At 37.9% G+C, this 72,089-nt stretch overlaps 3 protein-coding genes across 3 annotated transcripts in view; 2 read left to right on the top strand and 1 right to left on the bottom strand.

Annotated features, from left to right (window-relative positions):
* Positions 1-17,310: 17,310 nt before the first annotated feature.
* Positions 17,311-38,562, bottom strand: LOC140156564 (uncharacterized). Its single transcript, XM_072179504.1, has 4 exons — positions 38,482-38,562; positions 24,530-24,641; positions 20,952-22,120; positions 17,311-20,898 (listed from the first exon to the last, which is right to left on the bottom strand). Exons 3-4 carry the CDS (start codon positions 22,071-22,073, stop codon positions 17,311-17,313), a joined length of 4,710 nt encoding a protein of 1,569 aa, XP_072035605.1. The 5' UTR covers positions 22,074-22,120; positions 24,530-24,641; positions 38,482-38,562.
* Positions 38,563-38,992: 430 nt separating this feature from the next.
* LOC140156629 (uncharacterized) lies at positions 38,993-45,883 on the top strand. Its single transcript, XM_072179563.1, has 2 exons — positions 38,993-39,060; positions 41,390-45,883. The coding sequence occupies exon 2, from the start codon at positions 41,544-41,546 to the stop codon at positions 45,555-45,557; it is 4,014 nt and encodes a 1,337-aa protein (XP_072035664.1). The 5' UTR covers positions 38,993-39,060; positions 41,390-41,543; the 3' UTR covers positions 45,558-45,883.
* Positions 45,884-63,628: 17,745 nt separating this feature from the next.
* LOC140156631 (uncharacterized) overlaps positions 63,629-72,089 on the top strand; it is an 18,390-nt gene continuing 9,929 nt past the window's right edge. Inside the window, exons 1-4 of the mRNA XM_072179564.1 lie at positions 63,629-63,806; positions 67,888-68,385; positions 69,171-69,315; positions 70,261-70,411. Of these exons, the coding sequence (XP_072035665.1) occupies positions 67,926-68,385; positions 69,171-69,315; positions 70,261-70,411 (756 nt within the window). The 5' untranslated portion in view covers positions 63,629-63,806; positions 67,888-67,925. The remainder of the gene's footprint in view (positions 63,807-67,887; positions 68,386-69,170; positions 69,316-70,260; positions 70,412-72,089) is intronic.

A 72,089-nucleotide genomic window follows, 5' to 3' on the forward strand; every position in this document is an offset into this window, starting at 1 on the left:
CTCACTAGTTTGTAAATTGTATTTTGTGTGGTCAATCGGTGCTTGGAAAGACAATTGCTCACTAGTTTGTAAATTGTATTTTGTGTGGTCAATCGGTGCTTGGAAAGACAACCTTGCTCACTAGTTTGTATATTGTATTTTGTATGGTCAATCGGTGCTTGGAAAGACAACCTTGCTCACTAGTTTGTAAATTGTATTTCGTGTGGTCAATCGGTGCTTGGAAAGACAACCTTGCTCACTAGTTTGTAAATTGTATTCTGTGTGGTCTGACGGTGGTTGCAAAGACAACCTTGCTCACTAGTTTGTAAATTGTATTCTGTGTGGTCTGACGGTGGTTGCAAAGACAACCTTGCTCACTAGTTTGTAATTTAAATTGTATTCTGTGTGGTCTGACGGTGGTTGCAAAGACAACCTTGCTCACTAGTTTGTAAATTGTATTTTGTGTGGTCAATCGGTGCTTGGAAAGACAACATTGCTCACTAGTTTGTCAATTGTATTTTGTGCGGTGAATCGGTGTTTGGAAAGACAACATTACTCACTAGTTTATAAATTGTATTTTGTGTGGTCAATCGGTGCTTGGAAGGGCAACCTTGCTCACTAGTTTGTATATTGTATTTTCTGTGGTCAATCGGTGCTTGGAAAGACAACATTGCTCAATAGTTTGTATATTGTATTTTGTGTGGTCAATCGGTGCTTGGAAAGACAACATTGCTCACTAGTTTGTAAATTGTATTTTGTGTGGTCAATCGGTGCTTGGAAAGACAACATTGCTCACTAGTTTGTCAATTGTATTTTGTGCGGTGAATCGGTGTTTGGAAAGACAACATTACTCACTAGTTTATAAATTGTATTTTGTGTGGTCAATCGGTGCTTGGAAGGGCAACCTTGCTCACTAGTTTGTATATTGTATTTTCTGTGGTCAATCGGTGCTTGGAAAGACAACATTGCTCAATAGTTTGTATATTGTATTTTGTGTGGTCAATCGGTGCTTGGAAAGACAACATTGCTCACTAGTTTGTCAATTGTATTTTGTGCGGTCAATCGGTGTTTGGAAAGACAACATTACTCACTAGTTTATAAATTGTATTTTGTGTGGTCAATCGGTGCTTGGAAGGGCAACCTTGCTCACTAGTTTGTAAATTGTATTTTCTGTGGTCAATTGGTGCTTGGAAAGACAACATTGCTCACTAGTTTGTAAATTGTATTTTCTGTGGTCAATCGGTGCTTGGAAAGACAACATTGCTCACTAGTTTGTATATTGTATTTTCTGTGGTCAATCGGTGCTTGGAAAGACAACATTCCTCACTAGTTTGTAAATTGTATTTTGTGCGGTGAATCGGTGTTTGGAAAGACAACATTACTCACTAGTTTATAAATTGTATTTTGTGTGGTCAATCGGTGCTTGGAAGGGCAACCTTGCTCACTAGTTTGTAAATTGTATTTTCTGTGGTCAATTGGTGCTTGGAAAGACAACATTGCTCACTAGTTTGTAAATTGTATTTTCTGTGGTCAATCGGTGCTTGGAAAGGCAACATTGCTCACTAGTTTGTAAATTGTATTTTCTGTGGTCAATCGGTGCTTGGAAAGACAACCTTGCTCACTAGTTTGTATATTGTATTTTGTGTGGTCAATCGGTGCTTGGAAAGACAACATTGCTCACTAGTTTGTATATTGTATTTTCTGTGGTCAATCGGTGCCTGGAAAGACAACATTCCTCACTAGTTTGTAAATTGTATTTTGTGCGGTGAATCGGTGTTTGGAAAGACAACATTACTCACTAGTTTATAAATTGTATTTTGTGTGGTCAATCGGTGCTTGGAAGGGCAACCTTGCTCACTAGTTTGTAAATTGTATTTTGTGCGGTGAATCGGTGCTTGGAAAGACAACCTTGCTCGCTAGTTTGTAAATTGTATTTTGTGTGGTCAATCGGTGCTAGGAAAGACAACATTGCTCGCTAGTTTGTAAATTGTATTTTGTGTGGTCAATCGGTGCTTGGAAAGACAACATTGCTCACTAGTTTGTATATTGTATTTTGTGTGGTCAATCGGTGCTAGGAAAGACAACATTGCTCGCTAGTTTGTAAATTGTATTTTGTGTGGTCAATCGGTGCTTGGAAAGACAACATTGCTCAGTAGTTTATAAATTGTATTTTGTGTGGTCAATCGGTGCTTGGAAGGGCAACCTTGCTCACTAGTTTGTAAATTGTATTTTCTGTGGTCAATTGGTGCTTGGAAAGACAACATTGCTCACTAGTTTGTAAATTGTATTTTGTGTGGTCAAACGGTGCTTGGAAAGACAACATTTCATACTCGCTAGTTTGTAAATTGTATTTTGTGTGGTCAATCGGTGCTTGGAAAGACAACATTGCTCGCTAGTTTGTAAATTGTATTTTGTGTGGTCAATCGGTGCTTGGAAAGACAACATTGATCACTAGTTTGTAAATTGTATGTGGTCAATCGGTGCATGGAAAGACAACATTGCTCGCTAGTTTGTAAATTGTACTTTGTGTGGTCAATCGGTGCTAGGAAAGACAACATTGCTCGCTAGTTTGTAAATTGTATTTTGTGTGGTCAATCGGTGCTTGGAAAGACAACATTGCTCACTAGTTTGTAAATTGTATTTTGTGTGGTCAATCGGTGCTTGGAAAGACAACCTTGCTCGCTAGTTTGTAAATTGTACTTTGTGTGGTCAATCGGTGCTTGGAAAGACAACATTGCTCACTAGTTTGTAAATTGTATTTTGTGTGGTCAATCGGTGCTAGGAAAGAAAACATTGCACACTGATCTGTAAATTGTATTTTGTGTGGTCAATCGGTGCTTAGAAAGACAACATTGCTCACTAGTTTGTAAATTGTATTTTCTGTGGTCAATCGGTGCTAGGAAAGACAACATTGCTCGCTAGTTTGTAAATTGTATTTTCTGTGGTCAATCGGTGCTTAGAAAGACAACATTGCTCACTAGTTTGTATATTGTATTTTTGTGGTCAATCGGTGCTGGGAAAGATAACCTTGCTCACTAGTTTGTAAATTGTATTTTGTGTGGTCAATAGGTGCTTGGAAAGACAACATTGCTCACTAGTTTGTAAATTGTATTTTGTGTGGTCAATCGGTCCTTGGAAAGACAACCTTGCTCGCTAGTGTGTAAATTGTATTTTGTGTGGTCAATCGGTGTTTGGAAAGACAACATTACTCACTAGTTTGTAAATTGTATTTTGTGTGGTCAATCGGTGCTTGGAAAGACAACCTTGCTCACTAGTTTGTAAATTGTATTTTGTGTGGTCAATCGGTGCTTGGAAAGACAACATTCCTCACTAGTTTGTAAATTGTATTTTGTGCGGTGAATCGGTGTTTGGAAAGACAACATTACTCCCTAGTTTATAAATTGTATTTTGTGTGGTCAATCGGTGCTTGGAAGGGCAACCTTGCTCACTAGTTTGTAAATTGTATTTTCTGTGGTCAATTGGTGCTTGGAAAGACAACATTGCTCACTAGTTTGTAAATTGTATTTTCTGTGGTCAATCGGTGCTTGGAAAGACAACATTGCTCACTAGTTTGTATATTGTATTTTGTGTGGTCAATCGGTGCTAGGAAAGACAACATTGCTCGCTAGTTTGTAAATTGTATTTTGTGTGGTCAATCGGTGCTTGGAAAGACAACATTGCTCAGTAGTATATAAATTGTATTTTGTGTGGTCAATCGGTGCTTGGAAGGGCAACCTTGCTCACTAGTTTGTAAATTGTATTTTCTGTGGTCAATTGGTGCTTGGAAAGACAACATTGCTCACTAGTTTGTAAATTGTATTTTGTGTGGTCAAACGGTGCTTGGAAAGACAACATTTCATACTCGCTAGTTTGTAAATTGTATTTTGTGTGGTCAATCGGTGCTTGGAAAGACAACATTGCTCGCTAGTTTGTAAATTGTATTTTGTGTGGTCAATCGGTGCTTGGAAAGACAACATTGATCACTAGTTTGTAAATTGTATTTTTGTGGTCAATCGGTGCATGGAAAGACAACATTGCTCGCTAGTTTGTAAATTGTACTTTGTGTGGTCAATCGGTGCTAGGAAAGACAACATTGCTCGCTAGTTTGTAAATTGTATTTTGTGTGGTCAATCGGTGCTTGGAAAGACAACATTGCTCACTAGTTTGTAACTTGTATTTTGTGTGGTCAATCGGTGCTTGGAAAGACAACCTTGCTCGCTAGTTTGTAAATTGTACTTTGTGTGGTCAATCGGTGCTTGGAAAGACAACATTGCTCACTAGTTTGTAAATTGTATTTTGTGTGGTCAATCGGTGCTAGGAAAGAAAACATTGCTCACTGGTCTGTAAATTGTATTTTGTGTGGTCAATCGGTGCTTAGAAAGACAACATTGCTCACTAGTTTGTAAATTGTATTTTCTGTGGTCAATCGGTGCTAGGAAAGACAACATTGCTCGCTAGTTTGTAAATTGTATTTTCTGTGGTCAATCGGTGCTTGGAAAGACAACATTGCTCACTAGTTTGTAAATTGTATTTTGTGTGGTCAATCGGTGCTTGGAAAGACAACCTTGCTCACTAGTTTGTAAATTGTATTTTGTGTGGTCAATCGGTGCTTGGAAAGACAACATTCCTCACTAGTTTGTAAATTGTATTTTGTGCGGTGAATCGGTGTTTGGAAAGACAACATTACTCACTAGTTTATAAATTGTATTTTGTGTGGTCAATCGGTGCTTGGAAGGGCAACCTTGCTCACTAGTTTGTAAATTGTATTTTCTGTGGTCAATTGGTGCTTGGAAAGACAACATTGCTCACTAGTTTGTAAATTGTATTTTCTGTGGTCAATCGGTGCTTGGAAAGACAACATTGCTCACTAGTTTGTAAATTGTATTTTCTGTGGTCAATCGGTGCTTGGAAAGACAACATTGCTCACTAGTTTGTATATTGTATTTTGTGTGGTCAATCGGTGCTTGGAAAGACAACATTGCTCACTAGTTTGTAAATTGTATTTTGTGTGGTCAATCGGTGCTTGGAAAGACAACCTTGCTCGCTAGTGTGTAAATTGTATTTTGTGTGGTCAATCGGTGCTTGGAAAGACAACCTTGCTCACTAGTTTGTATATTGTATTTTGTGTGGTCAATCGGTGCTTGGAAGGGCAACCTTGCTCACTAGTTTGTATATTGTATTTTCTGTGGTCAATCGGTGCTTGGAAAGACAACATTGCTCACTAGTTTGTATATTGTATTTTGTGTGGTCAATCGGTGCTTGGAAAGACAACATTGCTCACTAGTTTGTCAATTGTATTTTGTGCGGTCAATCGGTGTTTGGAAAGACAACATTACTCACTAGTTTATAAATTGTATTTTGTGTGGTCAATCGGTGCTTGGAAGGGCAACCTTGCTCACTAGTTTGTAAATTGTATTTTCTGTGGTCAATTGGTGCTTGGAAAGACAACATTGCTCACTAGTTTGTAAATTGTATTTTCTGTGGTCAATCGGTGCTTGGAAAGACACCATTGCTCACTAGTTTGTATATTGTATTTTCTGTGGTCAATCGGTGCTTGGAAAGACAACATTCCTCACTAGTTTGTAAATTGTATTTTGTGCGGTGAATCGGTGTTTGGAAAGACAACATTACTCACTAGTTTATAAATTGTATTTTGTGTGGTCAATCGGTGCTTGGAAGGGCAACCTTGCTCACTAGTTTGTAAATTGTATTTTCTGTGGTCAATTGGTGCTTGGAAAGACAACATTGCTCACTAGTTTGTAAATTGTATTTTCTGTGGTCAATCGGTGCTTGGAAAGACAACATTGCTCACTATTTTGTAAATTGTATTTTCTGTGGTCAATCGGTGCTTGGAAAGACAACCTTGCTCACTAGTTTGTATATTGTATTTTGTGTGGTCAATCGGTGCTTGGAAAGACAACATTGCTCACTAGTTTGTATATTGTATTTTCTGTGGTCAATCGGTGCTTGGAAAGACAACATTCCTCACTAGTTTGTAAATTGTGGTATTTTGTGCGGTGAATCGGTGTTTGGAAAGACAACATTACTCACTAGTTTATAAATTGTATTTTGTGTGGTCAATCGGTGCTTGGAAGGGCAACCTTGCTCACTAGTTTGTAAATTGTATTTTGTGCGGTGAATCGGTGCTTGGAAAGACAACCTTGCTCGCTAGTTTGTAAATTGTATTTTGTGTGGTCAATCGGTGCTAGGAAAGACAACATTGCTCGCTAGTTTGTAAATTGTATTTTGTGTGGTCAATCGGTGCTTGGAAAGACAACATTGCTCACTAGTTTGTATATTGTATTTTGTGTGGTCAATCGGTGCTAGGAAAGACAACATTGCTCGCTAGTTTGTAAATTGTATTTTGTGTGGTCAATCGGTGCTTGGAAAGACAACATTGCTCAGTAGTTTGTATATTGTATTTTGTGTGGTCAATCGGTGCTTGGAAAGACAACCTTGCTCGCTAGTTTGTAAATTGTATTTTGTGTGGTCAATCGGTTCTAGGAAAGACAACATTGCTCGCTAGTTTGTAAATTGTATTTTGTGTGGTCAATCGGTGTTTGGAAAGACAACATTACTCACTAGTTTATAAATTGTATTTTGTGTGGTCAATCGGTGCTTGGAAGGGCAACCTTGCTCACTAGTTTGTAAATTGTATTTTGTGTGGTCAATCGGTGCTTGGAAAGACAACATTGCTCACTAGTTTGTAAATTGTATTTTGTGTGGTCAATCGGTGCTTGGAAAGACAACATTGCTCGCTAGTTTGTAAATTGTATTTTGTGTGGTCAATCGGTGCTTGGAAAGACAACATTGCTCACTAGTTTGTAAATTGTATTTTCTGTGGTCAATCGGTGCTTGGAAAGACAACATTGCTCACTAGTTTGTATATTGTATTTTGTGTGGTCAATCGGTGCTTGGAAAGACAACCTTGCTCACTAGTGTGTAAATTGTATTTTGTGTGGTCAATCGGTGCTTGGAAAGACAACCTTGCTCACTAGTTTGTAAATTGTATTTTGTGTGGTCAATCGGTGCTTGGAAAGACAACATTGCTCACTAGTTTGTAAATTGTATTTTGTGTGGTCAATCGGTGCTTGGAAAGACAACATTCCTCACTAGTTTGTAAATTGTATTTTGTGCGGTGAATCGGTGTTTGGAAAGACAACATTGCTCACTAGTTTATAAATTGTATTTTGTGTGGTCAATCGGTGCTTGGAAGGGCAACCTTGCTCACTAGTTTGTAAATTGTATTTTGTGTGGTCAATCGGTGCTTGGAAAGACAACATTGCTCACTAGTTTGTATATTGTATTTTGTGTGGTCAATCGGTGCTTGGAAAGACAACCTTGCTCACTAGTGTGTAAATTGTATTTTGTGTGGTCAATCGGTGATTGGAAAGACAACCTTGCTCACTAGTTTGTAAATAATTATTGTACTTTGTGTGGTCAATCGGTGCTTGGAAAGACAACATTGCTCACTAGTTTGTATATTGTATTTTGTGTGGTCAATCGGTGCTTGGAAAGACAACCTTGCTCACTAGTGTGTAAATTGTATTTTGTGTGGTCAATCGGTGCATGGAAAGACAACATTGCTCGCTAGTGTGTAAATTGTATTTTGTGTGGTCAATCGGTGCTTGGAAAGACAACATTGCTCACTAGTTTGTATATTGTATTTTGTGTGGTCAATCGGTGCTTGGAAAGACAACCTTGCTCACTAGTGTGTAAATTGTATTTTGTGTGGTCAATCGGTGCTTGGAAAGACAACCTTGCTCACTAGTTTGTAAATTGTACTTTGTGTGGTCAATCGGTGCTAGGAAAGACAACATTGCTCACTAGTTTGTATATTGTATTTTGTGTGGTCAATCGGTGCTTGGAAAGACAACCTTGCTCGCTAGTTTGTAAATTGTATTTTGTGTGGTCAATCGGTGCTTGGAGAGACAACATTGCTCACTAGTTTGTATATTGTATTTTGTGTGGTCAATCGGTGCATGGAAAGACAACATTGCTCGCTAGTGTGTAAATTGTATTTTGTGTGGTCAATCGGTGCTTGGAAAGACAACCTTGCTCACTAGTGTGTAAATTGTATTTTGTGTGGTCAATCGGTGCTTGGAAAGACAACCTTGCTCACTAGTGTGTAAATTGTATTTTGTGTGGTCAATCGGTGCTTGGAAAGACAACCTTGCTCACTAGTTTGTAAATTGTACTTTGTGTGGTCAATCGGTGCTTGGAAAGACAACATTGCTCACTAGTTTGTATATTGTATTTTGTGTGGTCAATCGGTGCTTGGAAAGACAACCTTGCTCACTAGTGTGTAAATTGTATTTTGTGTGGTCAATCGGTGCTTGGAAAGACAACCTTGCTCGCTAGTTTGTAAATTGTATTTTTTGTGGTCAATCGGTGCTTGGAAAGACAACCTTGTTTACTAGTTTGATAATAAGTATTTAGTGTGGTCATGGCCAAGGCAGACTGTTCACATTTGACTTAGTGATTTGCCCAACCCTAAAATTCATAAAATTATTTCGAACAAGCGTTAGATTTGCTAATGTGATGTAAGCAAATGTGAAAGCAAACTTGCCGAGTGAATTCTATGCAATGTTTTATGAGATAGAAATGAGCATGCCGTATAGATTTGCCTAATGGCGCACTTGCCTCCTTTTTGCCTTGTGGTAAATTGTGTGTGCAAATAGACAGCTCCCTCCTCTGAAATCCCAACAAGAATTAAGGTTCTGTGCCCTTATTTGCTGGTGGGAATTTTACGGAAGGGTACTTTTAGGTTGTGCCTAAAATCCCAATGTCAAGGGAGCCCATAGTGCACCTAGCCGAACCTTTACGGCATTATGATCAAATTGTCCTGCTTTTGTTAATCGTTGCGGAGCAGTCTTTGATAATCCCTGGTCTTTACTGAAATAATAGATTGAAGAATGGATGGGAAAAGAACAACTCTCCTACAAAATAAAAAGATTAACATTATTAATTCGCAAGTTTTATTTCAAATTTTGAAGCACAGAATATACTATGTAACATACAATACCATACAGAATGTTATGTATACATACCATAATAATATATGCGTTTAAAAACACATTTCACAATATAACATTAAACAAAATAACTGGTCAAATAGATGACAATACAGGATAATTTATAGTGTATCACAGATCAAATATAATTAAAACATCAACTTCTATATTGTAAATAATATCCGAATTAATACTTCTGGTAAAAAATTCTGATCAGACTCTCATTTTGGTTTCGATAATATGGGACATAAATCCAAGATGATCACATACATAAAAAGGAAACTAAAAGGAGAGACAGAATAGAAGTGCTTTACCATTTCTATTTAAAGGAGTATTTTGTGATCCCAGCATCCTCTTTTCATGACATTTTTCAGCAGATATCCACCAAAAGAGCTTTTTCCCAAAATTTCAGTTGATTCCGATCTGGTGTACAAGAACATTATTCAAATTTCACAATATTTTTGCTAAACGAATTAATCTGCATTTTTTGTACATAAATATTATGTAGCCAGAGGTTTTCAGTGGTATAAAAATCTCAACTTATTGGTGAGAAAAGTGGCCGGATGAGGCTGTGGATCAGGAAATGCCCTTTGAATTTAAACATAATATTGAGCTAGGCAACAGTCCAATATGAGATTGACCATTGTGGGCTATAACGCATCTTGAATTGCAGCTTATTTAACCAGGAAAGTTGAGAAAGATTTCTCAACTTTCCTGATTTAACCAATGTCAACATGGGGTCATTTACTTTTTTCAATGTGAAGCTGGTGCAGCACATATTTCCCATAAAACCCAGGTAAAATATCAGCAGAAATATTTTCCTACTGTATTGAATACCTCAGCTGTTTGCCACTTTAAGTGTTCATAAAATTTTGACACATAGATTTTGACAAAGTAAATATCCGTTTCTACAGTCTGTCAAGCCTCAAATCCATAATTTCAAGTTGAATTTACTGAGAACATACAACAATAGCATTTGATTTTGAACTCATCTATCTCCATAAACAGTGGCGTATCCAGTGCCCCCCATCCCCCGTCATGACCATCGGTTCATGTAAGGCCGTCGGTAGACAGAAGGTGTTGGTGAAAAAAAAATTGGGTTAACAACAGACTATTTTTTTTTAGCCATGGTGACAGAAAAAAGGGGAGAATTGTAAACAAATTTATGAAAAATTATGAATGAAATTGAATACCTGAGTGGAAGAAGGGCCCAACTCCAATTTTTTTACCAAAATGAGTTAGACCCAGCATTTTATTGCCAGCAGACTGTTCTTCCTTATGTGTGAAAGATGAGCCAAAATCCACTCTCTAAATAGTCTTCCATGTACACTTAATCATGGTTTTCATGGAAGAAAGGCCCAACTCCATGGAGTTGGGCCCTTCTTCCACAAATATAGGGTTAAAGAGGAATTTTGTTCATCCATGAAATCTGCTTTTCACTACTATAAACTTTCTTCCTAACATATTACATGAGTTCTACTTGTGCAATTAATGGTGATTACCTAATTTCTGTAGCTATTTATAACACGGAACTGGCACTTTCAGTATATTAGTGGAAGAAGGGCCCAACTCCAGCTCAGTATTAAGACCTGTACCGTTACCATGGAAACATGATATATAATTTGAATGTATGTAATATTGTATGTTCATGTATTAAAGGTCCCCTGAAGATGGAAACATTCTGTCTATAAAACTTTTCCAAATATTAAGTTTTTTCTTAATATCTCAAAAACAGTTCTGATGGAGTTGGGCCCTTCTTCCACTCAGGTATTCAATTGAATTTGTCATAAAAATTATGTTTGTACCGCCTATTATCCTTTTTTTTTTTGCTCTTCACTTTTTCAAACCATGCAAAAATATTTTGGGTTAACAAATCACAACTTCCGTCAGCAAAAACAATTTCAGTCGGTACATTTACAAGTTGTGCCCCACACCCCCTGGTTCCAAAATCCTGGCTACGCCACTGTCCATAAATACAACCAAATATATTAATTTGTTAGTTTTAGTTTTGTTTGTTTAAATTATATTTTTGAGTTGTAGTACTACCTGAATTATATTTTACTGTGTTAACTTTTTCTAAATAATTTTAAAGATAACATTCATTAAAGTCTTTAAACCCCAGAATATTTGAGGAAGAAGTTTAAGAAAATTAATGTAAACAACAAAATTTTCAACTGCTTGGTCAATTAAAGCCATATTGTAACATTTGCTAGGAGGACACTCAATTTTTCTCAAAGTTCTGATTTTTACGCAATTGTAATGTATACCCTGTAAGAATTCAAGCCTGTAGTTATGACAAAATATGAGATTTTGAATAAAACGACAGAGTATGTTGTGTAATTATTATGACTGATTGAAATATTAAGCGAACATGCACGCTGATGTTCCTAAGGCTGGGACCACATAGAAGTATACGGTATTCGATAGACGCTATTCGATCATGCTAGAATAGGTCAGTTTGCTAATTTTATAACTGAACCTTCGTCTAATCAAATGCTTGTAACTTTACTTCTTGAGGTCACATTGCATTCAATGAGGCGTCATAAATGTGCAGAATTAGATAGTACATCTATTAAAAAAATAAATTTAAATTTAACCACATATGGTTTAGTTTTAAAATTAGGATGGTATACGCTGCACTAAAATCGAACACGCACGATTCCCACTATACTATACTATACACAGGTATTCGGCCTTTTCGAATAGTGCCCTCTTATGTGACCCGGTACTATGAAATTACCTTGCTCGATTTAAGCTATACGCGTACACCTGCAAAATGTTCACCGTATACCCGAATAGTAGGCCTATACTTCTATGTGATCGCAGCCTAACACAGTATGTATGTGGCGTGCTGGTAGGTCATAACACATCAAATGGACCGACCTAAGTCAGGATCAACAGAGTGACACGCATTGGCGACATATACATGTACGTTGGTATTAAATAGCGATTTTCTTTGTTTCGCCTCATCTGTTCGGGTCAAAATTAAAAGAGCGCGTATCTGACAGTGAAAACATTTTGTGGAAGAGAAATACAAATTCTATTTCTTATGGAAATGTTACAATATGGCTTTAACATGGTTAGTAGCACACATAATGTTTTATAATTGCAATTTGTAATATATTATAATTATATACATGTACATAAAAACAACATTTCTGTACATCAATAAAGCATAACCTCGATAACACAAAATTGCAAATTTAGTTTGTGGAAACAGGACCCAGGGAACAGAAATACTTGGTACTTCAATAACTTTTTTGTCTTGTCAGCTATTTTGTGTTAGCGGGTTACACTATTAGTATAAGCCATCACGTAACTGAATGCAACCGAAGACCAGTAATAATAATGGCTGTTCTAGAATCCACACTACTAAATAAAGTCACATAGCAGATGATGTGAGAGCAATCATGCATGTTGATATTGGTAGCAGATGCCCTGGTCAAATTGAGAAAAAATATATTCTATAAAAATTGTGTTTTGGTGCGTCATTTTTGGAAATTATTGAGGCTTTTCAGGGATAAGCATTTGCTCAGTAATGTGGATTTAGGTCTGGGCGATTACAAAACATTAATCCCATTTCAATGCGTTGTATCACAAATTTTAGCCTTCATCAAACACCTATTTTGTCATCTTTTATGACTACCTAGATCTTGATCTTACAGTAAAAATTTCAACTGAATGGACACAGCTGCCAACATCTCTATGCAATCCGACTGTTATCGTATTTCAAAGTACAATGCGAACGCACGACTGTGGATACAATAATGAAAATACTAACCAATCAAGAGTGAGTTGGTATGGTTGGATTCACTTCCGCGTTACGCACACATGGGTGTTCATCACACAGAGTACGCAGAGAATCATCATGATGTTGACAGCTGCGTTCATTCAAATGAACTTTCTAGTTGAAAGTGTCACCAAATGTGGACCATTATAACATTCAAAATGTGTAAACTGTTAAAAACATGTAGTGGCAATTGACTTCAGGCCTAGAGGGTGTATCAAAGACATTATACCCAAAGATTACCAACATGTAGTGTCAATTGCGTTCAGGCCTGGAGGATGTATCAAAGACATTATACCCAAAGTTTAGATTACCAACTCAAGATGATATCTAGAGTTAGCTTAATGGGCATTAGGAAAGTAATACAGAACATCAACAATTTACTTACGGGTTGTGCACTACTGCAAACAATAGTCATTTTTATACAAAGCAGCTATTACAATGTACTAATGATGGTTTTTGCACTCTGCCCACAAATTGTCCAATTTCATCTCATGCTATTACTACTTACAAAGCAGTAAATCAGTACATGTGAACCACCTGATAGTAATAATCCACATGTGGTGTGATCAAGCAAAATCAGTCTGAAGTCGGTCATCAATTTTCAGTTTCTTAATGGATCATAACAAGCATTTGCAAAGCTACATTTTGCAGAAAACCCCATTGAAATTGGACAACAAAAGATATGAACAGTTAAGGGGTAGTACACCCCTGGCCAATTTTGTGCCTATTTTTGCATTTTTCTCAAAAATTATAATGCATTGGTGACAAGTAAGATATGTATAATTATTATAGGGGCAAGGAATACAACTAATGCACTGAAAATTCAGCAACTCAAGGCAAGTAGTTATATTGATTTATTGATCAAATACTGGTTTTCCCTCATTTTTGACTGTAACTCCACAACTGTTGTCTGTGCTGAAATAAAATTTCCAGTGCAGTAGTTGTAGTCCTTGCTCCTATAATATACATATCTTAATTGTCACCAATGCGCTACAATGTTTGAGAAAAATGCAAAAATAGGCACAAAATTGGCCAGGGGTGTAGTTCCCCCTTAAGGAGTTTCCAAAACAATAGGAAACAAAAGGAAATATTTCCTTTGTTTGGCTGTATCTTAACATCAATATTTCCGATTTCTGACTAATTTTGCTTGATCACATCACACATATTGAACATTACTTTACTCCTCCAATCAAACGTTATTCCAGTCATATTTTGTAACCATCCACCACATGGGCTGGATGCCTGGAAAGTGGACAAAGCCAGTTTTCAAATACAGCACAAATCCAGCCCGTTAGTAATGGCTGGTCGCATTTCATTGTTTTCTCAGTAAAGCAAAAAAAAAAAAACCAACCAACCAACACCCCCATAAAAAAGTCACCAAAAACATATGAAGCCCAAAAATAGAATAGAAATCCAATGCAGAATACAATTTTTACCAATGTTTTTGCAAGAACGGAAATTGGGATAAAGACAATGCGTACACACCACACTGCAGCTCTGTGACATACAAATGTACTTTTTTCATTTTGCCTAATGTACACAAAGGTTAGGAATACACCATACATAATGATCTTATTGTTTCAACAACAAAGCCAGATATCAACATACTACTGTAGCTGATGTTACTATCATGAGTATTATACATGGACACATAAATTACACATTATAGATAAACTTTTCAATACAAATTAGAAGAACATTTCTGTAAATCTGTGTTACTTTAGGTTCCAACACAGTTTGTACTGTGTGTAATTGGCACCGAGAGACTAATTGGGCTATTCAAGTTGAAATCCATACACCCCCTATGGAAGACATGACCTTAATCTTCCACACAGGGGGGTGTGAATTTCAAATGGGGTTACCTGAAATCTACCCCCCCCCCCCCGTGTGGGAGATTAAGGTCATGTTTTCCATAGGGAGTGTATGGATTTCAACTGGAATAGCCCATTGTAACTCTTCATTGGACTCTTCAATTATCATGGATTATGTTTTGCCATAAAATGTTTAGCTTGTTGAACACTTTATGAATAAATCTAGATGTGGTTTCCTCTTTTTGAAAGAACTTTGCTGTATACTGCCTATAGGCCTGTATGTCATCAAACACAAATTTGGTGGTAGTATTAACAAGTTGAATCTACGTAACAGTAAACATGACAAACTTCATATTTCAAGAACAAGTAATATACATACTTGATTTGAATTAATATACAGCCATACTTGAGTATTTACAAACCATGTAAAGCCAGCAGAGTTGTATACTTTAATACTCACTATATCACAAAGCACCTGTAGCATAGTTATCCATTAATATCGATGTTTCAGAACAAGAAAGCCGTAACTCACTATGACCAGCTCTCACAAAATGAGCATTAAGTTGGCTCCTTGCGTTGGTCTTCAAAAATGAATATTTCCTCCACGGTGTCTTTTGTTTTTTATTGAATTTTGATGATGATCAATGGATTGTATCTTCTAGAGTGTCGAGCAACTTTATGCTCATTTTGTGGTAGCAGGTGATTGTGAGTTAAGGCTTTCTAGCTCTCAACCCTCGATATTATGTTTGATGTTCACCCTAATCATGGCGTGGTTACTTTTTGTACAGGTAGAATCATTCATTAAATAATATCAACAAATTTGAATCTTACTACATGCATTGTCATTGAATGACATTGATATAATTGTGATGCGATCATGCTAAATGAGTCTGATGTCGATCAAAATCAAAATTCAGTTTTCAATTTCATTACATGAGGCATTCTCAGAACTTTATTTGGCTGAATAGTGAAAACCCCATCATAATTAGAGTTACATGTACGATTCCAGAGATATTGCCATTCTAGTATTGCTCAGAACAATAAAAATACAAAGGAAGTTGAACACTATTATTGGTAATATCTCAAAATCAATATTCCTGACATCCGACTCATTTTGCTTGATCACATCACAATTATTATTTGTGACACAATATCAATCCAATCAGGGCTACAAGCCAATTAGGTACCGTAATTTTGAAAAATTATCATCATGAACTTGCACAGTAATTCCATTGCTGAAATCACCCCATGCATACAGTAAGCCAAATAATTATGGTACCAGTTACGTTCACCAGTGTATATCCTAACCAGAGACAGATATGTCATGATTGGAACCAGCAGCCAACAGCCGCATCTTTTAGCTCGAATTTAAGACCTCGGCCTCATTCGTTGAAATTGTTCAAGAAATAAAGACACAGCAATCCAAAATCCCAAAAAGATGCCAATTTAAAAGTTGCAGTTTGCTCCAATGCATGCCCTATTGATTTGTACAGAAAGTGTTCGCGAACAAGAGAACTAGCGTCGTGCTTCTATGGATTAACACATTTAAACTAGCGTCATACTGCCCGGTCATACTGTCACTGAATAGAACACAAAAGTGCAACTTCTGATCTTGTTTCTTCATTAGGTTTTACATCACCGTTTCTTTAATTCTCAACCAATTTCAAAAAATAAGGTCTTAAATCAGAGCTAAAGAGTACAGGTATTGGCTATTTGTTTTACTTTGGACATATTTGTCTTTATTTAGGATATACAGGGGTGAACACAACTGGTACCTTAATTCTTTGGCTTACTTTATTTGCCTATTTTCCTATTCATTTTATTGTTTTTGCTCCCTGTTTAACTTTTTGTCTCTATCTGAATTTCAAATTTTACGACTGTGATTGGCCTCCTTGGATCAGATTACAAACAGGGTTCGGTTTTTGCTGGCAAAGTGGTTTTGCCTGGTTTGAACTGGCAAAATGGCAAAACTGGCAATAAAACTCATATGTGACACGATCTGCTCCATGGGGGCCAAAGGAGGCATTTTTGAAAATTGAGTTACTATAATCATTACCTTGTAGTAACATTAGGCTATTATATTCTGAAAGCACCAAAGTTCTAGCATACTTGGTTCTGAAGTTATGAGGTTTTGTGATGTGTATTTTCTTATGTATTTTATTGTTATTTACTCCATACATGTATTTTTGCCATTTATATCTCAATTTTAAATTTGCCGCTTTTGGCCCCCATGGACCAGATCGTGTCACATATACAGTCATATACCATCAGGTGCCATTCCTCCTTATGTGAAGATGCAGCGAGCAAAATTTTGGACAACTATCCAATAACTACATGTGTATCACACAGAATAAAGCAATTCCTATTGTGGTTACTGGATAGTTGTCCAAGATTCTGCTTTCTGCCAGGCAAGGTACAGAAAGCAGAATCTTGGACAACTATCCAGTTACTACCACACAGAATAAAGCAATTCCTATTGTAGTAACTGGATAGTTGAACAAGATTCTGCTTTCTGCCAGGCAAGGTACAGAAAGCAGAATCTTGGACAACTATCCAGTTACTACGTACCACACAGAATAAACCAATTCCTATCGTGGTAACTAGATAGTTGACCAAGATTCTGCTTTCTGCAGTGAAGATATTGAAATGATGCTGCTCATATTATGAGTTGTGGTAATCTGAAAAAGGGGAGTTATTTTTGTGATATGTATTTAACTCAAACAACTTTACCATGACTTCTCATATGCATTCTCCAAGACCTTCTCTGACTGAAAGACCTTGGACAAGTATCACATTGATACTGCCTGAATCCCCGGTGTACATCAAGATGTTCCTTCAAAGACTGACGTTGTCTAAATGACTTAGGACATTCCGTGCACTGGTATCTCTTAATCCCCTTATGTGCATCCATATGTTCTCGCAAACCACTTGGATTTGCATACTCTTTTCCGCATTCTGTACATTTGTATCTCTTTACTCCTAGGTGGCGGTCTTCATGCGCTTTTAACCCCGATACGACTTTGAACCGTTTTCCGCATTGATTACATAGGAAAGGTTTCTCACCTGTGTGCGTACGAGTGTGGTTTCGTAATTCACTTTTCTTTCTGAAACGTCTTGAACATAGTTTACAAGGATATTTCCTCATCTCTTTCACAGGTGCATCAATTTCACTTGATGCATTTTGTTTTTCACCTTCTTCCAATTCAGCCGGTGCTGTTTCATGGACTACACCAGATGCATCACCCCGCCCATCAGGTGCCAATCCTCCTATATGTAAATTTAAATCTTCCATACATGTACTTTCACTTTCTCTGTTGCTACTCCCAATGAAATCACCACCACCACACAACTCCTTTGACTGATTCACAAAGTCTACTTGTAACATATCTGCACAGTGCTGGTTTTGATGGAGGTCAGATTTATTAGCAACTTGAGCCAATGCATCCCCTTGTAATGAACTAAACGCAGCTAGTGTCTCAATGCAGTCCATAGTCGACTGCAGATGAAGATTTTCAAATCCACCTGTTGTTTTGGCAGGTTCAGGTTGATGGCTCTGATGGTCACCATCGTCAATCGTTGAAACATGGCTCTGCTGAATTCCAGTATTAATCGTTGAAACATGGCTCTGGTGAATATCAGTATTAATTGTTGACACTTCGCTCGGATGTACTCCAGCGTTAACTGTCGATAGGTTTGACTGATTTTGTGATTTCATCTGTTGCTCAACGACAAGCACCTCGTAGTGACTCTTGTACATGTGCTGCTGTAGCCAACCTTCGTTGACGAATGTCTCTCCACAGTGCTCGCATTTGGGTCTACGCGGATCTCGATGACACGTGTCAATGTGATTTGCGAGAGAATTCTTATGAGTGAATGATTTGGGGCATTCAGTGCAGTAGTAATTCCGCAATACATCTGCCGTGTGTGTCTTCCTGTGTTCCCTCAATTCCATACTGCTAGATGCGACAATTCCACATACAGAACACAGATGCTCTTTCTTCTCGTGGGTCTTTTGATGCATCTTATACGCCGACTGATTCTTGAAGATTTTCTGACAGATCTCACACTCAATCCGTTTCCTAGAAATGCAAGCGTTCACATGTAATTTTAGTGCCTCCTCTCGTATGAAACCTGTAGAACATATCTGGCATGTATGAGGGCGTTCATCACTGTGTGTTTGTTCGTGAGTTTCCAAGCGATAGATTGATGTCTCTTTCTTCTCACATACACTACACGGGTAAAGTGTTTTCTTCTTTAATCTATTGCTGTCTTGACTGTCTACATCCTCTTCAGGGACATAATCAGCGTCTTCATCATCATCATTAGTGACATCATCATCATCCTCCTCCTCTCCAACCTCATCCTCTTCATACTTGATACTGATACCATCATGTTCTTCCTCATGTTCTTGTTTTAAATGCTTTGCAAATGCTTTCAACCTCCTAAAACTCTCCTCGCAATACTGGCACACAAAAACTTTCAACTTGCCGCTGCAAACCACCACGCTAGAGCTGTGTAAAATATCATGTTGGCGTAAGGACTTCTCGCTCCTGAATGACTTTCCGCATTCTTGGCACACAAACTCTTCATCCACGTCATGCATATTCTTCAAATGCGCATTCAAATTTGATTTCAGTTTAAAAGTCCTGCCACAAACTTGGCAAGAGAACGGCTTCGAATTGCTATGTGTCCATATATGGACTTTCAAACTGTCTTTTCTCGCAAAACGTTTTGGGCACAAGGTACACACATAAGGTTTCTCTCCTGTATGGCTTCGTTCATGAACGATTCGACGGCAATCTTTTTGAAACGTTTTGCCACAGAATCCACATTTAAATTTATGAGATTTCTTAATGCCTTTTACTCGTATATGATCCGTTTCGTGGTAGTGCAGTTGCTCCATAGTATCACATACTTGTTCACAGTACTTACAATTAAGAGAACCCTTCTTTGTGTGACTTTTTTGATGCAATTTTAAGGTGAATTCACTATGAAAAGTCCTGTCGCACAAATCGCAGGGAAGTCTTCCAACAAAAGTGCAGTCACTTTCGTGTAATTTCATGACATCTTCTCGAACAAAACCTTTGGAGCATTTTGTACAAGAGTGGGGGCGTTCTTCCGTGTGGGATCGTTCATGCGATTCCAAGCGGAAAAGGGAGGTCTCTCGTTTGCCGCAGTAACCACACTGGTAAAAATCTGTTGAATCTTGATCTTCTCTGTGTGCCCTCTGATGATCATCATCTGATCTTTCTTCACTTTGTTCCTCATCCGCAGAGAATTCCGTTTTCACAACAGGGGTATCATGTATACCACTTGCTACGCTTTGTTCTTCAGACTCATGATTAGTCATTTTATGCATTGTTAACGATGCTCTCGTACCAAAGACTTCTTTACAAATTTCACATTTATATATCGTTATCGTATTGTCTTCATGAGTCCTAGCATGCGAATCAAGGAGCCTTTTGGAGCGGAAACGTTGGTCGCATTTGATGCAAGTATAAGCCAATTTATGTGTGTTTTCATGCGTTTCAACTGCTTCTACATTTTTGAATTTCTTGTGACATACAGAGCATTTGAGGTGCGCCTTCTGGTGGTCCCTCAAGCTTGTCGCACTTCTGTAGCTTCTTTCGCAGTACTCACAAGAATATGGCGTCTCACCAGTGTGAATTCTTTCATGCTGCTGGGCGCTCTCTTTTCTTGCAAACCGTTGTGGGCAGTAATTACATGCGAATGGTTTCTCTCCCGTGTGGATGCGTTCATGTCGTTTCAACAAACATGGTTTAGTGAAATATTTTGGACAAAACTTGCACTGCAGATCTTGTTTACCACTAGAGGACTGTTTGTTGCCGTTATTAAAATTGTCATCATTTGAACTACTTGAAGAATGGAGAGAATAATTTCCCTTTGCCATTTCAGGTTTTTTCTCTTCTTTAACTGTTTTATTCTTATCCATACACATAAGCTCATGTGATGCCAATCTTGTCTTAGTCGGGAAAGTCTCATTGCACCGACTGCACTCGTGCTCGTGTTTTGTGACCACACGACATTTCTTCACATGACGATTTAGATACTTCTTCAAAGTGAATGATTTTGAACACTGTTCACACTCAAAATCCTTTGTATCCATATGAATAGACTGATGTACCCTCAGGCTGCTTCGTAAAGCGAACTTACGACCGCAATGCAAGCAGCAGTACGGTTTTTGTCCCGTGTGGACCCTATTGTGTGCATGCAAACTGGCTGGCGTTGTAAAGGATTTATCACATTGAGTACAATGATGAGGTTTTTCGCCGCTATGAATTCTCTCGTGATATGTAAGCACGTATTTACGTGCAAACGCTTTAGGACAGTACTTACAGGCATACGGTTTCTCTCCTGTATGCGTTCTGAGATGTATAGTATGCAAAACTTTTTTTTGAAGAGTTTGCCACAAAATTGACACTTGTACTTGTAAGTCTTCAAGTCTACGTCATTCTGGGATACTTCATCCACCTGTTTTGCGGTGCCACCACGTTGGTTCTTATTATTGTTATCTTTATTGTCTACATCCGGTAAGTTTGCACTCTCATGGACAACTTGATCTAATTTCATCGCATCAAGTCTGTCCACACTCTCCATAGTGTCTACATGACTGTCTTCTACTTGTTCTTGTTTCACTTTGGTATGTTCTAAGGAATGAGTCACCAAGCTTTCTTCATCCATGAAATACTGCTTACATTTATTGCACCGATACTCGTCCAATTTATGCACATTTGCATGATTGCTTAGTCCGTATCGTGTACGGAATTGCTTCCCGCAGATGTCACATTTGAAAAGTTTATATTCTTCAGTTTTATTTTTATGCACTTGTAAGTGTGTGCGTAGAAGCTCATAGCTATCAAAAGCTTTTTCACACTCCCCGCATTGGTGGTCTTCTTTGCTTTTCTCTTTACTTTCAGCTCCTGTCATTTTCATCCCCATATGTGTTGGAAGATGGATTTTAAGGTCCTCAGCATCTTTGTATCTCTCAAAGCAAAATGGGCATGTGAAAATATACGCTTCCTGTTCACCAGGGTGCACCAAAACGTGAGAGGGTTGACCGTGATCATCTGTAGATTGAGGCTGAAGGTTACCAGCCATCTCTCCACCTGATACCACCTGTTGCTGATCATCTGCATCTTCCACCACCAAATCACCAGCATCTACCAACGCACCACTCTGCATCACCTCCTCCTTGAATCTTGCCTCAATATCCATACTACTCTCCTCTCTAATGCTTCCACCTACCTCATAGTTACCACCACTACCCTCAAACCTTATCTCTATAGTTTCATCAGTGCTCTCATGCACTATTCCCTCATGTGAATTACTACCAGTGTTACTCTCACATCTACTTGTAACATGGTGTCCAATTTCCTTGTTAAATGCATCAGCATGTTGATCTTCAAAGCTGGGTCTGTCTTCAAGAAGGTGTGGAATTCTGCCGTCGTAGTCAGCCATGACTGGTTCCTATCCAAGACCAGGAAGTTGTCCTTACATTAAACATCCTGAAATGTAAATAAATAGCACAAATAAATACAACAAAAAAGAAAGAAGTAGATGTAACAATGTGTTATGTCTTTCAGCAGGGTTGGTGAAGAAGATGCATTGTGAGGCTCCATCACCATAACCAGACAAAGGACACACAAGATGTCTTTGGTTACCTGCATATACCGTAAAAACTCGATAGTTAGCATGTGCTTTATACTATCGACCGCTTTTAAAACATGCAAATATGCAGGATCCCATCCACAAAAGTGTAAAGGATTTTGAGCAAATCATCAATACACAATGTATATTGTGTATTACACATAGTTATATACGAACAAGTAAACATGCAAATTAGACCCGGTCTAACTTTAGACCCGGTCTAACTCTTTCATGCATACGGACCTTATACGTTTATATTACTTGTTGGGAGAGAAATTAGACAAAATAATGCACGCGCGCTGATGTTGATGCGAATAATGCGTCTAATGCACGAGCCCCAAAGGGAGAGTGCATTAGAGCTATATCATTGATTTTACATGTACAGCTCTCTTCCCTAGTAAAAGTGGCACAATTGTGATTGTACCCTTTCGTTGTTAAATAAATATATCTCGAGATTGCAACAAGTAAATTGAACAGAACAAACGGCATTTGAGAGATAAGACTGCGTCCTTGACGTTGATATAAGCATAATGTCACAAAAGTATTTTCTAATTGCCACAGAGGGCGCTTTTTACTTGCACAATTTTTTTTGAGACAGGCTGTAGATAGATACATGTAGGCCCAAGTTAAAAGTTGTCAGTTGGAAAATCCTGTGTCCTCTTGGTTTTTACAGGTATGTGTGTGGGGGTGGGATGTGCGTAAAACACTTTTACAAACGCACCCCTCCCACCATACACTTATGGACCTTATGTATTGCTATCAAAATGAGAGCGTCTGAAACAATGAAATGGCAGATTTTGTAGCGTGTATAATACACAGTACAAAATTTGCCTACCCACTATGGTTGGTATTTTTAATGCACAATAGCGGTGTATCCTTCGTGTATAAGAGAACACCAAATAAATCCTAATTCTAATCCTAACCCTAACCTTTATCCTAACCCTAACCCTAAATCCTATCCCTAACCCTAACTCTTACCCTATTAGTATTTTGTTCTCTCTTACTGGATAAACCACAATAGCGGACTTATCTCTAAAATGCATTTGGCATGCAATTGCAACCTACTGCAGGATGTAAAAAATCTTAATATGTCCTCATTTGCAGGCACACACGCATGCACACTGAACCACAGGGTCATATACTCCTGTCCTATGTACACAAATTGGACTAATCCATTTAAAACACAACCTTAATCTTACACAGAGGATGTGCAGACCTCAAATGGAGCCATTCAGGCAACTCAATATGAAATCCCGGGGTACTCAAGTTTGGTTTTGGTAGGGACGTGCCGCTGAGATTTTGGAAGTGGACCCATAAATATACCAATTTTTCAAGAAATTTGGACCCATTGATATACCAAAAGTCAAAATTTTCGCCGAATTTAACCAAAATTGTCTTAGTTTTTACAAATTTTCCCAAAATTTTGGGAAAATTTAGAAAATTTTTGCTAGATTATGGAAAAAATGGGCTGTTTTTCGAAAAAATTGAGAAAATTTTGAAAAAAGGACCCATTCATATACCAAAATAGGCTTTGAAAAAGGGGTCATTGATATACCAGAAGGCTGAAAAATAATGCTACCCATGTTTGCGGCACGTCCCCGTATGGTCATTTGTACTGACTGAGTACCCCCGGGTATGAAATACATACTCTGTGTGTGAAAGATTAAGCTCAAGTCTTCCATAAAGGGTGTGTGGATAGTAGTAGACTTGCCAAACCTTCCTACCTGATTTCATTTATACCATTGGCAAGGTTTGTACAATGTTAATATGTTGGCATCCAGGGGTAGCGCTAGGTTGCTTTTTGGGGTCCCGGACCCACCAAAATAGAGTTCGGACCCCCTGTTTTTAAATTTTCTGCAAGTTCAGGGGTCCCTGCAGACCCCCAGTTTTTCAATCTAGCCCTATTGCAGACATACTATTTATGCTGCATTTGTGCTACCCGGACTCACTAAACTCTACTCTGGACCCTCTACTTTTTAATTTTCTGCAAGTTTGGGGGTCCCTGCGGACACTGGAGTGTTTGGTTCTAGCGCTACCCCTCTTGGCATCCAAAATACATGACCAGTGGCAGAGCCACAGGGCATGGGGGATTGCCCCCAGTAAAAACCCAAAATTATGAAATTTCCACTTATTGCGACAATTTTGAGCAAAAGGTGTTGACTTTGGATTTTTCCCCGGGATTTCCCCCCCCCCCCCTGAAATTCACTTTGCTTCCCCATGCCCCCCCCACCCCCACCACTGTACATGACTCCTGTCACTGCACTTACCTTAAACTCTTGGTCTACATGATTTCATTTGCTTTGGCTGGGTAGTCTAGTACAATGTACACATTGGTTACATTGGGAGTTTTTCAGCACAACAATCTTGAGTCACTTGAAACTGAATAGGAAATAAGAAATACAAATATACACAGGTTAATATTACTAACACCTAATTGTAGGCACAATCAAGGTTTTGTTGCTATTTTTGTCTAGATCTGTTATACCATTCCCAGGTATTCAACACAAATGACCATACAGGTATCCTGAAGCCAGAGGGTTTCTACACAAATTATACTACAAGAAACAGCATTTAAGAGGGGAAATTACATATAAATTTAGTAAAAAGTAATTGAAATAAAAGAGAAAAAACAAATAACGTGCACTATAGACTTGTATGTTTGTTTGTTTGTTTTTATATGCCCTGCTTATCAGATGGTTTCTACACATTTAGCACCACAGGAAAGGCCATTTCAGAGGGTAAAAAGAACATTTCAAAGCTCCTGGCTTGTTCTACACTTTTAATAAAAAGTGCTTCCTTCTTCCAGAAAATATGCTTTAAAGTTTTGAGTTTCCTATACTTTTATGCACAAGAGACACTCTTAAAAATGTTTTTTTGGCTTTATTACATGACTAATATGGCTGATGTTGATATATGTAAACCTGGAAGTGGAGCTTTTGCAGCAGTTGGAAGGTTGTTGAATGCTAAAGCCCCAGATGTTTTGTGACAGAGAGATAAAACCAAATTTCCCTGAGAACCAGCTCTTGTCCAGTAACTATGAATGTCAGAAACAGTATTAAAAATATTGCACAGATTTAAGGGTAGACAGCCAGTAAGACTTTTGTAGACCATAATATTAAGGTGTTTCAAACGACGATCAAAAGTTTTCCCATCTCAGTCTTCTTAATAAAACATCAGTTGGAAAACGATGTGGGAAACCGAGAATGACTTTACCAGCAGTATTTTGAAGTATTTTCAATTTAGACAACTAGAGTATTGTTGGCATTACCCCATACTACATCACAATAATCAAAGTGTGGAATAATTAAAGATTTGTACAACATGACAAGAGTTTTTATTGGCAATACATTACGTACCATACCCTTCTTAGAAGACAAATAAGAAGACTTTTAAGACCACTTTGTCAATATTTATACTCCAAGTGATGGGTCAAGCCAAACACCCAGATATTTAAATTTAAATATGTTATAGACAAATCTGATTCCACACATTCCTACACCTCAATGGCAGCCATTGAAGTGGGCCATTTCACATGAAATGTGAAATGTCTTCAATCCGATGAGCCAGGGGTGACAATCATGTTGCCATGCCCAGGTGCCAGCAAAAGGTAAATCAGGCCATACCACTACCAGCAAAATTTATTTCTCGACACCCCCCTAGGATCCAACAGTTAGGACGTAAGGGCAAGGTCAACTGGAACTTAGAGGAAGTGATTGCGAGATCAGAACCGGGGATGATCCCCCTTCTCTTTTCGAATAGTTCTGACACTTAAGGGGGTACTACACCCTTGTGGTAAATTTGTGACTATTTTTGCATTTTTCTCAAAAAATAATAACACACTGGTAACAAAAGTTGTGTATATTATTGGGGCAAGGAACCAAATTACTACACGAAATTTCAGTGACTCAAGACAAGCGGTTCAGTATATATGGTCGGAAATGAGGTACATCCTAGCGGTACCTTATTTCTTATCATAAATAACGAACCGCTTGTCTTGGGTCACTGAAATTCCAGTGTAATAATTGGATTCCTTGCCCCTATAATATACATAAGTTTTGTTACCACTGTGTTATTAGTTTTTGAGAAAAATAAAAAAATAGACAAAAATTTATCGAGGGGTGTAGTACCCCCTTAAACGTGCACAGGGATTACTCTTCTGTACACGGGACCAACAGCTTTACATGACTTTCCGAACCACAAGACACCGTTCACTACCTACATGTATATCTGCACATGCTAAGCAGTGTATGGGGGTGAGAAAGAAGGAATTCTACAAATAATATACTGCTTGAAGCAGAGTCTGCTTCAATCAAAGAAATTACCTATCTAACCTCACACCAAGGATTCTCGAGTAATAATATACTATAGGATAAGCCACACGTTTGCCCAAATGAAGTCAGTCACACACTTCAATGCGCATTCATGCATGTGAAGGTATGCGCTGTGTAGGAGGTTGACCTGTGGAAGAGGTGATGCATGTTTATGCCATCATTTCAAAAATTATTAAATGGCGAACAATGGATCGTTTCTTTCCATTCCTAACATGTTGTGAAAAACCAAGAAGCTGAGGAGTTAGCTCAATATGCTAGGAAAATATTATAACCGATGCCCCTATGTCAACTTTGGCTAAATAAGCTGTATTTTTTTGCTGGAAAGGGTCCAAATAATTTACAGTCGATGTGCGCCATCTTGGAAAAAAAGCTCGAAATAGACTTCCTCGACAGTCGTTCAAGATTGAGGAGATTTTAGCCTGACGATGTTAAACTTGATCAAGACGGAGTGTTGTTTGTACTGTATTGGTCTAAATGTGTACATTTCATACATAAAATTAGCTCAAAATTCAATAAAACAAGTAAAATATGGGTCTAATAATTATCTCAACTAACATAACTAATTGCGTTACAATTGTACCTGTACATGTACTTGCAGATCTGGAACTAAGACTATTTGCGCACTGAAATGCCCTAGCAACTGTCAATCAAATACAGGCTAAGTCCTTTTGACCGATAAAGCAGTGACGCGCATCATAGCCGTTCACAAGCAAGTAAGTTTTAGGCTGCGCACTGAAATGCATAGCAACCGGCCTAGCAACCGTCAATCAAACTGCCGGCGAAGTGACTTAACTTTTTATACAGGGATAGAATACGAGTGTCATGGCTGACGGCTCACACTCTAGGTATGCTAGGTGAATTCAAATTTGCCATCAAACTGCATCATTTTATATATCAAATTAAAGCCCTTGAGTAAAGAAAGCCAAAACTGAAAACCTTGTCATAGCACTTTCGGTAGCAAAGTTACATCTTGTCAAAGATTGACTTTCATCAAAAAGTTTCTGCTAGCAAAATTCCTAAAACAGCATTTGGTGGTGTTTCTAGATTTTAGTCCCATGATGATAGCAGCTTTTTTTAATGGAACTGCTTTCAAAATCCCTCTAAAATTCCATGTGCGATTGTCTTATCACCATAAAAAATCATATATTTGGGTCAAGTGAAGTATAGAAAACATATTTATGTAGGTTTCCTTGACCAGCCTGTCCAATCTGTTCTTTTAAATTTCTATGTAAATATGTATTGTGTTTGGGCCCCGGTCTTGGCGAATTTGGCTGACTAGCAAATGTGTTAACTACTAAACTTGCCTCTCATACCTATTTTTTTTTTTCTGTGAGATATATGCCTTGGTGAAAATCAATGTTTTGGTCAAAAAAGGGGTCAAAAAGGGGCTATTTTAACCCAAAATTCATCTTCTGACAAAAGGGAAACATGGTTTGACAAAAACTTTCATCCTTTTCACATAACAATTCCAGTTTACTTATTTGCTGGGAGAAAGCACTTTTTGTTATCGCTTGGGAAAAATCATTGTTTTGCCTAAAATGGGCCCAAAATGGCCGAAAAATGCAAAATTTGACCACATTTTTACCACCTTAAAATTTGAATTTTCATACAAAATTTCACAGATGTGTTAAAAATGATACATAATTAGACATTCATAACCTCATTAATAAACGCGATGCGTGCGATCCAATCATATTTTATTATTTGCGACAACGCGAACGCAAATCGAGGCCATTAATATCTCACAATTGACCGCAAAATGAGTAGTTGTTCCAATGTCGCACACAATTGACTTCTGCGTGCGCGGTATTGTGCGTCCAACAAACTGCGCCAAGCGCTGGCTGCCGATTTGGATTGCGGCGCTACCATATTTGCACAGATTGTGATACGCACTTTTGTTATTGGTCGTTCTGTTTTAGCCTGATCGATTTTTGGCAAGGGAAGATGTAAAATCATCTATTTTATAAACTTTTGAGCAAAATTTTGTGTTATTTTGTAAGGTGAAGAGATTAAAGTGACGGTTATGAATGAGGTTAATAACTTTGCATCGGTATATATATCGGGCATTGTGAAAAATCTAAACATTTTGCTTTGGACCTCGGAATGGCCCCTCGGGATATTCCTCGGTTCCAAAGGCAAAATATTTAGATTTTTCACAATGCCCTCCAAATAACCGATGCGCAGTCATTAACCTCTAAATAATAACTTTGCACCATCTATTTTGAGGTCATTGTGTGAAATCGGAGGGTTTTGTTTTGGGCTGAGGTATTTTTCCGAGGGAGCGGGAGCTCCCGAGGAAATATACCGAGGCCCAAAACAAAACCCGGCAATTTCACACAATGACCTCAAAATAGATGGTGCAAAGTTATTATTGTCATTCATTACCGTCGTATCTAATATTTTGAACAAATCAAAATAGCATTTTATGTTATTTTATGCCATAAAACGCTGTTAAATATAACCAGTTTTAATCATTGTTATAACCTATACCCTACAAAAAAATCAACCAGGCGAATATAACATTCGCGCCGACAACAAGAGCTACCAATCACAGAGCGCGAGCGCGTAGGCGTGTGCGTTATACACGCACGCGCGCAGAAGTCATTGTTGCTCGTCCGGAGTCATTGTGAGTTATTAATGACCTCGCAATTAGTGCGCGGTCAGGCAATCAATTTCTTTTGATTGGATTACAGGCTTCGCGTATTCAACAAAAATTAAGATTAAATTACAATGAAAACAAAAAATTGACAGGGGTCAGGGGGCACAAAAATTATCAAGTCCCCCATGCACTCCTGCTATGGTAAGTCTTATCACAGAGAAAATGCTTGGCCCAATATTCCGACAGTAATTTCTGGTCATAACTTCACTTAAAGGGGGTAACCCTATTGGTTTTGGATATGGATTGTCTTTAAAATTACATAATAATATCAAATATCGCCTCCTTTATGCTGCTTTCTGAAAAACGAGAGCATTTTCAGCGTAAATGTGAATAAATAGCCAAATTTGCAATCCAATACCTTGGTATCGTGAATTGCATTCTGGGCAGGCAATGACGAATGCTGACATGCTGTACAATGCCCGCCCGTATTGAACGGAAAATTTTTTTTTTTCGCACGTTTCAGAAAAAAGGAAACAAAATATATTTCCCCTTGCAATATGATATAGTATGCCAGGTGAATTCAAATTTGCCATCAAACTGCATCATTTTATATATCAAATTAAAGCCCTTGAGTAAAGAAAGCCAACACTGAAAACCTTTTTGTCATAGCACTTTCCGTAGCAAAGTTACATCTTGTCAAAGATTGACTTTCATCAAAAAGATTCTCCTAGCAAAATTCCCCAAAACAGCATTACGGGGTGTTTCTAGATCTTAGTCTCATGACGATAGCACCTTTTTTAATGGAACTGCTATCAAAATCTCTCTGAAATTCCATGTGCGAGTCTCTCATCACCAAAAAAAATCATATATTTGGGTCAAGTGTGAAATATCTTGTAGTCAAGAAAGTGACACAACACACATAGATATGTATTCATACATAATATAGGTATCTGGTTTATTCCATGGTATGCATCATGGTCAAGCTCAATGTAGCAAGTGAGTGCTAGAGTGAGTGGGTGTTAGCACTGGGCTAGCTAGTGGTATCATATGTTAATAAGGTATAGAGTTCATAGGGAGTTTATAATATGAGTTCATCTAATATTATTACATCCCCCTTCTTCTGATAAAAGAAATGGGCCATATAATTTCTTTTGATATCACACAATTGTTTAACCTCAATATAACTGAAACTCAAAATATTTTGTTTAGCCTGGCACGTTGATGAAGCTTGAAGATAACAATTAATGTTTCATCAAAACAATTAAGAAATGAGCAATTTCCACAACTCAATTAAAGATTCAGCTTTTTGGGTTTGTGGATTTCACGACCTGATCTAGTTTTATAGTTTTGTTCACTGGCAACAGGTTTGCTGTTAGTATTGTTAGGTTGAGTAGGCCTAAGTTCAGTTGCCATGGTTGTTGGATCGCTTTCGTCAACTTCTCCGGTTGTGCGAATATGTTTCCTGTTCCGGCGAAGCATACTACCATTTTGGAGCTGAACATCGTAGGAGCGAGGTTCTGCTCTCTGGTTTTGTACCTTACCTGTCATCCATTTCAGTGTTCCTTGGTCTTGAACACGTACGTTCTGACCTGGTTGTAACGTTGGTAGGTTGTGGGCTGTCTTATCATGGTACATCTTTTGTGTGGCTTGTCGGAGTTGTAGCCTCTCGGCTACATGTATGTTGTCCTGATTCCACATGTGTTTAGGAATCTTTGTTGGTAGATCTGATCTGATCGGATGGCTGTATAGCAGCTCTGCTGGTGAGGGGAGGTGGTGGTCAATAGGCGTCACACGGAGACATAATAAGGCTTTGTTGATGTCTGTGTTGCTCTTCCTAGCCTTAATGATGGTTGTTTTCACTGTCTGCACTTGCCTCTCAATAAATCCATTAGATTGAGGAAACCTTGGACTGGAGGTGGTATGTACGAAGTTCCATGTCTGAGCGAATGTTTCAAATTCATGGCTAGCATACTGTGGGCCATTATCGCTGATAACTTTCTCGGGGCATCCATGTTCGGAGAAAATCTGCTTTAGGAATTTGATGATAGTGTTGCTAGTTGATTGTCCTTTCGGAATGTGCCTGACAATGGGGAATTTCGAATAGTAATCTGCTACAAGGAGGTAGTCGTTTCCATTGATGGTGAATATGTCTGTCCCTACTACCTGCCATTGCCTTGAAGGGACTTCATGCGGATGTAGTAATTCCGAGGGTTGTGCTCTGTTATGTTCTTGGCATACTGGACATTTTCCTACAAGTGCCTCAATGTCCTTGTTGATGTTTCTCCAAAATATGCACGTCTTTGCCCGAAGTTGGCATTTTGTTACTCCTTGATGGGCCTCGTGTACTTTATCTAGAAATTCTGGCTGTAATCTTTCTGGGATGATGATTCTGGTGCCTTTTATTATAAGACCATTCTCGACAGAAAGCTCGTCTCTAAATGACCAGTATGGCCGGAGGTGTGGAGAGACTTCATGTTGTTTGGTACATGTAGGCCATCCTCGGACTATGGTATCTTGCAATGCCAGTAATTCTGGGTCATCTGCTGTTGCTTTGCGCAATGTACTGATCTTACTGTCAGAAAACTGTGCAAAATGGACTTGTATCTCATTAGGCTCTTCAGTGTCTTCCTTGATGGGATTGAGCCTTGACAGACCATCGGCTATCAGCATGTCTTTGCCTGGCTTGTATCTGATCAGCAAATCATATCCCTGTATGCGTAGAAGCATTCGTTGGAGTCTTGGGGGTGCTGCCATTAGATTCTTCAAATGTATCATTTCTAACGGCTTATGATCAGATTCAACTGTGAAAGGCTTGCCGTATACGAATGTGTGAAATTTTTCGCAAGCATTCACAACAGCTAGCAGCTCTCTCTCGATATTGGCATATCTCTGTTCTGCATCCTTCAAGGATCTTGATGAAAATGCAATGACTTTTCCATCTTGGGTCAGAGCTGCGCCGACACCTCGTAGTGAAGCATCCACCTGTATGATGGAGTCCTTATTGGGGTCAAAGTAAGCAAGGGTGACCTCGGCACAGATGAGTTTCTTTATGGTTTTGAATGCTGACTGATGGGAAGCTGTCCACTGGAATGTGCTGGTCTTCTTGAGCAGGTCTCTCAGTGGGGCTGTGTATTGTGACAAGTTAGGGATAAATGGTGCCATATATGTTGCAATCCCTAGGAATTGTTGCAGTTGCTTAACATTTGTTGGAGCCTGGATGGCTTGTATGGCTTCCACACGCTTCGGGTCTGGCTGTACTCCTCGATCACTGAAGATCATTCCAAAGAAGGTGATGTTGTTCTTCTTTATTTCACATTTCTCTTTGTTAAATACCAGTCCATGTTTGCGTGCAACTGACATCAATTTGTGAAGGTTCTTGTCATGCTCAGCTTCAGTCTTTCCAAAGACTGCTACGTCATCTGCGATTCCCACCGTTCCTGGGCACTGTTCCAGGATCTGGTCCATCCTTTGCTGGAATATGTCTTGGCTGACACAGAGTCCAAATGGAAGGCGATTAAAACGATACCTGCCAAAAGGGCTGTTGAAGGTAGTCAAATAACTTGACTCCTCATCTAGCATCACTGACCAGTATCCATGTTGGGCATCCAATTTGGAAAAGATCGTGCTGTGGCCAAATTTGTGGGTGATCTCTTCCAGAGTTGGGGTATGATGGTGGCTCCTTTTGATGGCTTTATTTAAGTCTTTCGGATCTAGGCATATTCTCCATCTGCCATTAGCCTTTTGAGAGTAGGCTAAACTGGAGACCCAATCCGTTGGTTCAGAGACTGGAGTGATGACTCCAAGCTCTGTCATGTCGTCTATTTCCTTCTTTATGTCATCTTTGATGTGGATGGGACACCTCCGTGGTGCGTGTACTACCGGTGGTACACTCCTGTCGACCACGATATGGTACTCTTTCTCGAATTTCCCAATACCCTCAAATCTGTCAGGGTATTTGTTTTGCAAGTCGTCCATCCCCTGTATGCATTCTGCATTCTTCTTAGTCTCGTTTATACTCAGTTGGTTGCAGTGGATAGTGACCAGGCCCAATGCTGTACAGATTCCGTATCCAAGTAGCGCTGGTCCCTCCTCATCTGATATGTAGAAGTTTGCCATTATGCTTCTATCATCATACCGGCACTTCATCTTATGCACACCATACTGACGTATAGGCGTATTGTTGTACGCCGTAACTTCGTCCTTAGTTTTCTGTTTGACCTTTCCGGGGTCAGGGTATCCTTTCTCATTCAAAAGCTCTGGGTGCATTTTACGAAATATTCGTAATGGCAATAAGTTGCCCTGCGCCCCAGTATCTACCTTGCCACGTACATGTAATGTGGCTGTCTTTATAGTACCATTAGGCCTATTTAAATCTATGTTGAGGGTTGCGTATGCCTCATTATCATTTTCAGTAACCATGTTATCAACATGTACATTCAAGGCCTCAAATTGTAGAGATTCATCAGTATCAGGATCATCATCATAATCTTGATCATCATCCTGATCTGGCTCCACATATGCCTGGTTGGCATTCATGCGTCGGCCTTTACCTCTATTTTGCATGTTTTTCCAAACAGATTTACTTGTAGGCCTGTCAGTACTAGAACTACTAGGCCTATAACCTGTACTTGAAGTTTGTTTTTTACAAACCCTTTGCCAGTGGTTGTACCCTCCACAATTTTTGCATTGTGTGCCCTTTGCTGGGCATCTGTTTTCAGGTTTGTGGTTTAATCCACATTTTCCACATTTTGGACCTCTATTTTGTTGTGGTCTTGATCTACCAAAGGCATCCATATTCAATTTTTTCTTATCATTTAATTCATCCATATGAGTTAGAGTAGCCTCATACGTGCGGGCTTCATTTAAGGCTGCATCAAGTTTTAAATTTTCATCTTTGCCCAACAATGTTTGTTGCACCTTTTTGTGCTTGGTACCAATTATCAATTGCTCAACCAATCTTTCCTCAAGTTCACCATCAGGGAATTTGCATTTCTTGGCCTGAATTTTGCAACGTGTTACAAAGTCATCAGTACTTTCGTTTTGTTCCTGCCTATACCTTTGTAGGTTATACCTGTTTACCCTAAAGTTTGTTTTGGGTTCAAAGTGTGAAACAAATCTATCCAAAACAGTTTTGGGGACCTTTTTCTGTTCTGTAGTTAAATCCCATGAGTTGTAAATTGAAATACCTTCCTGTCCTAACCAAAGTAAAACATAGGTGACCTTTTCCTTGCCACCAGAATCTTTCAAGGGGCCTTCTAGTATCAATTCACAGTATTGCCTAAAATTATTGAACTCTGTTGGCATGTCACCGGCTTGCCAATTCATTACTGGTGGTGTGATTCCAGAAAGGGCCATAGTTCAAACTTTGGGGATTTCAAATCAATTTACCAACAGGTGACTTCGCTTATAATCAAATGTATTAGTAACTTATTTTGGCATGCACAGAATTTGTATTGCCGGTTTAGGCCATTTTGACTGACTAACAAATGTGTTAACCGAGGTTTCCCTGTGATACCTACAATATGTACATTTCAAATGAATATAAAAAAAGTTTGGGTAAAATGGAGAGGAAAAAAAACCTTCCGATACCGGGTTTTGAACCGGGTACCTCTTGGGTAAAAACAAACGCGCTAGTCAATTGAGCTATTCAGCACACCACGATAACTGTCGCCGTTTTCATAACTAAATACGGCGCACCGTCTCCTCAGCAGTTAGTGTGGTTCGCTTTTTCACAGAATGTGTATGACGCGAAACCAAAGTAGCTGTTGCGGTGACTGATATTTCGTTCATAATTCCCTCCCAGAAATCCAAAGTATTTACCATTGTTTACAAACTGGTAACCTGTAAAAACCGCTGTGATTCATGATTTCTCCGAAATACATCGACTTGGAGCGTCAAATTTCAGGATAGTAATGAGAAAAATAGTATCTATTATGTGATACCAAAACCTCATCAACAATGAAAAAATCGGGGATGATGCTGTCGATCGGGTTACGGACCTTTAATGTAGGTATCCCAGGCAAACCTTAGTTAACACATTTGCTAGTCAGCGAAATTCGCTGAAACCGGGGCTCAAACACAATGCATATTTACATAGAAATTTGAATTTTTTTTCAAGAATAGGTCGGTGAAGGAAACCTACATAAATATGTTTTCTATACTTCACTTGACCCAAATATATGATTTTTATGGTGATAATCAAGTCGCACATGGAATTTTAGAGGATTTTGATAGCAGTTCCATTAAAAAAAGCTGCTATCGCCATGAGACTAAGATCTAGAAACACCCCTAAATTATGCCTGCCACTTCCACATACTTGTGCATAATACGGAAGGTCGATTTGTGCCCATAAATGTTTAGGCCTATGTTAAACTGTATGTTATACAAATTGTACAGCTATCATTTCTACCCTATGACGAACCGACATACCTGTAAATCAAATAGCCCACAAAAAACTGGTCATCGCTGGTATTTTTCATGAAGAAAAACGACACTTTTTACGCGGAACATGTCCAAAACACGCCAGCTGACGTACAAGCCTCCCCACGCATGTACATAAACAAGCCGTGTTCATTGTTTAATTGTCACCTGCAGCTGTTCGCAAGAAAACTTTCTGCATAAAATTACCTGGGGTCGTTATCAGGCCTGAGACACACTGGCGCTTAGTTTGAGGACAGTCACTATGAGTTACTAATGTCGGCACATGCAGAAAATGCGTGATGGGTCGCCATTTTGTGACTCGTGCAAACTAACACAAACAAATTATTGGACTTAATAATCTTGTCAAGTTTTAATAAAACGTGCATCTATCATGATAATATTACATTTTATTATTTTATTATTTGAATTACATAAGCTATGTCAATTTTGTGTCCATGTTAATTTTTATATGGATTTACCTGTGTTGATTTTAAACTGTTGTGAACGTGGAGCTACATAAATTGGCAGGCGATTACCCACCATGCAATGCGAATACACGGAAACGATCCAGTTTAGGATGCATCGCAGTTCCTGTTGTGTAAACCAGGCGTAAACCGCCCATCCAACCTGATCGTGTGCACAGGATTTGTGCTGGAGGCTAGTTAATGCGCACAACCAATGCGCAGAAGAAGACCTTGATACTAGGCGGAGCTTACGTTTCACAAGAATGATTGACAGCTGTGAGTAAGTGAAATTCTGTTCTGTGATTGGTACAAAAATATGGTTCTCGTATAAATGAATATATTATCCATGGCTTCAAAATTAGGAACGTTTCTTCCACAGAGCCCTATATAGGGCTCTATGGTCTCTACTCATCATACACGACCGTGAGAAGATCTGGCCAGCGATTTACGCTTGCCAATCAGGCTAGCTATTTGTACGGGCGTGGCCTCTCATCCTTTTTATTATCTCTGGTCTTGTCACGCTGGTAGATTCGCCCACCTGTGATTACTGACCTGGATCTGACAGAAGATTGTGGAATTTACGATTTTCAGCAGCAGGATTTTATGAAACTGCCAATATTTGCAAGTATTCTGAAGGATCGGTAATAATTAAAATATTTTTCATGGTGTCGGTAGTGCAAGTTGAAGTTAGTGAATTTGTGGTTTTGTATGTTATGTGCAAGAGTGTTTTCAGGAAGCGTAAATAGGCAGGCCGTTATGCTAAGCTCTCCATCTTATATGCAAGTTCGGCTACGAACTGGACACATCACACGGTAGTGTGATGTGTCCAGCCTGGATATACCCCTAAATGCCGTTTTGGGGAATTTTGCTAGCAGAATCTTTTTGATGATAGTCAATCTTTGACAAGATGTAACTTTGTTACGGACTATGCTATGACAAAAATGTTTTCAGTTTTGGCTTTCTTTACTAAAGGGCTTTAATTTGATATGTTAAATGATGCAGTTTGATGGCAAATTTGAATTCACCTAGCATACCTACTTAATGTAGCAATACAGTAGAAGATTGGTTTTGGTGTCAAATTGTTTCTGCAGGGGTAGAAATAAGGGACCATTTCCTGATAGCCATCCGGGCTATCTAGCCATTTTTTCTGATAGCCCTGAAGGAAATTCAATAGCCCTGAAAAAGACATTGTTTTCGCACAATTCAAACCAATCGTTTGTTCAAATATTCAGTTATTAGTGAGTAACCCTTACCCCCCCCCCCATAATCAGGGGTAGCACTAGGTTTTAAAACCAGGGGTTCTCAGAACCCCTGAACCCCCTGAAAGTGTTAAAAATATGCGCTCAAATCCTAAAATGAAGGGTTCTTAATCTCGAATCTGTCAAGTATTGAATGTACCGTTTTAATTAATTGGTATCAGATTTTGTGATTTTGGTTACAATGATGTGTTACCGGTATAATAGATTCATGGTATAAATAGTTAAAGCCCGGCAAAAAATGTGATCTCGCTTTTCACGCCACGATTCTCGACTGTAACCAACTATCTCGCTTTTTGAGAAAGTTCCCAAGCAGTTTACTTACTATAAAACTGTTGCTTTACGCCATAAAAGTTCGCCGAATTCCACAAAATGCAGTAACTTCGGCAAAGTGCAGAATTCAACACCATTGGCACCACGTGGAACCCATGCATTTCTCAATAAAAAATGACATTTCATTGCAAATGAGTTCAAGTTTAGGCCAAATATTATGATATTTATTGAATTACTGGAGTATGATGACTATAAAACATAATTCAAGGGCAACTTTTTGTCATTTTTTTTCCTTCTACGGCCGATCATTGTGTCGTATTTCACCGATGGCATATCTCTACACACCACCCACAAAGCATTTCTTTCCGATCCCTAGAATTAGAAAATTTCCAACTCATGTACGTGTCATCATTCAGCACTGCAATAACTTAGCAGCAGTGGTTCTAGACAATATCGCAATCTGTGTAATTATGCCGGCGGAGTGTATTTTATTTCTATTTTTAAATTATGTTACAATGCTACGGTGACTTCACTTCAACAAATGTCGTTACATTGCATTTTATGTTACATAATTTCTGGACAGGCCGTAAATATTGGAGCTCAAAGCTCTTTCACATGTTTTCATTTTTCTGTGCGCATGAAAACCCCTGTAGCCCGACGGGCTACATGGAGATAAAACCCAATAGCCCGACAGAAAACCTAATAGCCATGGCTATCGGGCTATCGCTTATTTCGACCCCTGTTTCTGAGAAGTTCTCTCTTACAATAAACAACAATTCATGTTTGAAATGTTTATTATTATGCCTGTCCTTATTTTATAATTTTAAGCTTACTTAGTTACTGCGATTTTTACAAATACACTGAGCCAGTACTTACGATCTAAATACACGTTACATCTCTGTATTCACGTTCACTTTAGTCTAAACATTTGAAGAAGACGGTGAATTGCAGCATTTTCAAATATATCATGTATATCGAGGTTTATACAGTTGTAATGGTTGTTTTTGTAAAATCAGCGTACTTTTTTCGGCATACTAAATATTCACTAACTTAGGTGGTCAATTTACTTCTCAGTGTTTCTTGAAAGTTTTTGAAATTTTCCCAAACCAAACGAACAACTTCTGCGATTGAAATAAGTTAATTATTTTAGCACCCTAAAATAAATTTGGAATAAAATAATATTTGATTTGGATATATGAGCAACATGTTCATTATGAAAATTTGACGTTATTTTAGTGCAGTATTTTACGTATATTTTTCACAAATAAAACTGGTCATTTAACAGTCTCTTCCACAAAATCGGAAGTCGATGCATTTGCACTGCACTGATTGCCAGAAAACCAGAAATGGAAAAACAGAAAATCTATGTACATGTACGCTGACAATTTCAAGCTGGAGATGAAAAGTTAGGTCTGCAGGCTAAATTAAGACATGTTTTCTACATTATATCAGTCGGTAAGTTATCAAAGATTTGGTACCAATATTACAGCTTCTGTTGTCTTCACAGCATGATGAGCATGCACCACAGCTCAGCCTGGGCGGGACTATGTAGGAGTATTTTGACAAAACATCATGACACTCAAGCTTTAAGCTTATTTAATAGCTCGAGATATCTAAAATACAGGTTTGCATTTACTATAATGTTTTCCAAGGTTCCTTTGACAGCGGTAACCATTGCGTATACATGCGCGACATCAAGCATGTGCATTGGACCTTGTGCAAAATAATATGCGCTGGACGGGTAGCATTAGCCATTGACCGGGCCATTACGCTTAATTTGAAAAGGAAATCTGAATAACAGTAGTAATAAAAGGTTTATTCAGATTTCCTTTTACCATGTTTACAAATTAAGCGTAGGCCTACTGCTAGCAGTCCAGCGCGTATTATTTGCACAAGGTCCAATGCACATGCTAAAATGATGCTTGACGTCGCGCACGTATATTCATACACGATGGTTAAGCTGTCAAAGGAAATCTGAATAAAACTTTATCTAACATTTCAGCTGGGGCGTCATAGGTAGAAAACCATTGACGGACAATATAAATGCGTGATCTGTTCATGACTTCAGGCCATCAATTCTATAAATCACACCATGTCCATTGAACTTGAAGTGAGATAGAATTGAATAGCTGTGTGTACGTCACAACAGAAACACTTGTAATAGAAATTAGCATCTCATGAATGCACAACCAATCTTTAGGTAACCTAGGCAAACCTTAGTTAACACATTTACTAGTCAGCGAATTCGCCGAGACCGGGGCCCCAACACAATGCATATTTACATAGAAATTTGAATTTTTTTTCGAGAATAGGTGGGTGAAGGAAACCTACATAAATATGTTTTCTATACTTCACTTGACCCAAATATATGATTTTTATGGTGATAATCAAGTTATTACATGGAATTTTAGAGGATTTTGATAGCAGTTCCATTAAAAAAAGCTGCCATCGCCATGAGACTAAGATCTAGAAACACCCCGTAATGCTGTTTTGGGGAATTTTGCTAGCAGAATCTTTTTGATGAAAGTCAATCTTTGACAAGATGTAACTTTGCTACGGAAAGTGCTATGACAAAAAGGTTTTCAGTGTTGGCTTTCTTTACTCAAGGGCTTTAATTTAATATATAAAATGATGCAGTTTGATGGCAAATTTGAATTCACCTGGGATACCTAAAGACTGGCCCACATTTAGACATACCGGTAATGAGCTCGTAGCTAGCATACATGTGTATGGCTTGCAGCCTTAATACTGTAAAATAATACTTTTACAATTACCATAATGTTTTGCAGATTTCTTAAGCGTTAGTTCTCGCGGAACTTCTCGCCTGTATGCACACAAAGTCAAGCGTGGCCCAGCCTAGATTCAATTTGGTCATGTGCGGATTTAAAGGAGGGCGCAGCCGGCCCGTGCCCTACCCCCCTTTTGGCAGATCCAAAAAAATAAAAGAAAAAGAAAAGAAAGAATTTGGGAAGGGGGAGAGAATTTAAGAGGAAAAGAAAAGAAAGGGAAAAAAGAAAACGGAACAACGTAAAAAGAAAGAAAGAAAGAAAATCTTCGGGCCTATAATAAATCTGTAGTGAGTATCGTACGCCGGGATGGCACTCTCAATCAACCTAGAAATAATTTGCCAGTATCAGCCTACCCCGAATTGCCCATAGATTAGGGCCTATAAAGCGTCGGCGCATAAGATATCTGTGGAATTGCTTGATTAGGCTGCCCTCACCGGTGTTGTAAACTCTTAACCAATAGCAAGCCATTGCTCGGCGCCTAGGCGAAGTCAGGTTTCACTCATTTTTTACACTGCTTTTGCACCATCTTGCTCAGGGCTGTCAACTCTCACGCATTGGCCGTGAGTCTCACGCATTGGGTCACTTTCTCACGGTCTCACGCCAAGGTAGTATAATCTCACGCCTAGGTAGTAAATCTCGCAAGAAGCTGGAAAATGAGTAAAATCTCACGCATCGCCATAAATAATTTGTTGCTTGTTTTGATTTCAGTGTTATTAAAACAAAAATGGGCCAGACATAGTAACGAAAAATACCCCAAAATAGGCCCGTCTAAGCGTGTTAAAATGCCCAACCCCTGCCAGGGCTTCGCCCCTGGACCCCATCAGGGGCCGTTAAGCGGACCCCTTGATATTGGGTCACATTTTCAGGAGCGCCCCCCTCTCTCGAAATCCTGGATCCGCCCCTGAATTCAGCGATTGATGCAGATGTTTCATCACTTGTTTTATGAGCATGTTGGGTCTAGTTATTATTGTTATTTTTGTTTTCTTTTTCTGTAGGTGCATGTAGGGCTGCTTGAGTTTCCTGCATTATGTAGTACAGCCATCAAAAGAAGAACAGAACCTTGAAGTGTTACAATTAGATAGCTAAAGGCTCTACAATTGATCATCAAGTTATGGATTGAACTGGCATTCCTCAACAAAAGCTGTGAAAATGGATCAAAGTAAGACTCAAGAATTGGATACTCCAGAGCATGGGGTTATCAAGGAGGGCTCTGTACATGTAACTTTGGATGAAAAATCAAAGGCTTCAACAGGAGATGCACAGGGAAATAAAAACAATGGCACTGCTGTTGAGATGCAAGACGCAGCAGATGATTCAGTAGCGGAGAATCAAAAAGATGAAGAAAATGATACAGAAGAAAGTAAACAATCACATGACTTGTCAGTTGATACAGGAAAGTCACATGACTTGTCAGGTGATACAGGTGATTTGGCTTTTGATTTGAGTCGTGAATCATATGATCTAACACTAGAAAAACATGGAAGAGAAGATGCTTCGGGAACGGGTGCAATTCATGATCGGGCTCATGACCGACTTGAAGAAGAACAAATGAATACGATTCTGGATCAGGGTGAAGAAACTTATTTTGAAACTTCTGAGCAAAAAGTTGATGCAGAAGACAACATTGTTGAGAGACAAATTATGATAAATGACGCAACGGAGAAAAAAGTAAACAAAGATGTTGTTGATATCGGTAAGATTGAAGATGAAGAAGCTGATGATGAGACATGTGACACACAAGAAAATAATAATAAAAAAACAAACAAACGTAAATCCAGAAGACAAACACCAAGCAGGCATACTTTATTGTTTAGGCCTCCAGAAAAAACAAAACCTGAACTCAAAAAATCAAGAAAGGCAAAAAGTGTTGTCAATGTACGATATGTGTGTAGATATTGCAGAAAAACTTACAGTACCCCAGGCAGTGTGAAAGACCATTTATACATCCATGCAGGCAAGAAGCGTTATCAGTGTCAATTTTGTGGGGAGACATTTATGCATCGAAAAGAAAGAAACACTCATATAATTGTTGATCATGATCAGGACCAAACAGAATTGAAATATGATAGTGAGATGCAGTATCCGTCTAAAGAAACAGTTTGGCATTGCGATGAATGTGATTTGATATTTAAAACACTGAAACGCCTTCGTGATCATCTAGCCCAGGAACATCCTGATATGATATGTAACCGATTTGAAGCAAGTTTAGACAGTGCATTAGAGGATACTGGTGAAAAGGAAGTAGTTCCACCAAAGAGAACGCCAAAGAAGCAGCCAAAAGTCTTGCAACAAAAGATCAAAGTAGAACAAGAGGAAATTAAAGAAAATCCCATTTTGTGGAGATGTAATTTATGCACCAATCAAAGGCAATTTCTGAGTGCTAGGGAGCTCAGAAAGCATATGACAAGAGCACATGTGCATGCAGTTGGTGAGCAGTTGACGGCGAACTTTGGCATTCTTTCAATGGAACTAGGAAATTTGTCATTGTCTTGTGGTAAAACTCTTGATTTACTTGAGAAAATGATGACATTATGCCAAAAAGAGAGTAGTAAGGAGGGTGCGAGTACTAGAGGGTATGATGCTGATTATGGTGTGCAACTAGGAAATAGTATGGATGTAGATGAGGATGATGGTTGTCAAGATGATGATGATGATGATGATAATGATAATGATGACGATGATGAAGACTACGTAAGTGTTGCTTTCGAAAAAAGAGTCAGACCTCCAAATTTAACCACCAATCAGAAGAACAGTAATAAAAAATCAGTTCATATTGGCAAGAAAAAATACAAGGGTACTGGCATCAGATACAGGTGCTCCTATTGTAAGAAAACCTTTGGTCGTGTTAGCACACTAAGAGATCACCTGTATTTACACTCGGGTGAAAAACGATTCAAATGTCCTCACTGCGAATTGTATCTCATGAACCGTGGAGCGGTGCATCATCACGTGAAAAATGAGCACCAGGGAATGCCGTTTGATGATGCTGAATTTAGTCAGCGACAACGACCATCTCAAGAAGTTGTTTGGCAATGTGATGTTTGTGATTCGACATCTGAGAAACTTTACCAACTCAAATCGCATGTTAAGGTGGAGCACAAACGAGTGGATTGCGATGTTTTTGAGGCCAAGTTTAGAACGCAGCTGAAACGCGATATGAAACTTTTACCATTAAAATGGAGAGCTGAGGTAATGGATTCTGAATTAGTAACTAACAATGAGAACAAAGGTTACCATAGTAACGATAGGGATAAAGTTTGCGGAGATGAGTCCGGTGATTCAAATGACACTATTGATGTGTCGCTGAAAGCTATAGATGAGGTTGTCGAGAATGAGAAAACAGAGTGTGACCGGAATGCAGGGTCGTCTATTGATTTGATCGATGAAGAAAGTGAAGCATGCCTAACCAAAATGTACAAAAGGAAGGTGGGATTTAGATGTAGGTACTGTCAAAAAATATACACGACGGTAAGCTCTGTAAGAGATCATCTTTATGTGCACACAGATGAAAAACGCTACAAATGCTTGTATTGCGATATACCAATTAAAGCACGCGGTTCGTTATCAAACCACATGAGGCAGTACCATGCTGATGCACCACCAATTTTAGAAACATCGCAGAAAGAGAAACAAAAACCGGCAAAGGAAATGGTCTGGGTATGTACGTACTGCGCCAAATCATTTCCAACTTTAGCACGTGTTCGAGTTCATACTTTAGAACAGCATGGAGTATCTAGATGTAGCATATTTGAAGTCAGTTTCAGCGATGAATATGAAAATAAAGTCAGTTGGTGCGTTCCAAGTGTACCAAAGCGAGTTGCTCAAGAATTAGTGAAAAAAGTTGACGATAACAATTGGACATATAAAATGCCAGATGACTGCGACTACATCTGCAAGTATTGCGATCATATTTCGGCCCGTGTTTCAACTTTGAAAGACCACTTGTGTTCCTTGCATGCTGAGAATCCAAGCTATAAATGCTTTTATTGTGATCAATTATTCAAGAATCGTGCAATGCGAAGTAACCACTGTAGAGATATACATCCTAAAGAAGTCAGACATAAGAAGAATCTCGGAAAAGAATCGTGGCAAATCTTACCATCACAAATGTTGGTGTGGGAATGTATGGAGTGTAAACAAATGTTCAATGTAGTAAACAGACTACGCTATCATATGAAAGAAAGTCATAATTCTGCTGATTGTAAGACATTCACTGCTGGACTAAAGGAGCGTGAAGATCTGACTAGTGGTAACCTGGCTCCTAGTTTTGATTGTAAATTCTGTGGCAAGTCCTACGATTGCCCGAGTAAAGTTCAAAGACACGAAACGACGTTGCATCGGCTGAAAATCCCACGCTATCGTTGCGACATCTGCGGGAAGACGTTTCAGACAGATAAAAGTTTGTTAACGCACAAAAACAAGTTTCACGCTGATTGGGTTTCTGATGAAAAGCCTGATCCATCAGCGCTAACAGACATGCGAATCCAACATTTGTGCAAATACTGCGGTAAAGTATTTGACCGAAAGTGCACACTGACGTTTCATGAAAAAGTTCACAGTCAAGGGAGGAAATTTCATTGTAATCAATGTCCAAGACGATTCCTTAGCCAACATGTGCTCTCAAAACATCAAAAGAGAGTTCATATTAATCCACCAGCAAAACCAAAGAAAGATCATCTCTGTCAGTATTGTGGTAAGTCATTTACACAACAGAAAGTTCTTGATAGTCACGTCAATATCCACCTTGGAATCCGACCATTCCAATGCAAAGCTTGCCATCACACATTTCCAAGTCGACGGAGACTTTCCAAACACATCTGGGCAACGAAATGCAAACAAATGCTTGGTAACCGTGATAAGAAGGTATTACAGCATAAAAATGACGGACAAAACCCTAGTGGATCAAGTTCAAAGAAGCATAAGAATATATCCGCACCGACTGCATCCGCACCTGATAGGCCGGAGGGCTTGATAGAATTACCCTCTCAGCAACGGCGTGATCATGAACAAGACGATCACAGTCTGTCCCATGCAATATCAATGGCTAATAATGTAATTGATCAGTCTCCACCTGTACATGTTGACTTTAGACAGGCTTGGGCTGTCCCTGAACACCATCAGTTGGCAAGTGTGTATATGCCTGTTACACAGTGGCGCAACTAGGTAGAGTGTTATGGGTTGACCCCGATTTGGATATCACCCGAGCGGTACTCAAGTTTGGTTTTGGTAGGGTGTGCCACTGAAAATTTGAATGTAGACCCATCAATATACTAATTTTGGACCCATCAATATACCAAAAGTCAATTATTATCCAAATTGTGATACTAAATCCGTATTGTGGTAATTTGTACTGAGTAGTACTACCCGCCTGGAGATTTCACAAACTTTGACCCAGACATCATAGCTTTAACCCATTTTCAAGTTACGAGCAGTACATGTATGCACCCATAGTAACTTAATCATGGCTTTGTTCCTTTTATAGATATTTTATATCTGGCTCAAAATATGCTAAGGTGTCATATTATAGCCATATATTTTGACATCTTTTTTTTAAAATAATAATTATAGAAATGGAATATTTGCTAGTTTAGTGGCAAGTTTAGGTAGTAAAGACATAGCATACACAATTTAAGTAAAATCCTTTCACTCTAAATAATAAAAAAAAATAAAAATAGCTGTAGCTGTAAAATGCCTATTTTTACACTTTTGTTTGTAACATGCCAAGAGACGCCTTTTTTCAACAGCTTTTAATTTTTTTATGGATCCTTATAGAAATTCATGTGACCTGTTTCCCAAAATGGTGCAGTAAACCAATCAAAAAACAGAAAGAGGCATTATGAATTATAAGTTAACAGATCAAGAAAAGGATTTAAAAGTTTGCCTTATGTATGTTACTATTGTCTGTCAAACTTTTGATTGATTTTGAAGTCCCTCAGTTTTTTATAAACAAAGACTTGAAGCATAAACTAAAGGGTAAATCTATTGTAAATAACTTCATTTCTCCATATTATAATCAATTTGTAAGTGGCTGCCATCTTTTTTGAACATATAACAATTTTAAAATTTTTCTTGAAATGTCTGTCAAAATATAACATACGCAAGACGGTGCTGTAATTCCTGCTAAACTAGGGTGATACAGCTAATTATGCTACATGACATAGCATTTAGCTCCACCTAGCTTTGTGGCACTATCACTTTGTGAGGAGAAGCTTTTTGATGACACAATCCATTGTTAAGTGTTGTCTGTCAAACATTTGTATGCTAAATATAACATACATAAGATTTGTATGTGTCTGTCAAAAAATAACATACATAATTTGTTTAAAAAATTAAAATCACTTGATGTTCACATTATGATGATAGTTTAGAGTTTATAAAAGTGTTTTAAAACATGTGATTTATAAACTGCATGTGATCTTTATTAAATTTTCCATCTTGAACTACTGTTTTTGCCAAATTATTATTCTGTATGTTACATTTGACAGACATCTTGCGTATGTTATGGCTTGACAGACACACATATTTTATTTATAACAATTTATCCTCCTTATTGTAATATTTGGACACATTTTTTTCCACAATCAGTTGCTGTAGGTCCTACACCTAAATAACCACAAAATACCTTATGTAATACTTTATAAATTTTTATTTGATTGCAGAAAATCATCAAAATTGTGTCTGTCAAATATAACGTCACATAAAGGGCTAGAAAATTAAATTTGTGAAGTAAATGGTCTATAACTTATCTTTCTTTTAGTGTATTATGAACGATATATGTGCATACTATAATTTAAACCTGGTTGGAGACCAAAAGAAAAGAGCTGGAAAAATAATTGTGTGTTACACTTTTATGACACCTTAGCTTATTTTGAGCCATCTTTTATGAACATATTAGACATGTTCACTGAATACATTATGGTACATAATATTTGTATCTAATACATTGTGTGCTACCAATTCATAATTTCAAAATCAATCTCAACAAGTTCTATGTCCATTGTATTATAGTCTGTCTTGTCTCAACAATGGACATAAAACTTACAATGTTGAAATTGAATTTGAAATTATGTATATAATAACTTCCATGTTGCTAAAAAAGGCAAAAGAGCACAAAACAAATAAACTATACTTTATGTCCTTTTGAGTTTAATAGTGACATTACTGTATGTTTTTAGGTTTAGAAGTCTTGTAACTTGCGCACCATGGACTCACATCATAATACGCTCGCATGTAAAAGCTGCACAATCGGAAAGCTCTGTGGCTATCACATACACTACAGAGATGCATTTTGGCATCACTACCAAACTCAAGAGCGACACAAAAATTACTGTGTACTACACAAATCAATTTGTTTAAGGTTCTGTAAGTAACTTGTTGATCATTTGATCATGTTACAATATGATTGTATTTTATTAGGTGCTTAACTTGGTGCTTTTATATGTGTTTACTTTTTATGTACTGGTACATTACCTTTGAATGGTCATGTCTGTTGAGTTCAGATGCCTAAAGTGATAAATGTTTCTCAATTTGAGATATAGGCAATAAGCCAAATATAACTGGTGAAATATGAAGAAATTATTCAAAAAATATGGCTACTTTAGATCATGTGAATAGTTTGTTTAATCTGCCTTTCAGTCCTTCGTTTAAAGAAATCAGTGGAGCTCAATTAATTGCTCTCCTGGCCCTTTGGAATTTAAAGTTAGGGTGTCAATTTAACACTATATTAATTAATTTATAGGGCAAATATAGGTGGTCTTAACATAAAAAATATGAAACTGGTGTTTTGGCTTTTGCATCGGAACTCTTTGATTAGGCCAAAAAAGAAAAAGGTTTGTCTCAAAGCTCGCGCAAGCATTTGTAAAATCATGAGATTTGGAAAAAAAGAAATGCGGAATTTTTTTTATTTCAAATTTTTTTTTTTTTAGTTTTTCCAGAAAAATTCGGCAAAATTCAGATTTTTTTCGCAAAATACCATGAAAAAAGTTGGGAATAAAAAATAAAATAAAAAAAATCGCATTTCGCATTTGTTTTCAAACCACTAGTGAGCTTTGAGACAAACCATTATTTTTTTTTGGCCTTACCTGTAGTTCATAAAATATGAAGTTTTTATTCACGTATTATTTATATTTGCAAAATCTGTTATTGTTGAATTCAAGTCAATTTAGCAGCATTGCCGCTCGTAAATATGAGAACAGGATACAATTTTTAGCCAATGAGCACAGAGTGGCAACATTGGCTTTCAGAGTCGTGATGCTCACTGGCACGGCATACCGCGTAACGCTTGGTGACGATCATACGATCGGCATGATGAAGATCATACTGCTCAGCAGCAAGCAGTATGCAGTATGAGACCATAATTCACCTATTGCACGGTTCCGCCATATGCAGGGAGTAACTTTACACAATGTTATATGACTGGTTCAATTCCCATTCATGCATGCTGCCAGATCGAGGCTCTCCTCACATTTGGTGGAACCATGCAATGGGGGAATTTGCCACACTGCAAACATTTTTTATGTTATGTATGTGGGGAATTTTGTCAGTGTTGGGGTTATCAAAAGTGTCACAAAAAGTGAACCAAAATAACACTACATGTTTTAACACTATGGACCACAATGGCCTCATCACAATGGCATAGTTCAATAACCTCAATTAAACAATCATAGTGCAATATTTGACCTCAAGTTGCAGAGTATGAGTTTTTGTACCCAATTTTTCAAAGGTCATTCATGTGCAAATGTATTGGGGTTAAAGAACTGTGCCCTGGTAGATGAGTATGTTGTGGATCCTAGTGTAATTATTTGATATCAAAAGGACATTCTTTGTATTCAGAATGCAATTCGATATGCCTGATGTGCTATACATGTAGTAGTTTCTTTTTTCAAGTTGAAATGTTGGGTTATAAAAAGGGTATAATGTTATAATAACATTCAAAAACAATTTTGAAAACTTGCTAAAAATTATTCTAACATTATTAATGATATTTATAAGTATTGACAAAATATTTGGAGAACTGTTTGCCCAATGCTGCATTGTTGTAGTATTTTTCATACAAAACATTTTGAATGTTTTCATGACCCCCACCCCCTTTATAACCCAATTTAAGCATTTTCATCAAGCCAAAGCAAGCTTTACATGTTAATGTTTTATAAACATATTTGTGTGTGCTGGGTCATATCAGTATAGAACACTAAACACTTGGCAAAATGTGGCAAAAGTTTTTTGTAACAGAATGAATATATAGTACTACTGTCTGTTCAATTAGCTTAGATTCTTGAATTTTTAAGATATTTGAAAAAATAAACACTTGTGGCCAAAGTCATCAAAGAAAAGTGTTAGCACAGCCTTAGACCTAACGTGATTTATACTTTTCAAATTCCCAAGTTCAATTTAAAACCCCATTTCTTTTCAATTTTGCCTCATTTTGGGCAGTTACTTGGGTCCACCGAAGGGTTCGCGACCTTTTACAAATCGAGTGGGACGGTCCATTCTCAACTTAGGGCAAAGACCCTATCCAATTTAGCAAAACAATCTGTCCACCAATCTGTCCTGCCATTTCAATTGTTATACCGTTCCGGTTATTGGATAGGTTCTATGGGTGATGGTCCACCGGTTTTTGTTACACGAAATTATATGGCGCGAGTATGTTTTATGCATAACATTTTTCTGAGCATTATTTTTTCCTAAACAAGGACATTAAAATTATGGATTTCGTTCTCATTTCAACTGGTTTACAATGTAAATTGAGTTTTGTTTAATACACCATTCCTTCCCAAGAATATCAGCATTCGCTTGACATTTTCAGATACAGTAACTTTACAAGAAATGTTTTCTGTAACCTGATTGTTTTAAATAATATTTTCTTGTATAAAAGTTCTTTTGTTTCACAGTTTTTTCAGTTTGTATTCAACAAACAAAACGAAATAACAAATTGAAAATAAATGTGTAGTTTTATAATAGTCCTATAGGCCTACAGATTTCACATCACCAAATAATGTCTCTAAACGCTTTCCGTCCCGATGCAGTGTTTTTGCATTTTCGGTAAAAGTTGACCAACATTAAATCAATATCAAAAATCAAAAATAAATTGGCAGATTTTGTGCAAAATTTGTGCCAGTTATTAAATGTAGGCTTGAATCCAAGCATCTGCCAAGATTTAAAAAGACTCAGTACTTTTATTCAGATTTTAAATGCATTTCTCAAGACGCCAGTTTCTAGGTAATATTACAAGTGGCGCTATTCTGAAAATTAGGTGAACAAACTTGATAATCTTCGCGGTCCAGTAGTTCGAAAATTCAATGGTCAACTATATATATCTTTTTGTTTGTTTACTTGCTTATTTGTTTATCTTTCAGGAAAATATTACTTGAAAAAATTGAGTCGCTTCAGAAGGTAGGTAGAGCCATTTGAATAGAGCCTATTTTGTACACAAAGTATAGGGAAATTTATTGGTATTGTGATACCTGAAGGAGTTGAAGACTACACGATAATGAGCCCAGTGGAACTTCACTGACAGCCCTGTGCTGATGTCAAGTGCGTGAGATTTAAATGTAATTTGTAAACACAGATGTAGATTACACAGTTTGCATAGCCAGTACGTGCTACACGCAGATTTACGAGAAATATCAGGAATTCTATACGTTTTACACAGTGCCAAAGGTAGTATACAGTGTATGTTATAACATGGTTAAGCTTACTGAAATGGTCAAACTTGCACGATTTTGGCTGATCAAATGTAGTACTCTGCAAGTAGGCATGTTGTGATCATCATCATACTGAGAACATGCTGTGCATATATGTGTGTATGCACGCTTCATACTTTGCTTGCACGTGTGCGTTTTCTTTAGTCTACATTTGCCAGGGGGGGTTGTACCTGGTTGAATGGATGTGTACAGGGATAATTAGCAACTGCAAACAGCCCAGCCAAAGTAGACATGTTGTCACAGAACTTGTGATGATGATCATCATCATCATGCTCAGCATACAGCTTATGTGCACGTGTGTTGTTTACTACATTTGCCAGGGGTGAGGGGTGGGTGGGTGGGTGGGTGGGGGGGGGGGTCTGCCTGGTTGAATGAATGTGTACAGGGATAATTAAAAACTGCAAACATTGGCAACAGCCTAGTCAAAGTCAATATTATCTTATTAATGTGCCTATTTCATAATTGTCAAAATTTTCATAATTTCATTGTTTTCTTTCAAGCATGGACAAGACCCAGGTAGAAAAAACAGCCGATCCAGGACCGTTCTACTACCGCCTTCGAGAACGAATCGAGAAAAACATGAAAGAAGATAAAGACGGTAAAAACTGTTGGAAGTGGACAGGCGGGATGCGGAGTGACAAGAGATATGGGGTGGTAAAATTACATTCTGTTGCCTTCAAGCTGAACAAGACAGTAAATGCTCACAGAGCTTCATACATGGCTTTCAAAGAATGCATGGATTTAACGATGGACATATCCCATCGATGTCATGAGAGGCTGTGTGTAAACGTGGACCATCTATCGCACGAACCTCATTCCGTGAATATTGACAGGGCGAGATGCAAGAAGAAATGCAACCAACATGGAGAATTTGATCCATGCATATTTGAAAGTGGTGATGATGACAATAACAACAACAGGCAAGTTTAACATGTTACTTCTACACGCACTACTACACCATAGGGAATTCACACTAACACGCCCATTTTGCTGGGAAGAACCACAGTTCTGGTTATTTAAGCCCTAACCCTAACCCTAACCTTACCCCAAGCCCTAACCCTAACCTTACCCTAACCCTAACCTTACCCTAACCCTACCCTAACCCTGAACCCTAACCCTAACCTTACCCTAACCCTAGCCTAACCCTGAACCCTAACCCTAAACCCTAACCCTAACCCTAGCCTAACCCTGAACCCTAACCCTGAACCCTAACCCTAACCTTACCCTAACCCTAACCCTAGCCTAACCCTAAACCCTAACCCTAGCATAAAAGTGAACCATGGTTCTTCCCTGCAGTTTGACGGACGGACGGACTAAATATGAAATAAAATACCTGTCGTAGATTTTGGTGCATATTCATATAGCCCATGGTTGGGCCTACACTCTTTTTAAAGTTGTATCTGAGCGTATCGTGTTATCGTCCAAATTGAAAATGTTCAATTGCATAATATTGGCATGTAGGCCTTGTAGACCTATGGTGTAGTAGTAGAAGTAACATGTTAAACTTGCCTTTTATTGTTATTCAGAAATCTATTAACATCTTGAGTAGTATAGATAATGATGTTACAACACATGTCAGTCATGTAAAGATGGCCAAATTATACATCGTTGTTGGGCAGGCAGGAAAAACCTCTTGTGTTTTTGGCCCCTGAACATGTTTAAAACAAAACCTCATATGTAACCTATAGGAGATTTTGCTTTAAACATGTTCAGGGGCCAAACACACATAGGTTTTCCTGCCCAAGGATGATTTATAATTATATCTTGTGAGATGTTATTCAAATGGCAAAAGTCACTTGGGATTTAATTGTCCTTTGACGTACAAGCTTTCGTACTTCACAATGTCATACAGATTGAATCTTTGCCTTCGGTGAAAAGCACGCTGAGCCTTGTAGGTGAGTGACCGGGAGCGACGGCGAAAATAAGCCTGGCGTTTATTCATCTGACTGAGGGTTTTCATGCAGGGTGAGTTTGAGGACAGAGGAACTCCGCAAGACTTGGCCTTAAGTAGTATGGAATCTCCGACCGCATTGTTCATCATGTGAATAGCACTGTGATCTCGGTTGACACCATTTCGAGAGCAGGTCATCACGTGCTTGGGATTTGTTGTCGAAAAGGCATGATTTACCGACTCTGCCTTCTGAGTTGTAAAACCGAACCGAGTCTTGCGTAGTGCCTCTCTCCCCACTCTCTTCTGCAATGCAGCGGTTAGTGCAGCAACATCCTGTTCAGAAAATCTGAAAGAGCCGCGAGCAAATTTCGGCAAATATTCGTAAACACGACCTTTACCATGACACACTAGAGAATGTTCAAGACACAACTCGTGCTTTCCTTCATAACATTGGATCATTGCCGGGATTGTTTTAGCAACAGCTCTTCTCAGTTTCTTCCCGCGATTTCCATGTCGGATCATAGCAGCGCGGACCTCTCTTTCAGTGCGCCATGCAATGCTATCTGCCAGCTTATCTGTAGCTTGTCGCCGCTGTTTTGAACCGCATGGTTGCGTAGTTACCAGCTTTGGTTGAAGAGACAATCGCGAGATAGACCTAACTACAGCGCGGTTTAGGTGCACTGTATCAAGGTAGTGTTTGGTTTTGACACCAGTGGTTTCCCGCATTGTAGAACCAAAACCCTCTGCCATTCTGCCATCGGCATCAGTGGTTAACTTGTCCACAGTTATCGGATCCTTCCCAGTGGCAATTTGTTCAGCAAGCTTTCTGCCCCCCGGATTTCTCATCGCCTACATTGCTGCTTGCAGATATGGTCGCTGTGCAACCCTGGTGTCCAGGGCATGTAACTTCAGTCCCATTGGCCCTCAACACCTGTCCAAGCTTGCATAGTTTACTTTCATGATTAAAAGCAATTACTTTCTTGTTGGCAGTAAGGTTCTCTACAAGAACATCTCGCGTTTGCGTGGCGGGGGCAAATGGCGTATTACCCCTGCAGCTCCTCAGACTAACATTATATTGTCTATCACTTTCTGCAGGAATGGGAGTGTTGCGAGCATAGCCGGCATTCTCCAAAGTGTCGTGTAAGCCTTTACGATGATTTGCCATGTTATCCTCATTCATAGCTCGTAGAGTTTCACCCACAGTGTTCAGTTGCTTCTGTAGGCTTGCAGTACATGGGACAGATTTGTTCATAGATGTCAAAAGGCGTTGGGCACCAGCGACGGCAATGTTTGTGTTCATCAAACCTAGGGCTAGACTGCGATTCGGCTCTGCTGTTTTTCGTCCACGACCGATTGCAAGATTTCACGGTATAGCTTATGCTTTGATGACACGAAGGAGCACACATTACATTTCAACTGGACAATGGCACTGACTCCCCACTTTTGATACAGATTACATTGAGTCACAAGACGACCATGGCACCCTGGGTTGTTCTGATAGTGCTGATCTACACAGTCTTGTATAACATTCACACATGTTGGAAGATGCACCTCTGTATAGCAATTGACTTCTTGAGTTTCTGTTTTATGTTGCAGGGATTCTTCGACGTGTGAAAGCCTGTGAGTCCTTGGTCGCAGCCTACCACCAATCACGTCTGATGACTGGAATTTTGTCTTCAGGAAGTCCTCTCCAGCTGCAGTAAATTCACCAGTGTCTTTGAGTTTGAAGGCTAAGTTGAATTCTTCATGAGTTAATCTTTTAATGAAAGGTAGGTTGCTGTGTGTTGTTGAAACTGTGGATGAACTGGAATATTTTGGAAAAAGATTGTGGTTCTTACTAAACCAGGTAGCCTTTCTCTTTTTCCAGGACTTTCCTTTCTGCCCCATCTTCTATAAACATGCAATGCTTGTTCCAATATAGCTTGTATTTCAAAAACACTGATATTTTAAACTGGTATTTAATTGAATAGGATTGGTTGGTCACTTGAATGTAAAATTAAGCCCTTAGAATGATTCTCATTCTCATTGGCTAGGCTTTTAAGATCACTTACCAAGGTGTTGTATACAAAAGCATGACATTGTCCATTGATATGGGGAGGGAGGATATGCCCATTGTTTGAATACCTCACTTGAAAGGATTAACTGCAACTTATTGATTATTTGAATGCACCATAGCCACTAGCTGGTAAACTCTGGCTCATTATATTCTCATTTTAATGTGTATTATTTCTTCAAAATTCATATTTTTAAAGAAAACATAGCAAAATGGGTGTTTTACCACCCCCCCTTAACCCACAATCATACAGTTAAAAAAAAACAAAAAACCACACAAGTGATCACTTTATGTACAATTTATATATTTAATAACATGCCCTATACATTATATACAGATGGGGAGACATCATTTTCAAAACAAACTGATTTTAATTTGATCCATTTCAGTACCTGCATGACCTTCTACATGTGCTATCTACAGTAGATAGCAAATTAATTGAATTTGGCGCCAAAATGAATTTGGCGCCAAAATATGTTAACTTGAGATCAATCACTCTTAGTGAAGTTATATAATGTTAATTAGTATTAAAACTATTAGAAAATAATAAAATCAAACATCTTGAGGTCCATGAAGATTTCACATCACCAAATAATGTCTCTAAACGCTTTCCGTCCCGATGCAGTGTTTTTGCATTTCGGTAAAAGTTGACCAACATTAAATCAATATCAAAATCAAAAATAAATTGGCAGATTTTGTGCAAAATTTGTGCCAGTTATTAAATGTAGGCTTGAATCCAAGCATCTGCCAAGATTTAAAAAGACTCAGTACTTTTATTCAGATTTTAAATGCATTTCTCAAGACGCCAGTTTCTAGGTAATATTACAAGTGGCGCTATTCTGAAAATTAGGTGAACAAACTTGATAATCTTCAGCGGTCCAGTAGTTCGAAAATTCAATGGTCAACTATATATATCTTTTTGTTTGTTTACTTGCTTATTTGTTTATCTTTCAGGAAAATATTACTTGAAAAATTGAGTCGCCGTAAGGTAGGTAGAGCCATTTGAATAGAGCCTATTTTGTACACAAAGTATAGGGAAATTTATTGGTATTGTGATACCTACACCTTCTCAGACCCATTCTCAGACCCATTCACACAATAAATAAGTAAGTAAATAAATAAATAAATAAATAAATAAATAAATAAATAAATAAATAAATAAATAAATACACAAGGAATGTATTTATATAAGCTGGGCCTATTTTAGAAAACCTTAGTTCCCATAAATATTAACGTAATGTTTCGACAGTAGGGTTTCAACACAAATTAGGCATACTGGCAAATATTTTGCTGGACAATACTTCCTGATGCAGATGGTCGAATAAATACAATCTCTGCGCATTGTGACATTCGTCCCCATTGCTCTAAATGGATTGTTTCCAAAAAGTTTATGGTACCCGACGTTCTCACGGCTTTTTTATAAAAATATCATGGGAAAAGACCAAAATTGAAAAGAAATGGGGTTTTAAATTGAACTTTAGAATTTGAAAAGTATAAATCACGTTAGGTCTAAGGCTGTGCTAACACTTTTCTTTGATGACTTTGACCACAATTTTTATTTTTTCAAATATCTTAAAAATTCAAAAATCTAAGCTAATTGAACAGACAGTAGTAGTTTTATGTCACATATTTGTCACATGATATTTTTGTTTGTTATTCTTGTATTCAAATAATTGTTAATTACAACTCAATACATGGGCCAGTTCAAATATTTTTATTGTGTAACAAAAGTTTCTTATGACAGATTTATAGTAATTTTATATAAGATTATACACACTGTGCATGCTGTAGTGAAGAACAACCCACCTTTGCGTCCTTTATCATGGATGTCTATTGTGCTAGTATTCTGTGAAAAGAAAATATCGCTCATTCTACAAAATCCGGTGCCAATCCACTAAAAAAATTGAAAAATAAAAGTTGTTCAAAAGACCTGCTTTTTGTGTTTTTTAAAAGTAAATGTATCACTACTTTCAGATGTAAAAATTGCCAACACCACTTGCATATTTTTCTTTCAGGAAGTCATGATGTTTTTTAACACTAAAACTCAATGTAATGTGAGCTACGTTACCGACTATAAAATGGGCTGGTTTTACTCAATCCAAGGTCATAAAAAGCAAATTAAAGATCACTTGAGTGCAATGTAGAACAGATTTCACCATTTCATAGAAGTTTTGAAAGATGCGTAAATGAGTGTGTAACGTAGCTCACAGTAACGTAGTTCACTGGTTTTTAATGTTTTTAATGTGATTTGCAAACGTTAGAACGTTATGTCGGTTAATTCTAATATAAATGGGGTTCGACCACTGGTAGCTTTCACATATTATTAGGAAGTACATGTAATACAAGTGCATACTATAGAATTCTGGTAACGTAGCTCACCAATCTTAACATGGTCGGTCGAAATTTCAATGTTTACAACATTTCTATGCCAAAAATGCTACAGCATCACAATTTTTACTGTGATTTTTAAAAACCTATAAGTGTTTCCTTTTAAAAACCGCAAATTACATTGATACCTCTGTTTTACTTCTTTCCAATAACGTGTGTTAAAAAGGAGTAACGTAGCTCACAGCGTTTTGGTGGAAAGTGCAATTTATTTTAGAATTACACAAAGACATTTTAATCACTAAAAAATAATGTTGATAAACAATATGATGGTGCGTTATCTAATTAAAAAACAACAAATATGTAAAGAAATCGCATTTATTCAAAGAAAATATTCAGGGTTAGATGTGACACTTTAGCTGTGGAAACGCATTTTTAGTGATTTTTGAGCCTTTGCAAGGGTTAATCAGGCTGAAGAAAGCATTTAAAGTATGGAAAACTATATATGTCCGTGTAGATCTCGTTCAGTTCTACCAGAAAAACAACATATTTGATGCCCTAAATGCTCGACAAAGTTTTTGTGGACCAAAGAATGGAAAAAAGGCTATTGGCACCGGATTTTGTAGAATGAGCGATATGTCAGTATGATAACAGTCAATGTCTGTGCTGATGAAATAAAGTTGGACATGTTCAACTATATACATCACTGTAAATCTCTTGCTAGCTGTAACACTTTTTAAACATGTTAGATGTCATCTACTTCTACCTTTCTCCTTTTCAGAAAAAGGTTTCATATTCTCCTACACATCACAAGTCCAAAATAATGACAACACCGTCCCTTTGGTTTACAAGTTATGACACTTCGAATTGTATCTAAACACATCCTAAACACTTATACCCCATCCTAAACACAATGTTTAGCTTGTGTTTACGTTATAGGCCTGTATGTTTAGATACAAAGATCAACCTGTACATGTGTACATATAAACTAAACACAAACTAAACTAATGTTTAGTTTGTGTTTAGATTATAATAATATACAAGTTTGATATCTAACCATGTTGCTTAGCTAAATGGTAGCATTTAGATCATTTAGGATGGATGTTAGTGTTTAGGATATGTTTACAATGTAGATACAATTCAGAGTGTGATAACTTTGATTTATTTTATTTTGGATTTGTGATTTGTAGGAGATTGGGTTTCAAAATATGAAACTTTTTGTAGATAAAAATAACAATTTACAGCTAGATTTTTAGAGTGTAGTTGGGTCCCAGACTTGCTAGATCAGGGTTTCTCAACTAGCAGCCTGTGTGCCAAATCCGTCCCACCTACCAGTGTGCTTGGCCGTTGAACAGTTCTGAAATGTATAGTAAACATAGCAAACCAAAATGTATTTGATTGGTCTTCAAATACAAATCTTTGAAATGATTTTAGCCCACCGTGGCCTGCAAGCTGCAATAGTTGAGAACCCCTGTGCTAGATGGTTGCATTGTGATTGGATATATGTATGAAATTATTAATTGAAATATGCATGAAACATCTCAAATGTGAAAACTGAATATAATTATAATGCCCAGGCTTAATATATTTTATAACTTGATTTATAAATTGACAGGTCTCTATGTTGTGGACTCTCAGATTCCATGATTCGTTAGGTTCCAAACTTACTAGATGATGCCGTTGAAGTGTTTGGATCATGCCTAAAACATCTCAGTTGTGAAAAGATGAATATGCCGTAAGGCTTAATATATTTTGTAACTTTTTTAAATACATAATTCAGAATTTTATTGAGGCTAACAGCTCTCAATTGTGGATTTGGATTGTGTGATACTCTTTTTGTAAAAACTAAAAAGACTTGAACTAAGCCATAGTTATACACACCAAAAACTATGTGTAGTCGTTGAACACATTCCTGCCTGCACTTTGTAAACATGTTTGGAAGCTTTAAATGCTGCACATGTTCATCAGGACTGTTATATAAAATGATAGCAAGATTTCATAGTTCTAGTCAGTGGTGTAGCCAGGACTTTTTCAGCGTTTCAGTGGGGGCAAGGCAAGTTTTCAGCTGGCAAATTTGACGAAAAGTGTCAAATAAAAGGCATACCACAGGGGGAAAGAGGAGGGGCAGACTTCGCCGGGGGGGGGGGGAGGCAGCTGTACGCCACTGGTTCTAGTCCAGTAAAACAGTACTCACTGTGGACTTTTTTCAAAATCTTATAGGCTCATTTTTCCAAGAGATTCCTTTTTCTCCAAGTAAAAAAAATATTATGTATTAAATTATGTACTAAACATCAATGTTCAATGACTAAACATTATCCATCAATACTCTAAACCTGTTTAGTATTTTTAAACACATTTACAAAGTGAAGGCAAGAATGTGGTTAGAAAAGTGTTTAAATGCTAAACACTGTTTGTGCAGTGTACACACACTCTGAAATAGTACAATGTATGTCTTTTTGTGATGTTCATCAACAAAATTGTAGCTTTTGTAATATAAAATAACATAATTAATTTTGCTGTCTATATACATGTATGTGACATAAGTCTTGTTCAACTGAAATCTGATAGAAGTGTGCTACATAATTGAGGCCTACTTCATATAGGATGCTCATGTGAAAGTAGGCCTGGAAGTTTTGATACCGGTACATGTTTTAGCTGTCTGTACCGGGGTCTGTACAAATGACAGACATGTTGTCACAAAATGGGCTATTCCTTTTTAAATTCAAACTACCCCTGTGGAAGACTTCGGAAATATTTTCACAGGGGGAGTATGAATTTCAAATGGAATGAACACATTAGAGAATTCAATCTGAATCTTCCACAGAGGGAGAGTAAGTTTCAAATTGAGCTTCCTAATGCTCTTAAATTATATGTAAACTGTGTAGATTTTGTCTGAGGTCACTCGTTTAGATAATTATATAATATATTCTGTAATACTGAGATCTTTAAAATGTCTATTGTGTGCATGACCGTACATGTTATTTATAAAATTGTAATTAAAGTTGAAACTTTAATGTTGAAACTTCAGATATTTTTGTTTCTTGATTGTTTCTACTCTAAAACTTATATGACTGATATTTCATAATCTTTAAAAAAAAAAAAAAAGAAGAATTGGGTCTTTAAAACACTAGGGATTCAGGAAAAGAATTGTTTGCACTATCTGTGATGTAAATGTCATCAGATGAAGATAAACAAATCCAGAGACTTAAATTTTGGCAAACATTTATCTCTGAATAACTTATTAAAGCAATATTATAACATTTTCAAACAAAATAGATTAGCATTTCTTTGCCATAAAATGTTAGCTTTTACTGTCAGATATATCCCCTTTTATTTTTGAGCGAACAACTACGGCAAAGCAAAGAAAATTGGAATTTACTACCAGCGCACATGTCGCCAATACGCATTACCACTCCTTCGGTCATGTTATGGTACGACCCTTTGTTGTGTATATCACCGCCCCCATGCGCCGTGACGTACTGTGTGTTATGAACATCGTGTATGCGTTCGACTAATAATTCCATCGTAATAATAAAGCGCTGAATCAGCCTTTAATTCAAAATCACGGATTTTGACAAAACTACAGCACTTACAGTCTTGATTTTTGCAGGATATATTGGTTTAATAAAGTACAATTTAATAGAGAAAAAAAAGGAATTTTAAAAATTCAGTGAGGGCGTCTTCCTCAGCAAATGTTATAATATGGCTTTGACTAAGCATTGCAGATAATGCAAACTATTCCTTTTCTGCCTTTTTTTCTTCTGAAAAGCCTATGGTAGACAAACAATTAGTTCATTTATTTTTACAAAACCTGGAATTCTGATCTTTGGATGACAGATCTAAATAAAGTGTACGGTAACATCTTGGTCTTTGGGTGACAAAGGATGGTTTTTATATTATTTTTGTATCAAAAATATGCCAACAGGGTCTTTGGGTGACAGAATGCTGAAAAGGGGGCCACAAGTTTTTCAAAAACTCTCAGTGCTTCTCAATCAATGCAACAGCATAGTTTAGTTCCTGGGGTTTAGTTCAATATGTGACATATCAAGGGAAATGAGTCACATGTCGACCCTGGTCGAAAATGAGTTTTATATACGTTTCTAAGGGGAACATTTCGAAATTTCAGAAACTGAAAACCCCATGTTAAAAAGACTTTTCTTTGCAAAGTTACGTCAATTTGTTGATCGCTGAAAACAATATAAAACAAAAGAATTTTAACACTTTCTTTGCCAATATCTCAAAATCAATATTAGCGACATCCGACTCATTTCCCTTGATCGTGTCACATATGGTTTCTCAAATGTTTTAGTGAAAGAAAGGAAAGACAACCCCCAGGGACAAAAGGCTTGAAAGAAAGGAAGGAAGGGAAAGAATGAAGTTGAAAGCAGAGAAGACCAGAAAGACCATGCAAGCTAGTAGGGGCTAGGCCTGGAGGCTAGGCTATGCACTAAATATCCGTAGGCCAGGGGTGGCATTGGGTGAATCTTCAAAACAGTACAGAAAGTAGCTCACAGCATTTGTAACAATTGTGACACGAAGTCCTTTGCCCCTTTTTTTTAGCTCCATGTGAGCAGGCATGCGAGTCTTGCAAAAAAAAAAAAAGGATTGGCCCAAAACAAACAAAATGAGCACCGGGGAAGAAGAGAGGTTCAGGTCGGGTTCAAGCAATGTTGCTCACACTAAAAATTCTCCAAACACAGCGATATATTGAGGCTGTAACCCGGTGGGGGGCACTGGCAACTTTGGAAATGACGGAATGTGTGGACGGCAGTTGAAACTAGGGTCTTTCGGTGAGAGCCTAGACACTGAAAAGCGGGGGAGCTTTCAGTAAGAACCAAAAAAATGGGATCTTTCTGTGAGAATGGGGAAAATCTTACCAAAAAAAGGGTCATTCAGTGAGTTTGGGAAAAATTTTGGGTCAAAATATAAATGTTGATACTTAATTTTGAAAAATTTGAAATTTTGTCCAAGAAAAATAGCCTCCCCGGGGGGTATTTTGGTGGCAGGAAAACAAAAAAGTGGGTGATTGCCGGGGTGAGAAGGAGTTCAGTAAAATCTGAGACTAGCCAAAAAAGCCATAAGGGGTCATTTGGTGAAAGGGAGTTGCAGCCTAGAAGGGGTCAGCCGCACATCCCTGTCACCCCGTCACCCATTTTAGTGAGTGCTCCCCTGGCTACAGGAACTGAGCTATTCCAAAATTTGGTGTTGGAAGGGGAGATCGGCTCACAATTAATAATAAAAGTTCACAGTTTCTGTCCCTTGTCAATGGGGCCGGGATGATACCGGTATGAAAAGGCTATGCCGAAGATGCAGACCAGGCAGGCCTGCAGATGTGGCAGTGGCCCTGGGCAGTGGGAACATTAACTAGTAACAAACGCAGGGCACATGCGCGAGCCGGGAAGTTCAAGCTTGCTGTAGAATCGGTCCCTACACATGTACGACACGTTTGCAACGCCCCGACTCAGGTGTCAATTTGTGGATTAAATAAAATAAAATTAAATATCTTTTTTTCTATATGTCCGTTTCTCCGTCTCCCGGGAATTGACTTGAAAACACTATGAGGATTACTCAGTTAATTTTTGAGGACAAAAATCATGAAATTGGTGGTGTGCGGGAATTTTTTATGTTAAAAAAAAAAATATGATTTTTTTCGAATTTTTTTTTGACCGAAAATTCGACCCTTTCTCGCTTATCTGATGAATTTTCAACTTCTTTTTGACATATGTGCTAGATATGACTTTGGTGTTTATATTCCCTAAAGTAATTGTTGTAATTTTGCTTGGTTTTATAAAAAGAAGTGATTTTCTGCATGGAGTCGTTTTGATATTCAGCTTTGTTTACGTTTCAAAACCAAAACTGAATTTCCCGGCTCGCGCATGCGCCGTGCGTTTGTTACTAGTTAATGGGAACAAGGCATGCCTCCCTCTATCGACAAGAAAAAAATAGGGATTGCATAGCGAAAAGTTAATGATATGTAGAAGAGACTGTATTGACCACCTTTGACCTATTTTAAGCCTTTTTATCTGGCGTTTTCCAATTTAGTGAAATGATGGAAGATCCTTTACAAAATTGGACGTGTTTGTCCAAAAAACAATACTGAACTGATTTTTCACAATGCATTTTAAGAACAAATGATATTTAGTCCACAAATAATTGTTTGAAACTAATTTATTTTTGCTGTATTGAGAAACATTTAATAGATTCTAGAAACAATCCAATTAATTAAGAGTCCCTATCTTCCTGGAAAATGTCTAAGGAAATACAAAAGAAATGGCTATCGGGGAAAAAATAGGGTGATGCCCAAATAAATTCCACAACATTTTTGGTGTTTTTGTGCTTTACTTTTCCTTCCATGGTCATCAAACTGACGCAAATGGTGGTCTGCATTAATATGGGTGTGGGCGTGTCTCGGTAACTGCAGAAATTGTGTTACAACGAAGGTAAGCGACGTTAAATATGGTTCTGGGTGATCCAAAATTAACTCTCTACTTGCTGTATCGTATAATTTCACTGTATTGGAGATAACGTGTTGAATGTAGTGTGTACGCACATAACGGTGCATAATTGTCAGTAGATTATTGAGCTAGTCCTAGTACAAGGAACTTATACGATGTCCTCATTCACAAACTGATACTATCTGTCCATCGTATAAGAGTAGACTGTCTCCGTACGGCAATGTGGTGAAGGAATATTACACAGTCAAGAATAGGCTCCATCATCATTTGATTCTGATCCCTCCCAGTCTCCCGAAACATCAAAACATCAAAAGTATTGCACTTATACTTACTTAAGACTGTCCTTTTTCACATAACGCAAACAAAGTAGGGCCAACTTGCCTAGAAATGGTCAAATTTGGGCAAGAAATATCTCTGTGTAATCCTATGTAAGTCCCATATCACATCGTTATCGGCGATCGAGGTTTTTTTTTCTGAAGTTTGGTTGGTACCCACCAGCGTCATGCATGTGACGTGACACAGCTAAAATAATCGACCGGGAATCGGGGATCGTTAAAACGTCACCAAATTTCAAAACACAGAAAGCAGTAAACTTAATGGCGAGCGGTCCGAATTTTGAGCCATACAAGTTTACGTGGTGAACTAAGCTAGTCCGTTTCAGCATGATGTTGAAATGCATGTATGAGGTAAATCATGCCAAAACGACACATGAATCATGATCATTATTTTAGCATGTTTAGTTCAAAATCAAATTGGAAATGTTTGTTTTTAAAATTGAAAATGATCTTTCTGTTGTAGGAACCTGACTAGACTGCGAAACTCAGTCCTCAATGATAGTCAGTCATTTATCTTTTGGTCGTTATATGACTATCATGATTTGAGGACTGAGTTGTTATGATATATGAGTTATGTACGTCATCCACCAGTGGAGCTCCTGCGCCCCTCCGCAGAACTTCCGGTAGTGGATGTTCTGTGCTCGGGCGCAGAACATCCACTGTCGGAGTTGATGCGCCCGGGCGCAGGCCCTAAATATGTAACGGTGGATCATTGCTGCGCTCGGGCGCAGAACATCCACTGTTGGAGTAACTGCGCTCGGAAGCAAAATAATGGATTTTCTTATTAAAATAACGGTCCCAGATCATTTCTGCGTTCGAGCGCAGAAAATCCACTGTCGCAGTTGATGCGCTTGGAAGCAAAATAAATTATTTTCTTATTATATTAAAGGAGTATTTCGTGATCCTAGCATCCTCTATTTATGTCATTTTTCATTAGATATCCACGAAAAAAAACCTATTCCCAAAATTTCAGTTGATTCCGATTTTGCGTTCGTGAGTTATGCATGATTATGTGTTTTGCACTGCTCCATAGACAATGCGTTGTAATTTCGTTCTGGTGCACCAGAACGAAATTCAAATTTCACGATATCTTTGCTAAACGAATTAATCTGCAAGAAATATTTTGTACATAAACATTATGTAGCCAGAGGTTTCCAGTGACATAAAAATCTCAACTTTTTTTGAGAAAAGTGGGGGGATGAGGCTGTGGATCACGAAATGCCCCTTTAATAAGATATTATATTAATAATATATTTTTATTGTAATAGCTCTACGGAGAAGTTTATTTCTATTAGGCCTATGCATGCATATAATAATAATTATATACCTCATATATAGATTCCTGTCATCTGATTGGTTGAAAGTGCAGTCATTGAATTAACTATGCCCGCAAAATGAACTATGGACCGGTCCATGGAAATGAACTATAGACCGGTCACGTGCGTCACGATCAAACTGCGCGTTTTTCCCAGCGTAAAATTATATGCTAATTTTTGGACCCCCTCCGCTTGTTTGGGAATCCAATGGATTACACCTACTTATCTGTTGACTAACAAAGGCCGAATTGCAAGTGGTCATGTGTCAATCAGAATTATATTTGAATAGGAATAATCTGAGATAGCCATGTGTTTTGAACTCGCCACGCAAAAAGGGTGGCGGCGTTGCATTTTTCCAGATCATTTCACCAAAAATGTTTATAACTTGACAACCACATGTACTACAGACATAAGTTTGGTGTCAATTCAAAGCTGAAACTCCATACTACATGCTGTGCGAAATTCATTAACATGTGTTTTAGGGTGTTGCAGATATGTCCATTTGTATTTGGAATATTCAGGGTGGCGGTGGCTGAGGAAGTGGTGGCTGAGGAAGCGGGCTGTACAATCCCTATGGAAGGCACAGCATCATGAGCATTGCAGTTATATTTTTAAATTGCTCCCATTTGCAAATTATAAGGCCCCTCTCCATGTAACTTGGACCCAAGTGTCCATAAGAAAAGAGGTATTAGATAAGCTATGTTTAAGGTCAAAGGCGGGGTCAAAGGTCACAGGTCAAAGGTCATTTTCCGAAACAGTAAGAAAATAGGTATATGCCCTACCCCTATACAAGTATACATTTTCTGAAGGGAAATTTCATGGGGAGTTCAAATATGATGAGCAATTAAAGATAGGGGCAGAGGTTACAAAAATATGTCTTGAAAGATAAAAAAATGAAAAAGTTGAATTTTAGCTGACAATTTCAGTCTGGACAACTTAACAATACCCCCTACAATTTTTTAAATGGCATATTTGGATTGCTCATGTAATTTCCTTTCAGGAAATGTATAGTTTTTACATGGGGTGGAGTGCATATTTAAAATTTTATGTCAATTTCAACCTCGGAAGGCGTAAATAAGCTCAAAAAGGCTGTGCAACGCAAAATGGGGCGAGTTCAAGACACATGGCCAGATAGCATTTGCGTGTTACATGAAAAGTACCGACAAGGAAACGTGAACGGAAAAAAAAAGGAAATAAAAAAAAAAAAGAAGAAAAGGAAGAAGAGAATGAAGATGAAATAAAAATGTAAAATGAGAAAAAAAAAACCAAAACAAAACATTTTGGGGTTGCGTTTAATAGAGACTGGGCACTTATTAGGAACAATACGGTAATGTATGATTCCGTGTGAAGGGTAACTGGATAAGTGACCAAGATTCATGTCGCTGCTGTCGCTGGACTTGGAACAGATAATTGCATGAAACCATTGTCTGTCCTAGTCAGTTTGTGGTCCTTCTTCACAAACAAACTGTCTGGCAACAAGCTCAAAATAACAATCGCTGATTGGTTTATGAATTTCCATATAAAAATGTTTTCAATTAGCTACGAACCATGTGAGCAGGGGTAGCGCTAACCTGTGCATGGGGTCATAGGCGCATTCTTCTTGGCGCATAAAATTACCATTTACAGGTTTGCTATTGCTAAAGGGTCATTTGAACCCTTTATTTCTATTGTTTTGTATTCATAGTATCACAAAATTTCACATTTTTTGACCCCTTGTTTGAAAACCTAGCGCTACCCTAGTGTGTAATTAAGACGTGACTTGTGTAGAGATCATTTCAAGAATCTGACCTCTACGCCAAGATTTGTACATTTGTAGCTAAAGTGTACAACAGAATGACTAGACTAGACGTGACAGCCAGTCAGCCACAGAGGCGCCAATCGTCTGATATCGTCTTTCATGCCAGAAAAACCACAGCGCATACTCGCGTGCATATGTCTGGATTTATATCACCACAAGGCTGTCAGCAGCAGCTTGTTTGAAATTGTAGTGCCACATTTGTTATACCGTATAGTATATGATGGGGAAAATGAGGCTCAATCCGCGCAATATTTAGTTTCTCTAAAATTCTAACTACCATATTGACGCGAGTATAGTCCCACCTTCGAGTAAAGTCCCACCCTCAAAAGTTATTTATTTTTTCGGATTTGGAGTGTTCCTGGACCTAGACCTAAATGCTAGGATCATTCATGGTTGTTTTGAATAAATTTGTACTCATGTCATACTCTATTAATGATTTCAAAATGCATACAAATTCAATTTTTTTTTTTTTTTTTAATTCGAGTATAGTCCCACCCTCCAATTTTGAAAAATGTTCAACCAAAAGCGGGTGGGACTATACTCGTGTCAGTCAATCTGGTAATTTGTTTTACATCCATATCTAACATATTTTGCCTCTTGCCTTTCATCATCACTAGTTTCAACATGTGAAAGTGGGAAGAACCAATACCAAGCAATGGAAGAGAGTGAATCTACCCATCATCTGGGAGGCAAAGATGACCCTGCAGATGAAGATTATATCCCTGATAAAGATGAAGCCTATGATGACAGCGGCACCGAAATGGAAGAAGAGAAGAATGAAACTAAAGATGATGAGATGAGAGGTGGTGAGGATGATGCAACTGTAGATGAAGATGTTGGACAGATTATTAAGAACCAAGTTGAACAGGACAATGCACAGGTGCCTTCAACAGCAGGTGCAAAAGTCAATGATAGTGCCATGGAAGATACAAAGCCTCGTGGTGCAAAGAGAAGAAAGCGCAAGTATACAAGGCGAGTACCTAATAAGAAGACAAGTCCTGCTCCACCTAAGATTGTTGAGAAGAAGAGCAGTGTGATCAGCGCTGGGAGTAAACCAAAGGGGAAGCATAGTAGTCTGAAGGAGAGGCAGCTTGTCATTGATATGATGGTATCAGGTTAGTAACTTCCATGTGGGGTGTGTGTGTTTGTGATTTTTACAGATCAGGAACTGTTTTAGGGGTCCTCTTCTTTCTGGTGTTAAACAGCTGTACATAAAAGCCATTGGGTCAAAAATATTTTTTGTGAGCATTAAAATTTGAGGTTATGAAATTAATGCACAAAAGCATAAAAGTAAATTAAGAATCTTGTGAAAAAATTCTCACTATATATAGAGTCAGTAGCAGATCCAGGGGTGTTTTAAGGGTATCCCCTATTTTTTTGGCAAAATCAGCCTACTTGACAATTTTTGGGCCTTAACAGCTCCTCCCCGTGGATTTGTGGCTGAAAGTATTCCGCAGAAAGATATCCCTAATCAATGTTGGAAGAACATGGTGATGATGAGCATAGTGTTCATTCCAACATTAGATGGGGTAGAAGAGGCTACCATTTCCAATTACATGTGTAGGCCTAAAGCGTTTGAACAATTTATTTCTGAGATTGCATTTGAATCATTGAATCCAGATGTACATAGTGTACCTCTTGAAGGGGCTGTTCCAGTTGAAATCCATATATCCCATGGAAGACATGACCTTAATCTTTCACACAGGGATGTAATTTTAAATGGAGCCACACATTTAGGTAACCCCATTTGAAATTTATACTCCCTGTGTAGAAGATTAAAGTGATGTCTTCCGTAGGGGTGTATGGATTTCAGTTGGAATAGCCCAATAGTTGCAAAGATATTGAGCATCATTTGTCAGTAATTCAATGTTTGCATATATTTGTAATTTCCTCCATCTAGGTAAAACCATAGCTGATGTAGCCAGAGAGTTAGGACGTAGCAGGCAGTATGTGACATTCTGGTGGAATAGACGAGGTGAAGACACACTGACAGACAAACCTAGACCTGGCAGACCACAGGGACCTAGAGCACCAGGAAAAGCCAGGTGAGTGTGCAACATAATGAGGGTTGTGACAGAATGTCCTATCTGCAATAGCTGCCCTATAGATGAGGTGACCTATGATGTCACATGTTTACATTCAGACCGCCCTCTGTTGTTTCAAGTCAGACAAAATAACACAGAAGTGTCTATGACAGACCACATAAATCTCTTTAAAACTCAACTTTTAAAAACCTTTGAAGTTTTGTGCGATATTATGTATATAGCTTGATGCATTTATAAACAAGATTGATACCATTTTTTGTATTATTTGCTTTGAAACCAAAGTTAATGAATAAAAATTAACTTCTTCCATGTAAACTATAGTGTTTTTTACCTGACAGTTTTGATCACAGACCAACAGAGGGCGTATCAAATGTAAACACATGTCACCTCATCTATAGACAATGTGACCATTTCTGCATTCTATATTGTACACATATGACACATGGCAGGTATTGCTGATAGGCTTTTTTTACACTACATTCTCTAACATGATTGCGGTTTATGCATCCAGATTTCCAGGCGTTTAACCAGGATCAAAAAACTGTCTGTACACATATCTAGCATTCAAATGGCCAGTGAGTGTGCCACCACTTGGCAAATTGCGACCAGTCAAATTTCACAATATCAAATTTGCAACTGTTGTACTATGCACGGTGATAATGCATCAGAAATTAAAAGGTTTTAAGTTGTAGGTTTTACAAGAAAATTTTTTTAAAGGAATTGTAGTATAAATTTATTTCATGTGGGATTTTTATCGGATTAGTTATGGTTGACCTAGGCATTTTTCAGGCCTTCCAAGCTTGCAAACGCCAAAATATGGGTGGACTAAGTTGTAGATTAAAAAAAAAAAGGAAATTGTACTATCCATTATGAAACAGGCTACAGATTTGAGCAAAATGTTTTGTATCATCTTTCAATATTTTGTTTTCTTCTATTCTTTTATAGTTTTGCCTTTGAGACCGTCAATGAAGGAACTGATGATATGACAACATATGGAAGAGCACTGGCTGATGAGATCAAACAACAAACTGATGATGCAGATGCAGATGTGATGGTGAATGATGATGAGCAGGTGGAAGAAGACCCCAGCATTCCAGTAAGTATCAAAAAGTTGTCTGCTATTGGGCTATTCCAGTTGAAATCCATCTTCATCTTCATTGGGTTACACAGCAACAGAACATTTTGGTTCCATGATGCCGCGGGGTGCAGATGAGCAAAAATTAATTGTTTAGGGATGCTTTAAATTTCTCCAAGGTTGGTTGCATGGTGGAAACCAGGGGTAGTCTATTCCAGTCACGAATAGTTCTAGGAAGGAAGGAGTTCTGATATCTGACAGTTCTTGTTTCAATAACTTTATATGCATCTGCGGTGAAGTGCCTACTGGAATGATTGGTATCCCTCTGTTGAAGTTTGGTGAATGTGTTGGGAGACTCTCTGTTGTGGACGAAATAAAATTGACATAATCTGGCAGTTTTTCTTCTCTCTTCCAAACTTTCCCACTCCAGCTCTTGACTCATTTTGGTTACACTGGACTTGGCGATGCGACAACAAATCTAGCAGCTCTTTTTTGGACTCAATCTAATATTTGAATACATCCATGTACCCTCTATGTAAGACATGACCTTAATTTTCCACACAGGGAGTGTGAATTTCAAATGGAGTTGCCTGAATGGGTGACTCCATTTTGAAATCTACATGTGTGGGCTGTTAAGGTCTTCCATAGGGGCTGTATGGATTTCAATTGGAATAGCTTATTGACCCTTGGCATGGATTTCACTGTTATCTTGGTACCAAATCAAAGTTCTCCATGCAAACACATGTGGTATAGTCATCAGCAGAGAATGTTAGTAGTCCGTAATGATAGAGGTAGTCATTTGGTGTCTTCATATGAGAACAGGAATCACAAATAGCGGAATTTTTTTTCTTTTACTATGGTAAAAGAGGTAGGAGTTTTGTCTATTGCAATGCTGGTACCTTTTTGATATAATGTGTGAAGGGTGAACACCAAGGTCTTAGCCAGCCATGCGTCCACCCGTCTTTAAGGGCAGAGTAATGGGAGAGAACATGGACCTTTTCGAGCATCATTATTTCTGAATTGTATATCCAAAGTATATAAAACTATACATTTTTGGAAAGGAAATGAGTCAAGGAATCCTATGGTGACGTCAGATTTTTTCAAAAATCTCGAGTTTTTGATAAAATCACAAAAAATCACTTTTTTTTTTTTTTTTTTTTGTGACAACTTAAAAAAAAATCAGTTCGGAGTAAAAAAAAATCAGTTAGCTTTTCATGAAGAAGAGACATGAACTTAGGGAAAGTTTTTTTATTTTTTTTTAATTCGTCTCTTTTTCGAAAATATTGAAAAAAACATGTGAAAAAAGCAATTTTGTCATTCTATTCAGCTAAAAATTGGACATAATGGTGTATATTTTTGTTTAAAACAAATATTTTGAAAAAATGAGAAAACCTTCCCTAGACTTTGATGTACTCTAAACGATAGTGCAAAAAGTTAACCTTTTGCTTGCATATTTTTCGAGTTATCTTGTCACAAAAATCGTGCAATATTGTCAAAAGTGAACTATGAGAAATCGACGTTTTAGTAAAGAAATGTCAAAATTATGCACAAAATGTCCTTATATTTTAAAACGGCAAGACTTTCACGCTTGTAAAAGCTGTATCTGGTGCATGATCTTAATATGCACCTTTTTGCAACAATGAATTTATAATGTCTGCTTTTACTGCGCCAAAATTCAAAATAATTAAAAAATCAAAGT

Source organism: Amphiura filiformis, chromosome 7 (genome assembly GCF_039555335.1).
Source record: "Amphiura filiformis chromosome 7, Afil_fr2py, whole genome shotgun sequence".
Lineage (NCBI taxonomy): Eukaryota > Metazoa > Echinodermata > Ophiuroidea > Amphilepidida > Amphiuridae > Amphiura > Amphiura filiformis.

Excerpts from the sequence above, each read along its gene's own strand:
- LOC140156629 (XM_072179563.1), top strand. The coding sequence starts at position 41,544 with ATGGATCAAAGTAAGACTCAAGAATTGGATACTCCAGAGCATGGGGTT.
- LOC140156564 (XM_072179504.1), bottom strand. The coding sequence starts at position 22,073 with ATGGCTGACTACGACGGCAGAATTCCACACCTTCTTGAAGACAGACCC. Across the intron at positions 20,899-20,951 it reads AGGAGAGAAACCGTATGCCT|AGAATTCATAGCGGCGAAAA; the intron begins GTAAGTACTGTC and ends ACATATCACGAG.